General features: G+C 45.0%; 1 pseudogene; it reads left to right on the forward strand.

The window, feature by feature from the left end:
- Window positions 1-50,649: 50,649 nt before the first annotated feature.
- On the forward strand, window positions 50,650-54,279 carry LOC136525858 (uncharacterized; annotated as a pseudogene).
- The last annotated feature ends 8,906 nt before the right edge of the window (window positions 54,280-63,185 follow it).

Raw genomic sequence — 63,185 nt, forward strand, 5'->3', positions numbered from 1 at the left:
TCAGCTCTAGCATCCACATGTCACCTGCAACAGGGTAAAACAAACCCTCAGTACTCAATTTTACTCCACAAGACTTACCGTTAGAAGGAAATAAAAGACTCCAAGGATATGCAAGGCTATCTGACTTGTGGATTTATTGCATCTGCAGGAGCATTACTAAATGTGCATCCTTATATTCAATTTTATTAGCAGTCATCATTAGTTCATTAATTAACCATTCTATGTAAGCACCTATGCTACTTTCAAGCAAGTGGTAAGCAATCAGAACCATTTTACCATCTTTTATATTCTAGTTCTTACTACGGTGCTAGATCATAGACAAGTCATACCGTATTACACGGTGATTCATGAACTAATGTATCCCAGCTGGGTACCCCGAAACACACGCCCCACTTGTACCCCAGGCACAAGCAGGACCAACCCACCACTCTCCTATCAATGGGTCCAGGTCCCTATCCAAACTTGGACTCCAAGCCCCACACCTGAGTCCCTATAGAGCCTTTAAGTGCCGATATTTGATTGGCTTATCGAATATAGCCTGTTGTATCACTGTTAACTTGACAACTATTTCCTCATACTCCAATTCATCAAAATCCAAATAGACTTTTTGGTCTGCTGGAGCTCTAAATTCCGATGGCAATAGAAAAGCCATTTGAATATTAGTCGATGGTTGACCCCTATCGGCTGTTTGTTTAGCACGCCACACTTAAGGTCTACCAGACGCCTGAACATGTTCTAACTCTCTATTCCATAGGCGTTGCACCCTCCTTTTCTGGCTTCTTGTCAAACCTCCTGGACACCATTGCCCTTCCTGCCAAACGTATTCTTCTTCATTATCTTCTTCTTCATAATCAGCCCAGTTTTGATCAACAACTCGCTTCCCAAGCTGATCATGAACACTTCTATTTTTAAGCGCCGATCCATATTATTATGATGATACTCATCTCGAGCATGGATAGACCGGTGATTGGCTTAGGATTGCCTAAACTCCCAATATTGCTCACTGCACTCTAGGCAATTATTTCTAGTAGGCAACTTCAAACCTTTATTCCAACAATGTCTGAAGAAAGGACAACTCCAATATGATTCAGCTTGCTTTCTTTCATACCTCTCCTCTTCTTGTTGACGCTGGTATTCTTCCTCCTCTAACCAACCATGATAATCCTTTTCCTTTTGCCACTGCCATTTATTCAACAAAATTTGAGATATGACATACGGCCTTATCGCCCCATCCCTTGACGTCTTTCCCTACTCATATCGGCTCTTCTGTTGGTCATGATGCCTTTTAATCTCTCTATATTCATCAGCCGATATTTGCATCTTCGGGTCGATGGTTCCAGCTTCTTTGGCCCTAGTTGATGCTAGGACTTTAGTCTTGCCTTTGAGCAACCTAGCATCAACCATGTTCTAATCTCTTGGGAAAGGATTATCATCAACTTTCATTTTTCGAGGTGTATCAAATTTGAGCCTTCCTTGCTAAATAGCCCTCTATATATGTTGCTGAAAAACTCTGCACTCATTAGTAGAATGAGAAGTGGCATTGTGAAATTTGCAGAACTTCTTATTCTTTAGCTAATTGGGAGGCAACATAATATGATTATTGGGTAACTTGATCTGTCCCTTCTCAAGCAAGAAATCGAAGAGCTTGTCCGATTTTGTGACGTCGAAATCATATCTTTCTTTGACTCCTCTTCCCCTAGGGTTTGGCACCATTACTGTCTTCTTACCCTGATTCCATTCAGCCATAGCAACCTCTTCTTCTTCATCGTCTTCATAGCCGTCATCAACTAAATATGGATTATAGGTTTTGGCAATTGCGGCATTCTTCTAGAATTGGGTATCTCTGCGCATATTCTGGAATTGGCTATTGAGCGCTGCCACTCGTTGAGCCAACTGACCTAAATTGTCAAACTCTTGTCCCAGCAGCTTCTCTCTCCACATTGGCAACATTCCTTGAATGACCAATGTAGCTAGTTGATCATCGGTCAAGTTCAATGAGAAGCATAATTTTCTGGTTAGCATTTCTGTTGATCGTTTTGAGTTACAAAAATTGATCTACACACTTTATCACATGCATTGACACATAAACATGAGGCTCATGACATAGTTTAGCAAGTTGTTTAAGCGATAACACCGAGGGTGTTACAACGACGGTGTTGACGTTAAAGTCGTGGGCCCATGTGTCAGTGAAGGAGGGGGAGAGAAGCAGGGACTGATGGGGATGGAGGGGGATGGCAACACTATTTCCTCCTGGTCCCACCTAGCAGAGACAGAGAAGGGAGAGGACAGGGAATGACAGTGGATGGAGGTGGCCGCTCTAGTGACAGAATAGGGGAGGGGAGCTAGGCTCGTAGGAACAACTTTCACTGGTGGTATTAGCCCTTAGAGGTGGTGGATGAAAGGTGGACATGGTTCGTGGGGTCACGCCGCAGCCAGTGGTAGGGTCGTCGTCGGCAACGGGTGCCTGTGGCGGTGGTGGCAACTCACCAGAGTGGTCGTGGAGGTGCTGTGCACTAGACTCGGCCCTAGAGGCCCTATACTACTCAGCTAACTACATGTACATGTGTGTGGGTGAACAAGAAGTGCAGTGGGGGTGGTGATGTGCCCTAGGTTGGCCTCGCCGATGATGGCCGATGGCCATGGTGGCTCGGTGGAGCGGGGCTCACGCAGGTAGCGCACTACAAAGACCTAGGCTACCAACTATCTATAGAAAAAGGAAAAGGAGAAGCTTGGGGACTCACTGATCACTCTAATCAGCCAGAGACATAGCGGAGAAGGAGAAAGAGGGGGCGGCACAAATGGCGCTGGCAGACTCCTGAATTGGGGAAAGTGGAAGAAAAGGGGAAAGAGGAGGGGAAAGGGGAAGAGGAGGAGGAGATGAGGTGTTCCCACCCTTGGCGAAGCTGGTGGTGGAGAGGGCGAGGCGAGAGCATCACCGGCCGGGCCTATTTATAGGCCGGCTAGCTGGTGTCCCGGTGGCAAGATATTTTGTGGCCGTCCTCGTCTAGTCACATCGCCATGGCTAGCGCTCACCCATGTGTATGCCAAAGTGCCTTGGTGGCTACTCTAGCGGCTTGGCACATCAGCGACCATGGTGCCGACCGTTGACGCATTCACAGTGAGGGGGAAGAGGGAGAAGAGGAGAAAAGAGGGGCATCGTGAGGTCTCGCTGTCATCGTGCCACCGTTGACACTCCACTAGCACTAGGGTGGCGCTGGTGGGGCGTTGACACAGGTGCTATGTCGCGTATGGCTGCCTACAGTGAGGTAGGTGGCGGAGCTAACGGGTGGGGCCCGGGCATCAGTGGGAAAGAGGGAGGAGAAGGGGGAGTGGGCAAGGCCGGGCTGAGCTAGGCCGGCTCACGCAAGAGGAAGGGAAGGAGGGGATGGGCTAGGCTGCTATGGTGGGCTGAGAGGAGGGGGAGAATGAGCTCGTGAGGCTTTTTCCAATTTCCAATTCCCTTTTATATTTCCTAACTCAATTATGTATATGCTTAAATGATTTCAAATTTAAATTTGAATGCATGAGTGTGTAAAAAGGTGCCACCATAAGTTCAACAAGTCAAGCAATCATTCACACACAAAGTTTTACACATATATTTTTATGTTCCTATGTTATTTTATTTGTAAAAATTATCTAGGTTAGCTGTATATATTATCTCCTATGCATTTTTTTAAAAAGTTCAAATTTTTAGTGATTTCTAAATCTAGGTTAAATTTTAGGGTGTTACTATAAGATTGCAATATCCAAAGATATAAGCATTTCTAATGTGTTGCTAGTTGAGAGCTTGAACTTCAATTTACTATCCGTGGCTCAATTGTGTGATCTTGGATTTAAATGCATATTTGGGGTAGATGATGTAGAGATCATAAGTGTAGATGTCTCTAAGTTGATCTTCAAATGCTTTAACTATGAGCATCTATACTTGGTTGACTTCAATGTTTGTGAAACTAAATTGTCAACATGCTTGTTTACTAAGTCTAGTATGGACTGGTTATGGCATAGAAGGCTTGGTCATCTTGGAATGAAACAATTGAATAGATTGGTTAAGCATGATTTGGTTAGAGGCTTGAAAGATGTGTTTGAGAAGGATAAGCTTTGTAGCTCTTGTCAAGCCAGTAAACAAGTTGGAAACACCCATCCTAAGAAAAGCATAATGAGCAGTAGCAAGACATTTGAGTTGTTGCACATTGATTTGTTTGGGCCAACACAATACACTAGCATCGGTAGAAATAAATATGGCTTTGTGATAGTGGATGACTACACTAGATACACTTGGACATTCTTTCTAGTGGACAAGAGTGATGTGTTTGCAACATTCAAATCATTTGTCAAGGGCATTCATAATGAGTTTGAAACAACCATCAAGAGAGTTAGAAGTGACAATGGTAGTGAATTCAAGAACACTAGAATTGATGAGTTGTGTGATGATTTTGGAATTAGACTTTAATTCTCGGTCATGTACACTCCACAATCAAATGGCCTTGTTGAGAGAAAGAATAGAACCTTGATTGACATGGCAAGATCAATGTTGAGTGAGTACAATATGAGTCAATCCTTTTGGGCAGAAGCTATCAACACGGCTTGCTATTGTAGCAACCGCTTGTATTGTCACCCATTGAAGGAGAAGACACCGTATAAGCTCTTGAATGGTAGAAAGCCCAACATTGCATATTTTTGGGTCTTTGGTTGCAAATGCTATATCTTGAAGAAAGGCACTAGATTGGGCAAGTTTGAGAAGAAATGTGATGAAGGATTCTTGCTTGGATACTCAACCATTAGCAAAGCATATAGAGTTTGGAATTTGGAAAGTGGTACTCTTGAGGAAGTTCATGATGTTGAATTTGATGAAACCAAGGGTTTCCAAGATAAGAATGAGAATTTGGAAGATGTTAGAGGCATTCAACTTTCAAATGTTGTGGGGGTATGGCCCCCGGTATTTACAAGAAAGACATGGGCCACACCATCAGAGGTGGCCCGACCCACAAGATCGAGGCATGCACGGCGCTGCTCGGCGTGCACCGCAGGACATTGTATAGTACCAAATAGGATACTTTACTTGTAACCCTACCTCCTCCAGAGTATATAAGGAGAGGTAGAGGTCCCCTAGTGGGGAGGATCCATCACGATCCATCAGATCTCATTTACATACAGCAATACAATTAGACGCAGGGCATAGGTATTCCGCCTTCACGGCGGCCGAACCTAGATAAAACCTCGTGTCTATCTTGCGTCACCATCTCGTTCGTAGCTTGCGCACCTATCTGCCGATAATCTACTACCTTGGGTATACACCTAGGTAGACTACTGACCATATTTCATCGACAGTGGCGCGCCAGGTAGGGGGTGTGCGTACTGCTCCCTAGACGAACAAGATGGTCATCATCCCCGGCTCCATGGCTACGTTGAACGGCCTCACGTTCACCATCGGCCAGATCACCTGGACCACTGGCTTCGACAACTTCATCGCCATGACCATAGAGGAGGCATAGATCCAATCTACGTTGACCACTGCTTCACCAGCATCAGCTACGGCTCTGACCATGTTGGATTTGGCTCCGGCCACACCAGCATCATCTTCAGCCATGCCGACAACCTGTCATTCGCTTCCTCGCTACAAAGGGAGGCAGATTGACAACACCAACCTGCTCGACTCCATCGATCAGGACGACGTTGACCCGAACTACTTACTCTGACCACCTATCACATCACAATGATGATCGCCGCGAAGAACGACGCCATGACAACTGCGACTGCCGCCATGATGATAGTTCAGAAAGCTCAAGCGCCGGGCAACTTCGTCAATGCCGACCAGATAATCCCATACGCCGCCGACTAGACGTTCTATCTAAAGCTAAGTGATGCTTTAATATTTTTCTAATATTCTCCAATCTTCGTATATCACCATAATGTTTCTCCGAGCTGTTTTCTCTATGTTTGCTCTCCAAACGTTTTTCTTTCATGTATACCATCTTAAAGATGACATACAGCTAAGTCTAAGGCGAACCCTCGATCAGTCACATTGATGCTCGGACGCCTCTAGAGACAGCCCTATCTCTGACTCCTCCCTACACATGCACGAGCGTCTGCCCTCTGCGTTATGGGTGGTCAGCACTGGCTCCTTAGTGACGTCTGGGCTCCACGCTCGACGTTATGGACTATGGGCTAGCTAGGGCTAGAGACTTAGCTACACACTAACTATTTGGGTGGTTTATATTAAACATAAATATATTTTCACGCCAACTGATCACGCCAAACTGCATATGCCGTTTCATCACCATTGCTAATTTTTTCTCCAGAGCTCATTTATTTGTGCATCATGTACTACCCGTTCTACATATTTGTATTGTAGGATCGTCATCCAGGTGATCGGATCACCTAGTGCTTGGGCTTCTCCACCGATCAACTGGTCGGACTACTTGGTTCATGGACCCCATCGCTGACCAGTTGATCGAACTGTTCGCCGGTTGCTTCTACTCAATGCTCACTTCGCCACCGACCAGTTGACCAGACTGTTCGCCGCTCGTGCTTCATCACCAGCTACGCTAGTTACTCCTCAGCGCTTGGATTCTTCGTGCTCGAGGACTAAGTGGGCATACTTCACCGCACGAACGTCGCCAGCTACGCCGAGGACTCCTCGGTGCTCAAACATTGCCGCCTACGCCGAGGACTCTTCGGTGCTCGAACATTGCTGCCTACGCCGAGGACTCTTTGGTGCTCGAACATCACAGCATGTGCCGAGGACTCCTCACTCCTTGGTGCTCGGACATCGCTAGTGACGCCAGGGACTCCTCGCTCCTCGGTGCTCGAACAATGCCAACGACGCTGAGGACTCCTCGGTGCTCAGACATCGCAACCTGTGCCGGGGACTCCTCGCTCCTCGGTGCTCGGACATCGCCAGCGACGCCGGGGACTCCTTGCTCCTCGGTGCTCGGTCATCGCCAGCGACGCTAGGGACTCCTCGCTCCTCGGTGCTCAGACATCGCCAGCGACGCCGGGGACTCCTCGCTCCTCGGTGCTCGGACAACACCAGCGACGCCGAGGACTCCTCGGTGCTCGAACATCGCAGCCTATGACAGGGACTCCTCAGTGCTCAAACATTGCCACCTACACTGAGGAATCTTCGGTGCTCGAACATTGCCACCTACGCCAAGGACTCTTTGGTGCTCGGACATCATAGCCTGTGCCGGGGACTCCTCGCTCCTCGATGCTCGGACATCGCCAGCAATGCCGGGGACTCCTCGCTCCTCGGTGCTCGGTCATCGCCAACGATGCTAGGGACTCCTCGCTCCTCGGTGCTCGGACATCGCTAGTGATGCTAGGGACTCCTCGCTCCTCGGTGCTCGGACAACGCTAGCGACACCGAGGACTCCTCGGTGCTTGGACATCGTAGCCTGTGCCGGGGACTCCTTGCTCCTCGGTGCTCGAACATCACCAGCGACGCCGGGGACTCCACGCTCCTCAGTGCTCGGTCATCGCCAGTGACGCCAGGGACTCCTCGCTCCTCGGTGCTCGGACAACGCTAGCGATGCCGGGGACTCCTCGCTCCTCAGTGCTCGTACATTGCCAGCGACGCCGAGAACTCCTTACTCCTCGGTGCTCAGTCATCGCCGGCGATGCCGGGGACTTCTCGCTCCTCGGTGCTCGGTCATCGCCAGCGATGTCGGGGACTCCCTTGTTGCTCGAATCTTGCTACATCTCATCGGTGTGCTATCAAGCTGCTCCATGCTATTCGTATCAGGGTGCTAATCTTGGGCAGCATGTCTAGGGTCTTGATACGCGCATGTCAGATGACGTTGGCAAAGCTTTCAAACTTCTTTTTCTTTGACCCTGCTACAAGATTCATTCTTTATCTTCTAGCAGGCTTGGGGACTAAGTGGGCATACTTCACCTTGCGGTGAATGTGCTTGTTCTCATCTCGAGGCTACGCCCGGGGACTGGCTGCCTGCTCGGCTGGTTTTCTACTTTCTGACCCTAGCACCACGCGACTACATCACCTACTGTCAGGCTCGGGGACTAGCTGTGGGGGTATGGCCCCCGGTATCTACAAGACAAGACATGGGCCGCACCATCAGAGGTGGCCCGGCCCATAAGATCGAGGCATGCACGGCACTACTCGGCGTGCACCGCAAGACATTGTATAGTACCAAATAGGCTACTTTACTTGTAACCCTACCTCCTCCAGAGTATATAAGGAGAGGTAGGGGTCCCCTAGCGGGGAGGATCCATCACGATCCATCAGATCTCATTTACATATAGTAATACAATCAGACGTAGGACGTAGGTATTACGCCTTCACGGCGGCCGAACCTAGATAAAACCTCATGTCTGTCTTGCGTCACCATCTCGTTCGTAGCTTGCGCACCTGTCTGCCGATAATCTACTACCTTGGACATACCCCTAGGTAGACTGCCGACCATATTTCATTGACAAATGCCATGAAGAACATGGATGTTGGTGAATTTAGGACTAGGCAAGTGATTGATGAAGAAGATGATCAAGTGCAAGTGCTCTCTAACTTAAATGTGCAAGTTGACACTAATCAAGCAAGTTCAAGTGGCTCTCATGACAATGTACAAGATCAAGTGGCTAGTTCATCATCTCAACCTAATGATCAAGCAAGTGCAAGCAATCAAGTTCCAATACTCCAACCAACCCATATTGCAAGAGATTGTCCATTGGACATTATAATTGGAGATATTTCAAGAGGTGTACAAATAAGATCAAGATTAGCTTCATTTTGTGAGCATTTCTCATTTGTGTCATCCATTGAACCAAAGAAGATAGATGAAGCTTTGTTAGATGTTGATTGGGTGAGTGCTATGCATGAAGAATTGAACAACTTCACTAGAAATCAAGTATGGGAATTAGTGGAGAGACCAAAGGGACATATTGTGATTGGAACCAAATGGGTTTTTAGAAAGAGTAAATTTCACTAGCGGTCCTTAAACTTATCCTGAGTTCTCATTCAGGTCCTGGTACTTTTAAATTGCATATTTAGCTCCCTAAACTTGTCCTAAGTTCCAGGTCCCAGTACTTTTAAATTGTGCATTTAGTTCCCCAAACTTGTCCCAAGTTCTCATACAGGTCCCGATACTTTTAAATTGCACACTCAGGGCCCTAAAGGTGTATTGTTGTACCATTATGGGAGTGTGGGGAACTAAATGTGAATAGATGGTGAGAATGAGCATGAGCTCCTACTCGATGAGGGAGCGAAAGGACTATGGTGGCGGTGGTAGTGCTGTTGAAGGCGATTGCCACGAGGCAAGGGCTGATGCCATGGTGAGGTGGAGTAGGAGCAAGTCAAGCGCAATTGAGGAGGGCCATAGAAGCAAAGGCTTGACTGGGATGTGTGGTAGGGAAAGCATGACAAGGACGGTCAAGCAGCAAAGCAGGTCCTAGGAAGCTAGTTCTACACATGCAATGCATTGTGTGCGAAGGAGATGGACCGAAATGGTACAATAATACAATTTTAGAAAATTGGGCATGTATTTTTTAATTCCTAGGACTGAGATGAAAACTTGGGACAAGTTTAGGGAGCTAAATGCATGATTTAGGACCTGAATGAGAACTTGAGACAAGCTTAGGGAGCTAAACACACAATTTAGAAGTACCAGGACCTGGATGAGAACTCATAACAAGTTTAGGGAGCTAAATGTGTAATTTAAAAGTACTAGGACCTAGATGAGAACTCGAGACAAGTTCGAGGACCGCCAGTGAAATTTACTCTTTTAGAAACAAGCAAGATCAAGATGGGATAGTAGTAAGGAACAAAGCAAGATTGGTAGCACAAAGATACACTCAAGTGGAAGGTCTTGACTTTGGAGAAACATATGCCCCAATTGCTAGATTTGAAGCAATTAGAATCTTGCTAGCATATGCTTGTGCCCACAACATCAAGCTCTATCAAATGGATATCAAGAGTGCATTTCTCAATGGCTACGTCATTGAAGAAGTTTATGTTGAGCAACCTCCCGGTTTTAAAGATGACAAGAAGCCCAACCATGTGTACAAGTTGAAGAAGGCATTATATGGCTTGAAGCAAGCACCTAGAGCATGTATGAGAGATTGAGGGACTTCCTACTCTCTAAAGGGTTCATGATGGGTAAGGTTGGCACCACTCTTTTCACCAAGGAGATTGGCAAAGACTTGTTTGTGTTGCAAATCTATGTTGATGACATCATATTTGGATCAACCAATCAAGAGTTTTGTGAAGAGTTTGGGAAGATGATGACTAATGAGTTTGAGATGTCCATGATTGGAGAGTTGAGTTACTTCCTTGGTCTTCAAATTAGGCAATTGAAGAATGATACATTTGTGAGTCAATCCAAGTACATCAAAGACATTCTCAAGAAGTTTGACATGAATGAAGCAAAGCCAATTAGTACACCAATGGGAACAAATGACAATTTGGATAGTGATGCAAGTGGCAACATGGTGGATCAAAATTGTATCGGTCTATGATTGGAAGCCTACTCTATGTGACCGCATCAAGGCCGGATGTTATGTTTAGTGTGTGCTTGTATGCAAGATTTCAAGCCTCACCAAGAGAAAGTCATTTGAAGGCTACAAAGAGAATATTGAGGTATTTAAAGCATACAAAAAATATTGGTTTGTGGTATCCCAAAGTAGCAAAGTTTGAACTTGTTGGATATTCGGACTCTGACTATGCGGGATGCAAGGTTCAAAGGAAGAGCACATCGGGCACTTGTCAATTGTTGGGAAGATCACTTGTTTCATAGTCATCAAAGAAGCAAAATGGTGTTGCATTATCAACTGCCGAAGCCGAATACTATCCACCGGTAGTTGTTGTACACAAATTCTTTGGATGAAGGCCACCTTGAATGACTTTGGAATCAAGTTCAAGAAGGTGCCATTGCTATGTGACAATAATAGTGCTATCAAGCTCACCAACAATCTGGTTCAACATGCAAGAACAAAGCACATTGATGTCCGCCACCATTTCATAAGAGATCATCAATAAAAAGGGGATATTTGCATTGAGAGTGTTGGCACCGAAGATCAACTTGCCAACATATTCACCAAGCCATTTGATGAGAAGAGGTTTTGCAAGCTAAGGAATGAGTTGAACATATTGGATTTCTCAAATATGTGTTGATGCACCCCCCGCTTATATGACATGCTTTTCCTTCGAGCAACCAAGGTAAAAGTTGATTGGCATGCATACATACTTTGCTAAGGACTTGTTTAGTGCATCTAGTTATTCATCATGTTTTATAGGCTCATTCATGAAAATTAAAAGAATTTGATGCTTGTATGGTACCACTATTGCCTCTCTGCTTGATTGATCTAGTGGTAGCATATGACATGTTTGTGGGCTTGTGAACCTAGTGTTTAATCTAGAAAATGAGCTATAAGTGTTTAACTCAACATGATACAAGATAACCCTTATTTGGAGGTGTGAAGAAGCTTGTTCTTGGATCAAATCAAGTTAAATATCTTTGTCAAGTGCTCTAGATTGGACCAAATTTGGGAAAATGATCCTCACCCCATGTATTGACATTGATAATCTTATCTATCTAAAATTGAACCTTTGTGGTCATTGATGACAAAGGGGGAGAAGTAATTCACAAAGATTGGGGGGAGAGAAACAAAGATAGAGTGAAAAGATGACAAAGGGGAAAATATGAAAGTAAAAGTAAGGGGATAAATTAAAATTTGAGCACACAAGTAGGGGGAGCAAGCTCATAAACTTGTATGTTGCATTTGAATGGCACAAGTTTTAAATTAAAATTCCATGCTTATGTGGTATATGCTAGTTGTAGGCTTGAATAATGAAATGAAGAAGTAGCATGCATAGGATGATAGTTAGATATACCTTGCTTACTTTCAAAGTTTTACAAGTGGTACTAGAACCTTGCATATAATGTTGATCTCATGAGGTATCTAGTGTTTGTGTTTTGCAAGTAATTTCAAGTGGAATCTATCTAGCAATGGTGCTAAGGATGGTATATTTGGTGCACTCCGATTGGTATCATGCTTCAAAGGTCTATCTCTTATATCTTAGCATCATTTGGTAGATATTGCCCTCCCACATTTCCTATCCATGCATATGTGCAAGCTTCATTTCAAACTCTTAGCACATATGTAGGGGGAGCTAATGCTACCAATTGGGGTTAATGAAACTTGTCCATATCATTTGCACATGGTAAAATACTTGGACAAGCAACATGGATTGAAAATGTTTTCAATTCATATCTTTATGAAAGGGTTGTCATCAATTATCAAAAAGGGGAGATTGAAAGCTCTAGTTTGGTTTTGGTGAATTGATGAAACCCTAAGTTCTAACCTATTTGCTCTAGTAATCATGAGATATGGAAGCTAAAAGTTCATCAAGCCCTTTAGTGGGTTTTGGATGATTGAATGTCAATGTGATTAAAGGTCTAACTCATTTACTAAGTGTGGATAGGAAATAGGTTATCTCACAGGTATATAATGAAAGCCAAAATGATGTGTTGTTGTAAATAATCTAGTTCAAACACAAGACAACATTGCAAATGTAATTCATGCAAGGCTTACTCATTGTGGGATTTCTATGGCTTATATGAAAGCAAGCACGTTGAAGAACTTATTAATGAGACATAAGAGATTACATATGGAATGGTCTCACATACTAAATCTTGCTACACTGAAAGACATTTGTACAAATGATCTAAATGGATGATTCAACACCAAGTGTGACTTGATGGCTTGAGATGGTGAAGATAGCAAGGAAAGGCTTTGAGGTACTAAGCAAGGGTGAAGGGCAAGCGACGATGAAAGGTCATAATGGCTAGAGGGGCGGGTGAATAGCCTATTAAAAAATTCTACAACAACACTTAACAAAACGGTTAGACAATTATGAGGCGAACCAAGTGTTGAGCTAGCCAACTCAAAAAGACAAGCCACCTATCACAATTCTAGTTTAGATAGTGTCTATTCACACAATAGCTATGACACTACTCTATGTTAGTGTGCTCTCAAAGGCAAACTAAAGAGCCACACCAACCAAGTTATGCAAGCTCTCACAACTAGCTACACTAGAGCTTGACAACTAGTTTGCGGTAATGTAAAGAGAGTGATCAAGAAGATTATACCACCGCGTAGATGAATGAACCAATCAATCACAAGGATGAATAACAATGAAGACCAATCACCTCGAAATCAATGATCAACACAATGATTTTTTACCGAGGTTCACTTGCTTGCCGGCAAGCTAGTCCTCATTGTGGCGATTCACTCACTTGGAGGTTCACGTGCTAATTGGCTTCACACGCCAAACCATCAATAGGGTGCCACACAACCAACACAAGATGAGGATCACACAAGCCATGAGCAATCCACTAGAGTACCTTTTGGCTCTCCGCCAGGGAAAGGTCAAGAACCCCTCACAATCACCATGATCGGAGCCGGAGACAATCACCACCCTCCGCTCAATGATCCTCGCTGCTCCAAGCCGTCTAGGTGGCGGCAACCACCAAGAGTAACAAGCAAAACCCACAGTGAAACACAAACAACAAGTGCCTCTAGATGCAAACACTCAAGCAATGCACTTGGATTCTCTCCCAATCTCACAAAGATGATGAATCAATGATGGAGATGAGTGGGAGGGCTTTGGCCAAGCTCACAAGGTTGCTATGTCAATGCAAATAGCCAAGAGAGTGAGCTTGAGCCGGCCATGGGGCTTAAATAGAAGCCCCCACAAAATAGAGCTATTGTACCCTTTCACTAGGCACAACGCGGGGTGACCGGACGCTCCGGTCCAATTGACTGGACGCTGACCTTCAGCGTCCGGTCACGTGATTCATGCCACATGTCCCCTGCATCAAATATTATTCGTCAAATTTCAACGGTCATCAGTTGACCAGATGCGTCAGTTAGAAAGCGACCGGACGCTGGACCTCAGTGTCCGGTCATTTCTAGTAAGGTTCCAAATATGAATTTTCACGACCGGACGCGTCCGGTCATGCCCGATCGGACTCACCCAGCGTCTGGTCATTCAACGTCTCCTCTGTGTGCCTCACATCAGCATACGTCAGCACTGACCAGACGCACCCTGCCAGTGTCCGGTCGTTTGACCAATGCTAGCGTCTTCGCTGATACATCTGACCGGACATGCAGGTCCAACCGTGGCCAGCGTCCGGTCACTCCCAGTGACCTCCGTCTTTTCTTTCTCGGGCGCCGGTGGAGTTACCTACCCTTACACCTAAACTTCACCACCCTTGATCAAATGTGCCAACCACCAAGTGTATCACCTTGTGCACATGTGTTAGCGTATTTTCACAAACATTTTCAAGGGTGTTAGCACACCACTAGATCTTAAATGGATATGCAATGAGTTAGAGCATCTAGTGGCACTTTGATAACCGCATTCCGATACGAGTTTCACCCCTCTTAATAGTACGGCTATCGATCCTAAATGTGATCACACTCACTAAGTGTCTTGATCACCAAATCAAAATGGCTCCTACAATTTATACCTTTGCCTTGAGCCTTTTGTTTTTCTCTTTCTTCTTTCCAAGTCCGAGCACTTGATCATCACCATGGCATCACCATCATCATGTTATGATCTTCATTTGCTTGACCACTTGGAGTGTGCTACCTATATCATGATCACTTGATAAACTAGGTTAGCACTTAGGGTTTCATCAATTCACCAAAACCAAACTAGAGCTTTCAATCTCCCCCTTTTTGGTAATTGATGACAACCCTTTCACAAAGATATGAATTAAAATTCAATTGAATCCATGTTGCTTGCCCAAGCATATTTACCATGTGTAAAAGGAAATGGACAAGTTTCATGAACCCCAAATGGTAGCAATTGCTCCCCCTACATATGTGCTAAGAGTTTGGATTGTAGCTTTCACATATGCTTGGATAGGAAATATAGGAGTCAATGTCTACGAAATGATGCTAAGGTATAAAAGATGGACCTTTGAAGCGTGATACCAATTGGAGTGCACCATTATACCATCCTTAGCATCATGGTTAGCTTGATACCACTTGGAAACAACACTTTGAAAATGAAATCACTATATAACCTATGCATGCTAGTTTTTCATTTCATCATTCAAACCTACAACTAGCATACACCACACAAGCATGGATATCGAAATTTAAAACTTGTGCCATGCAAGCAAACATATGAAATGCACATTCAAATACACCATACAAGTTCATGAGCTTGCTCCCCCTACTTGTGTGCTCAAAATTTTAATTGATTGCTTTCCTTTGTCATATCTCTCCCCCTATGTTAAATTCTCCCCTTTGGTATCTATTTACTATCTTTGTGCACTATTTCTCCCCCTTTGTCATCAATGACCACAAAGGTTTAAAAAGTAGATAGGTTAGGATTATCAATGTCAATCAATGGGGTGAGGATCATATTCCCACAATTTTGGTCCAATCTAGATCATTTGCCAAAGATATTTAACTCGTTTTGATCCAAGGACAAGCTTCTTCACACCTCCTAATAAGGGTTATCTTGTACCATGTTGAGTTAAACACTTAGAGCTCATTTTCTAGATTAAACACTAGGTTTACAAGCCCACAAACATGTCATATGCTACCACTAGATTAAGTCAAGAATAGAAGCTATAGTGGTACCATACAATCATCAAATTCATTTGATTTTCATGAATGAGCCTATTAAACATGAAAGATGTCTAGATGCACTAAACAAGTCCTTAGCAAGGATGCATGCCATGCCAATCAACTTTTACCTTGGATTGCTCGAAGGAGAGGCATGTCATATAAGTGGGGAGGTGCATCAACACATATTTGAGAAATCCAATATGTTCAACTCATTCCTTAGCTTGCAAAACCTTTTCTCATCCAATAGCTTGGTGAATATGTCGGCAAGTTGATCTTCAGTGCCTACACTCTCAATGCAAATGTCCCCTTTTTGTTGGTGATCTCTTATGAAATGGTGGCGGACATCAATGTGCTTTGTTCTTGCATGTTGAACCGGATTGTTGGTCAACTTGATTGCACTCTCATTATCACATAGCAATGGCACTTTCTTGAACTTGATTCCAAAGTCACTCAAAGTGGCCTTCATCCAAAGTACTTGTGCACAACAACTACCAACGGATATGTATTCGGCTTCGGTGGTTGATAATGCAACACTATTTTGCTTCTTTGATGACCATGAAACAAGTGATCTTCCCAACAATTGACATGTGCCCGAGGTGCTCTTCCTTTCAACCTTACATCCCGCATAATCCGAGTTGGAGTAACCAATTAGCTCAAACTTTGCTCCTTTGGGATACCACAAACCAACATTTGGTGTATGCTTCAAGTACCTCAATATTCTCTTTGTTGCCTTCAAATGACTTTCTCTTGGTGAGGCTTGAAATCTTGCACACATGCATACACTAAACATGACATCCAGCCTTGATTCAGTCACATAGAGTAGGCTTCCAATCATAGACCGATACAATTTTTGATCCATCATATTTCCACTTGCATCACTATCCAAGTTGCCATTTGTTCCCATTGGTGTGCTAATGACTTTGCTATCACTCATGCCAAACTTCTTGATCATGTCCTTGATATACTTGCCTTGACTCACAAATGTACGATTCTTCAATTGCTTGATTGGAAGACCAAGGAAGTAACTCAACTCTCCAATCATGGACATCTCAAACTCATTAGCCATCATCTTTCCAAACTCATCACAAAAGTCTTGATTGGTTGATCCAAATATAATATCATCAATATAGATTTGCAACACAAACAAGTCTTTTCCAATTTTCTTGATGAAAAGAGTGGTGTCAACCTTGCCCATTGTGAACCCTTTAGAGAGTAGGAAATCCCTCAATCTCTCATACCATGCTCTAGGTGCTTGCTTCAAGCCATACAATGCTTTCTTCAACTTGTATACATGGTTGGGTTTCTTATCATCTTCAATACCAGGAGGTTGCTCAACATATACTTCTTCATTGATGTAGCCATTGAAAAATGCACTCTTAACATCCATTTGATAGAGCTTGATGTTGTGGGCACAAGCATAGGCTAGCAAGATTCTAATTGCTTCCAATCTAGCAACTGGGGCATATATTTCTCGAAAGTCAAGACCTTCAACTTGTGTATAGCCTTGTGCTACCAATCTTGCTTTGTTCCTTACTACTATCCCATCTTGATCTTGCTTGTTTCTAAAGACCCATTTAGTTCCAATCACATTGTGTCCCTTTGGTCTTTCTACTAACTCCCATACTTGATTTCTTATGAAATTATTCAACTCTTCATGCATAGCATTTACCCAATCAACATCCTTCAATGCTTCATCTATCTTCTTTGGTTCAATGGATGACACAAATGAGAAGTGTTCACAAAATGATGCTAATCTTGATCTTGTTTGTACACCTCTTGAAATATCACCAATGATAGTGTCCAAAGGATGATCTCTTGCAATATTAGTTGGTTGGAGCATTGGGACTTGATTGCTTGCACTTGCTTGATCATTTGGTTGAGATGATGTACTAGCCACTTGATCTTGTTCATTACCATGAGAGCCACTTGCACTAACTTGATTTGTATCATCTTGCACATTTGAGTTAGAGAGCACTTGCACTTGATCATCTTCATCATCATTCACTTGCCTAGGCCTCAATTCACCAATATCCATGTTCTTCATGGCATTTGAAAGTTGAATACCTCTAACATCTTCCAAGTTCTCATTCTCTACTTGTGAACCCTTGGTCTCATCAAATTCAACATCATGAACTTCCTCAAGAGTACCACTATCCAAATTCCAAACTCTATATGCTTTGCTTGTAGTGGAATAACCAAATAGGAATCCTTCATCACATTTTTTTGTCAAACTTGCCCAATCTAGTGCCTTTCTTCAAGATATAACATTTGCAACCAAAAACCTAAAAATATGCAATGTTTGGCTTTCTACCATTCAAGAGCTCATATGGTGTCTTCTCTTTCAATCGGTGACAATAGAGGCGGTTGCTACAATAGCAAGCCATGTTGATAGCTTCGGCCCAAAAAGATTGACTCACATTGTACTCACTAAGCATAGATCTTGCCATATCAACGAGTGTTCTATTTTTTCTCTCAACAAGGCCATTTGATTGAGGTGTGTACTTGGCCAAGAATTGATGTCTAATTCCAAATTCATCACACAACTCATCAATTCTAGTGTTCTTGAACTCACTACCATTGTCACTTCTAACTCTCTTGATGGTTGTTTGAAACTCATTGTGAATGCCTTTGACAAATTATTTGAATGTTGCAAATACATCACTTTTATCCACTAGAAAGAATACCCATATGTATCTTGTGTAGTCATCCACTATTACAAAGCCATATTTATTTCCACCGATACTAGTGTATTGTGTTGGCCCAAACAAGTCAATGTGCAATAACTCAAATGCTTTACTAGTGCTCATCATGCTTTTCTTAGGATGGGTGTTTCCAACTTGTTTGATGGCTTGACAAGAGCTACAAAGCTTATCCTTTTCAAACACAACATCTTTCAAGCCTTTAACTAAGTCATGCTTAACCAACCTATTCAATTGTTTCATTCCAACATGACCAAGCCTTCTATGCCATAACCAACCCATGCTAGACTTAGTGAACAAGCATGTAGATAATCTAGCTTCACTAGCATTGAAATCAACCAAGTATAAATTCTCATATCTAAAACCTTTGAAGATTAAATTAGAGCCATCTACACTTATGATCTCTACATCATCTACTCCAAATATGCATTTGAATCCAAGTTCACACAATTGAGCCATGGATAGCAAATTGAAATTCAAGCTCTCAACTAGCAACACATTGTATATGCTCATGTCATTGAATATTGCAATCTTACCAAGCCCTTTGACCTTGCCTTTGCCATTGTCACCAAATGTGATACTATCATAACCATCATTGCCATTGGTGTTGATTAAGTTGAACATTCTTTCATCACCGGTCATGTGTTGAGTGCACCCACTATCAAGAACCCAATGCCTTCCTTCGGCTTTGTAATTGACCTACAAGAGAAGATCAATTCTTTTTAGGTACCTAAACTTGCTTGGGTCCTTGAAGGTTAGTCACTAAGCTCTTTGGTACCCAAATGGCTTTCTTCTTTGAGCCCATCCATGGTTTACCAATGAACTTAGCCTTCACACCATTTGTACCCTTAGTAAGCATATAGCATGAATCAAGCCTTATGAAGGATACATTAGCATTTTTGCTCTTGTTTTTGTACTCTTGCTCTTTATGACCAACTTGCTTGCAACTAGTGTAAAACCGACCATTGTTCTTCACAAAACTAGTCTTGTGAGGAGCAAAGGCCACCTTGCCTTTCTTGGGGGTATAGCCCAATCCCTCTTTGTAGAGAGAAGCTATTTGGCTACCCAAGCACATAAGCAAGCGATCCTCACCACCATAGGCCTTAGCCAAAGTGTAAGTGAGCTTGTTGACCTCCTTCTTGAGATTCTCATTCTCAACCATTAGTGAGGCATCACAAGTGAAACCATCACTACTAGATGAGGTAGAAGTAGAAGTACTACAAGAAGGGTTAGTAGGAGCAACAATGATAGTCATAGATAGCGATTCATCAATTATATCACAAGTTAAACCTACATTGCAAGTTTCAACATGCTTCTTTTTATTTTGCTCATCAAGCAAAGAGGAATGAGCCTTTTCAAGCTTTTGTGAGTTTTGCCAAGCTTCTCATTGGCTTCCTCTAGCCTCACATGAGATGCATTGAGCTCATCAAAGGCTTGCTTAAGGTCTTTTAGTTCCTTACGCAAGCTTTTGCATTCCCTTCTCTTGATATCAAAGTGTTCTCTAGCATGTCAATTAATTCATCCTTAGTAGGTTCATCATCATCACTATCACTATCATTTTCATTTTCATTTTCATTATCATATTCTTCATCACTTTCATCATCGCAAGTTTGTACCTTAGTGGCCTTAGCCATGAAGCATGATGAAGAGTCAAAGAGAGAAGGCTTCTCATTGATTGCAATGCTTGCAAATGCCTTCTTCTTGGTGGTCTTGTCATCATCACTATCATCATCATCACTTGAAGAAGCATCACTATCCCAAGTGACCACATATGAACCACCCTTCTTCTTCTTGAAGGTCATATTGTCCTTCTCTTTATTTTCCTTCTTGTCCTTCTTCTTGTTCTTCTTCTTGTCATCATCATTATCGCTATTGTATGGGCATTGAGCAACAAGATGATCTTTGCTTCCACACTTGAAGCACCTTCTTGACTCTTCTTTGTTCTTCGATGAAGACTTCTTTCTTCTAGCACGATAGCCCTTCTTCACCATGAAATTGCCAAATCTCTTGACAAATAGAGCCATTTTCTCATCATCATCATCATCCCAAGATTCATCTTCTTCACTTGATGTTTCTTGCTTAGCTTTGCCCTTGGATGATGTGGCCTTGAATGCCACACTCTTCTTCTTCTCATCCTTCCTCTCATCTTTCTTCTCCTTCTTTTCTTCCTTCTCATCTTCATCTCTATATGTATCATCGATCATGATGTCTCCTAACACTTAGTTTGGTGTCATGGTGTCCAAACCACTCCTTACTAGAATAGTGACCAATGTGCCAAATCTTGAAGGTAAGCATCTCAAGAACTTGTGGGAGAAGTCCTTGTCCTTCACCTCTTCTCCAAGTGCTTTGAGATCATTGATAAGCACTTGAAGCCTATGAAACATCTCCGGCACACTCTCATCCTCCTTCATCTTGAAGCTTGCAAACTTCTCCTTGAGAATGTAAGCCTTTGCACCTTTCACGGCTTGAGTGCCCTCAAATGATTCTTTCAACTTCTTTCAAGCCTCATGAGCCATCTCAATATTCTTGATTTGCTCAAATGTTCTCTCGTCAATTGCATCATGAATAGCACTTAGAGCAATGTCATTGTTTTGGAGAAGCACTTCTTCAGCCACAGTGGGATTCTTCGGATCACCAATTTCAATTTTGGTTTCTACCACCTTCCACACCTTTCTATTAATTGACTTGATGTGTGTGGTCATCTTTGACTTCCAATAAGGATAATTTGTGCCATCAAATTGGGGTGGCTTCTTGGTGTTGTTGATTTGAGCAATTTTTACACCAAAGGTTGTTAAGCCTCAAATCACGGTGATCATGGCTCCGATACCACTTAAAAGGTTCTAATGGCTAGAGGGGGGTAAATAGCCTATTAAAAAATTCTACAACAACACTTAACAAAATGGTTAGACAATTATGAGACGAAGCAAGTGTTGAGCTAGCCTACTCAAAAAGGCAAGCCACCTATCACAATTCTAGTTTAGATAGTATCTATTCACACAATAGCTATGACACTACTCTATGTTAGTGTGCTCTCAAAGGCAAACTAAAGAGCCACACCAACCAAGTTATGCAAGCTCTCACAACTAGCTATACTAAAGAGCTTGACAACTAGTTTGCGGTAATGTAAAGAGAGTGATCAAGAAGATTATACCACCACGTAGATGAAGGAACCAATCAATCACAAGGATGAATAACAATGAAGACCAATCACCTCGGAATCAATGATGAACCCAATGATTTTTTACCGAGGTTCACTTGCTTGCCAGCAAGCTAGTCCTCATTGTGGCGATTCACTCACTTGGAGGTTCACGCGCTAATTGGCTTCACACGCCAAACCCTCAATAGGGTGCCGCACAACCAACACAAGATAAGGATCACACAAGCCACGAGCAATCCACTAGAGTACCTTTTGGCTCTCCACTGGGGAAAGGTCAAGAACACCTCACAATCACCACGATCGGAGCCAGAGACAATCACCACCCTCCACATAATGATCCTTGCTGCTCCAAGCCGTCTAGGTGGCGGCAACCACCAAGAGTAACAAGCAAAACCCACAGTGAAACACGAACAACAAGTGCCTCTAGATGCAAACACTCAAGCAATGCACTTGGATTCTTTCCCAATCTCACAAAGATGATGAATCAATGATGGAGATGAGTGGGAGGGCTTTGGCCAAGCTCACAAGGTTGCTATGTCAATGCAAATAGCCAAGAGAGTGAGCTTGAGCCGGCCATGGGGCTTAAATATAAGCCCCCATGAAATAGAGCCGTTGTACCCTTTCACTAGGCACAACGCGGGGTGACCAGACGCTCCGGTCCAATCGACCGGACGCTGACCTTCAGCGTCTGGTCACGTGATTCACGCCACGGGTCCCCTGCTTCAAATACTATTCATCAAATTTCAACGGTCATTAGTTGACCAGATGCATCAGTTAGAAAGTGATCGGGCGCTGGACCTCAGCGTCCGGTCGTTTCCAGTAAGGTTCCAAACACGATTTTTCACGACCGGACACGTCCGGTCATGCCCGATCGGACTCACCCAGTGTCTGGTCATTCAACGTCACCTCTGTGTGCCTCACGTCAGCGTACGTCAGCACTGACCGGACACACCCTGCCAGCGTCCGGTCGTAGAGCAACCCAGCGTCCGGTCGTTTGACCAACACCAGCGTCTTCGCTGATACATCTGACCGAACGTGCAGGTCCAACCGTGGCCAGCGTCCGGTCACTCCCAGTGACCTCCGTCTTTTCTGTCTAGGGCGCCAGTGGAGTTACCAAACCTTGCACCTAAACTTCACCACCCTTGATCAAATGTGCCAACCACCAAGTGTATCACCTTGTGCACATGTGTTAGCGTATTTTCACAAACATTTTCAAGGGTGTTAGCACTCCACTAGATCTTAAATGGATATGCAATGAGTTAGAGCATCTAGTGGCACTTTGATAACTGCATTCCGATACGAGTTTCACCCCTCTTAATAGTACGGCTATCGATCCTAAATGTGATCACACTCACTAAGTGTCTTGATCACCAAATCAAAATGGCTCCTACAATTTATACCTTTGCCTTGAGCCTTTTGTTTTTCTCTTTCTTCTTTCCAAGTCCGAGCACTTGATCATCACCATGGTATCACCATCATCATGTTATGATCTTCATTTGCTTGACCACTTGGCGTGTGCTACCTATATCATGATCACTTGATAAACTAGGTTAGCACTTAGGGTTTCATCAATTCACCAAAACCAAACTAGAGCTTTCAGATGACTTGATGGCCGAGGAACCTAGATAAGGTAAAGAAGGAAGTACTTGCATTTAGTCTGGATACTAATCAAACCATGACGGTCACATTGAAGTGGAGGATCAAATTCTAGATGAAGTAATAAAGGAGTGACTTGATAAATTTGAAGACAACTCACATTTATTGAATGAAGTCAAGTCACATGCTCAAGGAGAAAATCATAGGTGACATGAGTGGCGTCCTGACTCGACGAAGTTTCAAAGTTATGTCATTCGGCTCAAAGGATTTCAACTCAAGTGCTTCAATTCTATTTTCATTCGGCTCATATAAGTATGTCGTACTATTAAGAGGGATGCATCATATTGATAGATGATTATCCATAAGTGCTCAAGCCAACCCATGTGAGGTTTGAGTGAAAGAAACACAAAAAAGCTAACTTGTGTTTGTTGTGCCTAGCAATACCAGACGTGTCCGGTATTTGCCTAGCTGCAGTGATCTTCTTGGTGTTCTTGGTTTGGCTCATTGGGAGTTCCGATAAGAGTCAGAAGTTTTGGGTGTCGGAAGTCCCGGCAATCATCGGGAGTTCTGATGCCCCACAACTTTACTGACATTGTGACCGTTGGGGTAGTATGGCCAATACTGGTATTAATACTGGACGTGTCCGGTATTCCCCAATGGCTATATAATGGCTAGTTTTTCAAAGGGGCTATAAATACCCCTTAGCCTCCACCTTTGGAGGCTATTGATTCTGCTGACACTCTCACACGTTTTTGAGCTTTGAGAACACTCTCCAACCCTCTCTTAGTGAGTGATTGATTCAAACTTACAAACTCCATCTTGTGGCTTGAGTGAGATTCAAAATTGAGAGCAAGCCACCGTTGAGCACTTGTGCATATTTATCGATCTCGAGATTTGTATTTGTTACTCTTGGATCCTTTGGTCCTAGACGGCTAGGCGTCACCGGAGAGCACCTAAGAGCTTGTGGTGTGCCTTAGAAAGTTTGTAACGGTTTGATTCCACTGCCATAAGGGAAGGGATCATCTAGTGGAAGGAGGAAAAGGAGTTGGAAAAGACTTCGGCTAGAGTGGCATTTGTGGTCCTCTAGAGCTGACCTTTATTGGGTCGCTCGTAGCCCCCTCGATGAAGAGTAGGTCTCGACGGAGGCCAAACTTTAGTAAAACAATTCTTGTGTCTCGGTCTCTCTTTTCACTTGGCTTTTGTGATCTATGTGTGTTGCTTGAGCTTGTTGATAGGTCACTAGTAGGTGCCATGTGGTTTGAAAAGAGAAGTCAATAGGAGCAATTCAGGAGCTGATCCAGCAAACCCATGAATACTGGACGTGTCTGGTATTTGGGGCTTGTACTGTTTCTGTTCATTCTCAGTTCTAATCCTTGTGTTGCAGGCTTGTGGCTCCTAGTTTTATTTAACACTTGTTATTTACTCAGTGTGTAACTCGTGAGGGATTTATTTCTCTGATTTGCAATTTTTGCGTCATAAAAAATTCCTATTCTAATTATTTCTGCATTTTGAAGGGTTGAATTTTTAGAAACGCCTATTAGTCCTCTTGTTGAGCATATTGTGGATGCAAGCATCCCTCTTCCTATAGTTGATTGGAGCAACTACAAAAATATTCCAAAAGAAGAAGAGAGATGTGTGCAACTCAATGCTCAAGCAATTAATATCATCTTGAGTACATTGAGTGCAGAGGTTCTAGAAGAGGCAATCTTCAATGCACAAACTCCTCTAGAGAGTGCTCATCTCATTTGGACTAGACTCGTTGATTTGCATGGAAAACCCAAATGTGATTATGCATATGAGCTCGAGTAAATGGAAGATATGTTCACTGTGTCTTCATGCAGTGAAGAGGCCCCACAAGACCTTAAGCACACCGAGCTGGAGCAAGAAGTGCAAGCCGCTAATGCTATGCTATCTGGCTGCACATACCGGACATGTTCGGTATCCATACCTGATGTGTCTGGTATTGCTGAGACAACAAGGCAGTCAGCTAACATCTGCAATGATGATCAAGCTCAGTGGCAGCCAAGTGATGAATCATGTTAAGTACATCAAGATACTCATCACTGTGTCTCATGGCCAAGAAAAGGAAGAAGAGAACCTCCAAGAAAGATCAAGTGAAGGAGAAAGCACAAGTAGATGATCAAGATAAAAGTGATGTTGAAGTTGAAGACAACTACAATCTTGACCATCTCACCCGCAAGGACAAGTTCATCATCATGAAGATAGTTGGAAAGAATGATGAGCTAGAAGAAGAGAATGAGAAGCAAGAGCAATCACTTCAAAAGCAAGAAATGTTTCTCATCTCCAAGATGGAAGAACTAAAGGCTTTAAATGAGAGGTATGAAAAATTGTCAATTGAGCATGCTTTGGTTACTAACTCCTCTTCTAGTGTGTCACAACTAGAAAAGGACAACATTGAGCTCAAGGCAAGATTAGATGAACTTTCAAGCAAATACAATGTTCTCCAAGCCAACCATGTTCATCTCAAGTGCTCACATGAAAAGTTAGTTGAATCACATTTCATGCTTGAGGTGGCTCATGAGGTTGTGATCACATTGGTAAAATCATCTCAACCTTCCACTCACACACTCACTTGTACACCATCTCAATTAAATATTCCGTGTACTAATGAGTGTGCTTCTCAAGCAAGCCAATCTTTGATTGAGCAAAATCTCCTAGAAAATAATGAGCTCAAAGAAGAAGTCGAAAGGCTAAGAAAGGATGTGATTCGGTTGAAGGGTAAGGAGGAAGCACAACCTTCTCAAGATAGCCGTGATGACATGGTGAAGAAGCTTAAGAAGGGTTCAAACCTTGCTCCCTCCAAAACCCAAAAAAAGAATCACAACTCAAGCAATGTCAAAGCAACCAAGAGCAAGAAGCATGGAAAAAAGATTATGCTATGGTTGTGGATTGTATGGACATGAATGGGCTATGTATCCACACAAGAGTTAGGCCGACATGGTTGAAGCAACCGAACAAAAAGATTCTACCAAGGTGGCCAAGCAAGTGAAGAGAGATGAGCCAAGTGCTTGTCTCATTTGCAAGAAGTTGGGCCATCCTACCAAGAATTACCCCTTGTACAAAAAGGTAAGAAGGAGAGCCCAAGTTACAACAAGAAGGTGCTATGGATGCAATGAGACAGGGCACATGATTGATAGGTGTCCCAACAAGCAAAACAAGCATAGAGCAAATCAAGGCCGCATTGCTATGCTTGTAGAAGAAAGGGGCATCTAAGCTATGATTGCCCAAATGGTAACATTCCTAAGCCGAACACATTTGGTTATGATAATATGCTTAGGAGAGCCACAAATAAAATTAGCACTAGCAAGGTGATGTATTCACCACAAACTAGTACTAAGCCATTTGGATGCCTAAGCACTTGTTGACTAACTCAAAAGGACACAACAAGAGTTGGGTATCCAAGTGTGCTTAGAATGTAGATGTAGGTACTTGGTGGTGAGATGAAGCCATTCGGGGTGATTGAGCAATCTAATTGGAAATATTCACTCAACCTATCACCCACTGCTTATCATAATCTCTTATATGGTTGACCCGAAGAATAATAATTGATCATATCCTCTATTTCATTCTCACCTTTGGTAACGAGTACCTAAACCCTATAGGATAGCCACTTTGCTTTCAACTTGCTCAATAGCTCACAAATAGGCATATTTGTGAAATATTGAAAGTGGCTAATTAGATTTATTTGAGAATATTAGTGCTTGCCATATGGTGCTTTTAATGGCTCTCTTGTAAAGCAATTTATTTGTTGAGATGTGGGTATACACAATAAGTACTAGAACCTAACGAAGAATCACAAACCAACAAGTTCACTGTTTATATCCTGAATATACCAGACCTACCGGACGTGTTTGGTATTTCAAGGGGTAGAACAACAAGTTTGATTGCTGCTGAGTTTTGATCATTGTGACTTCATATATCCCTAGATTACTTAGAAGCTAATGATTCATTATTTCTAAGTAGATAGTGAGCATCTTTTGAACTCAATCTAAATATGGCATCTTACCATGTGTTGGTCAAAATAGGAAATTAACTCTCTCATATTCATAATTGAGTAAAGTGCTTGTGGCAAGTTATTCAAGTTACTTGTGGCACTTATTGAGGGGGAGCTCATATTTCTATTTTGCACCTTTGTGGACTAACGATTTCATCTAGCACACTTTGTAGTCCTTTGGATGGAAATTAATTTAAAAATATAGCGTGATTGTTTGGCAAACAAAGGTCAACATAATGATCATCATGTTATAAACCCCTTCTTAGTGGAAATCTTAGTGGGCTAAAGGTGAAGGTGTGTATTTACATTTACACATTGTAAGTGTATCTAAGGCCCTTTGTGTGCTAGAATGTGCATTTCTGTGACATAGGATAGATATTTCTGAAAAAAAACCTAACTAGGATGTGTATGTGGTGTAGATTTGAAAAACTATTTGATTCTTGGTCTTTGTGACTTAGCTTTGTCATGTGGTGATTATAGCTCTCCTTGATTGATTGATTCGCTAATCACACATGACATGGTTCTCTTAAATCCTCAAACCCCTATGTCTCACTAAATCTATCTCAAGTAATCAAAATCATATATATGCTGATTATTTGGAAAAGAGAGGTTCAATTCATGGCTTTTGGATAAGAAAATAGTTACACTCAATTTGGATCAAGGACAGATATTGATATGGACTAAGCTATGTCAGAGAAGGGGTAAGGAATCAAGAAATCATATTTGGAACAAGTTGGGCTGCACCCACAAATATCGGATGTGTCTGGTATGTAACACCCTAGGTGTTAGCATTGCATAAATTGACTTGCATTGCATGAGCATGAGCCTCAAGCATTCATATTTAAGCTTTTACAAGTGAAACATTTGATTGAAACATATGCAACATTGCTTGTTATTTTATGTTTCTTTGTATATATGCATATGATGATGAGTGAATACATGTAAATGGTTTATGTGAGTCACTAAAACATATTAGCTACACTTAGGTTAACAAATGGAACATTGTTCATGAAGGTCACCTTTCATGATTAAGTACTTAAGTGATGTTATGTGTTGACCTGGGTAGCCCTATGTGTGACCAATGCATGAAATGAGTGTGTGACCTTACAAATAGCTTAAACATGTTTAGAAGATCATGATGAACAAATTTGGTATTCATGGTTAAGGGTAATTTGGTCACTAAGCCATAGTTTGAGTGTATACCATCATTTGAATGTAGCATGTTTGACCAAGTTTGAACTATGTGCTAGAGACCTTGCATGGAGGTGGTCACTAAAGCAAATTTGTAGTATTTTGCAAGAGGAACAACTTTTATTTTTAGGTCATAGACTGGTTTAGCTCCTAACATGCTCGAATTGGACTCACAAAAATCATCAATTCACTATTTTTAAGCACTTAGAAAAATTTTACATCTGTTTGCGCTGACAGTTCTGACACGCTCACCTTGGAGCTGATTTTTCTCTTCGACCTTTGAGAATTGGGTCTTGATCGTTTAAGAAGATTTGTAGGTGGTATGTAGGTCTACCACTTTGGTTTAGATCGTAGGCGCTAATTCTTCACGGTTTCGAAGATCAAGCTTCATGAATTATTGCTGCTGAGCTCTGTTTCGGGCGCTGATGGCCGAACTAAATCAACATTCAGTGGTCGACCAGCATCAGGCTTAGGCCACCGCGTGGAGCTGTTGGTGAAGCCGCGCGTCATCGGCGCCCTACACAGCGTGGCCACGTTGGGCCAGAGCACACCCTTATCAGCCCCATCGCCCGCCCGTTACGCCCGCGCTCACATTTCAACTTTCTGGCCTCCTCCTTCGTCAGCCGAAGCACCACAACAGCCGCCGCAACACTGAGCTTCCGCCATCGCCATTCCAGGCATCGGTTAGCTCCACCTCGCCCATTCGCCACCACAACCACTCCACCGTCATCCCTAAGACTTGCCGCGCCCACCCGTGCTCACTGACCGCGCCTGGTAAGCCACGATACCGTGCACCACCTCGTCGGTGCTCCACCGCCGAGCCCTGTCACCGTGGCTGGGACGCCTCCATCCACCATTCCTGGTGTTAGCTTGTGCACTAGGTTCGCCAGGGTTAGTAGATGCTCGTCCGAGCTTTATCTTGTGTCACCATGGTCGTCGCCGGCATAGCACCGTTGACCTGCACCGCCGAGCCGCCATGGCCGCCGCCGTCATCCTTTGCATCGCAGATCAGTCCACCTAGCTATCCTAGCGTGTGCGCTAGGTCGAGGGGTTCATAGTAGTCGAGGTTCCATCGCCGGAGAGGTCGCCATCGGCGAACATCGGCCGACCCGCGTTGAACAGCGCCGCCTCCCCTATTTTTGGTCGCTGACGCGTGGGTCTGTCTGACCGGTGGACCCCGTCTGTCAGTGACTCAGTTCAGAAAGCTAGTCCATTTATTCCTGTTTTTGTGTGTAATTTTGGAAATTGATAGGTTGAGCTATAGAGATCCAAAATTTGTGAACCAAATTTTGTAGTGTTCCTTAGGAAGTGTAGTATTTATGAAAAATATGATATTAGCATTTGTAGTAGAATTTCTGGAAGATTTAAAATGAAACTTGAAATGTGTTTTTAAATGTATGTAAACTTGTTTATTTTATATCTAGAGTTCCTGTGCTCCAAAAATTATGAAATTTATGTGGTGAGCTATTCTTGACAAGTATAAGCTCTGGTAAAAAATTTAGGGTCAATGCATGTATGGATTTGTAGTTATAGATTTTCCTTTTATAATTAGGTGATCCTTGTATGAATTTTTATAAATTATTTATGAATCTAATATTCATGAAATTTGTTGGAGGTGTCCTAGTACCATATGGATGCTAAGAAAAATATAAAATCAGTTGCTTGACACTTTTCACTAGGGTTTTCTATTTATGCTATTTTAAGCCTTTATGCCTTGTCATTTTTGTTTAGGGTGTTTTACTTGCTAAAATGGAATGAAACTTTTACAGTAGTCTATTGGTAGCACTAGTAAGCCACTGTAAATTTCTGAGAATTTATGATGTACATTTAGTATATGTTTTTTATTTAACCTAAGTATTTAATAAAATAATAAAGGCATTTAAATAAATAGTTTGGGCTTTACCATTATGTTTTCTTGAGTATATTTGGTATTCTTGAACTGTTGGTAAACTTGGTGTTGTCAAAATTTGAATGCTTACATGTGGTAGAAATATTGTTGCTTTATAATTCAGGTGAAAAGGGTTTTTGGACAGATTCTGTGAATTGGTATGTTGCAAAAAAAAATTAATGTTTACTGTAAAAATGGCTAATAACAAAGTTGTAGATAACTTCTTCATTTATCTTATGCTAAAATTTCAGAGCAATAGGCCAAAGGGTTTAAGAGTTATAGCTGTTTAAAGTTAGTATCACGAAATGCTTGCTCTCTGGAATTTCTGGACAGCACTGGATTGATTGTCTGTTATGGTTAAGATAAAATGTGAATTAGCTTTTGGTGATTAAATAAGAGATTGAGACAATTTTGTAAGCTTTCTAGAAAGTCCAAGATCACAACATTTGGATAAGTATAACTTCAGTTATGAGTAAAACAAGTAGCTGTTGTGTTGTGATATAGTAAATGCATTGTTGAAGTAGTTGGTTAAATAAGCAAGAAGAGATATGCACATACTTAGTAAATGTGATGCACTTGTTATTTCTTTAACACCATGTTGTTAAGAATGCTTGCAAGAATCCATTCATCATGTATCATCGTACTATACTTGCCAACATGAATGTATTCGCATTATCTCATGTCACACTCATGCATCCAGGATCAACGGAAGAGATAACATTGCTGGAGTTCGACGAAGGAGCGGGAGGGGACTAGCAGGAGATTCCTCAAGCTGCAGCTCCCGAAGGCGAGGAGCAGAACCTAGAGGAGCTTTCGGAGTGCCCTGATCATCGCCCCACTTCCTTTCTAAAAGGCAAGCCCCAGAGCATTCTAAGTCTCCCAGTATTTTACAAATTATTACTCACATCCTTATGATTAATGCATTAGGTTATAAGAGTTGATTGGAATCACTTGATGCATATAAATTCCTTGTCCAAATATATATACCTTTAACCCTGTGTAGGTCCAGGATCGAATATATGCTTAGCCATGCTTAGACCGGTAGAAGTCGGGTGATTTCCTGTCACCTGTGAGATATAGGTGGATACCGCAGCACGGTGGGCTATATTTGCTATCGTGGAAAAGAACCATGGGGTAAAAGAAAATCAAGGCCAGGTGGAGTCTATGGTGGGTTGATTCATGTGATTCTGTCTGTGCCAATTAAGGACCGTACCATTGTTGGCACTTCTGACAAGATTGAACGCATGCCTATCACTTAGCTGGCCGGATAACTAGTTCTAACCGTGAAGCCGAGTAGCTCAACTCAGGCTGGGCCCCGCTCTGTAAAAGTGCGCACTCTGGATGGTAGTAAGGATGTGCGGGGAGCCAGACTGAGCCCAAGGGCAGGCTGGTCTTGAACATCCTGGCATTTGGTTGTCCCTGATTGTGCGGCGCTGGGCGAACCCGCGAAATGTGTACTTGAGTTGTAACAAAGGTGACCTAAGGTGACCGTTGATCTAGTCTGCCTGGGTTTGTGTTAGGAATAAATTCCTAGCTGGTTGAAATCGATTCAAATCGCCGTCTCTCCCAGATAGTGAGAAACTTGGCTAGCCCCAACATCGTTCGTAGTAATTGTACTGTGGAATATGATGGTTCGAATGAACATGGAATTACAATACCTGCTATGGTTACTATTGTATGCTCTTAAAATGATATACCACATGTTTGGCATAGGATAGTTGCTAATTTAGAGATGGATAGTCATAACTAGCTTGATAACAGAATTATAATTGTATAACCGAGTTAATCACCTTTTATGCAAAATGTTGTCAAACTACATCCACTTATACGGCCTTGCATGATCCTTGGAGTCATTTTATTTCTGGTTTATGATGGGTAAGTCTAACTGAGTACCTTCTTGTACTCAGGGTTTATTTTCCCATTGTTGCAGATGGCACTGTGTATCATGGTTATTGCAAGAGTTGCTTCTATCCCGCTGTGGATGAGTAAGCCTTGGGCAGGCTTCTTTATTAATCCCTCTACATGCTTTTGTGGATTGTGATCGTATGTTGGCACTGTATCAAACTATGTTGGCAAATGCTACTTTCAAACTTAATTTGCTTCCGCTTTTATCTATTAAACTTGGTTTGTAATAACTTTGTTTCATACTCTGATGATGGAAATATATCTGTGAACTTTATGTAATATGCGACATGTATGTTGAATCATGTACGATCTTGGTTGTTGTAAATTGTTTATCAAGACCCGTCGTGGTACTCGATGGACTACCGGGTTTATATAGGTTCAAGTATGATAGTGCGATCGCTTGCGAGCTGCCATTGTACTTGTACTCTTATAAATTGGTCGGTTCTACGACACGGTATCCGCAGGGTAATTAGGTTAAGTCCCCCCTTCGGCCCAGGTCCAAGGCCCATTCACTCAGTCACAACCACCAGCGCCACTGTCGCTCTCTCTTGCCCTGCTCTCACCTCCACACCTTGCTCGCCATGGCTCGGTGCCTCTGCACTACTAGTCAGCCTCCCCTCACTGCCTCTGCTCTATCACGCCTACGCACGCACTTCCTTGATGCCTTCCTTCACAGCAGCAGCCCGCTAGCCCACTGCAGCAACCACAGCAGCCTGCATTGCCATCCTCGGACTATGGCCAAGCAAGGAGAGGGAAGAAGAGGAGAAGGGAGAAGGATTGGAGGGTTCCCATAGCAAGAATCAAGGATCTACATCGTGGATTTGGAATTGATTTCACGTCTCCCATCCTAGGTATTTCAAATCCCAAAATATATCCGATCTGTTGGATATGGCTTCAATTTCAAATTCTTTTTGTCAAGATGCTGCATTGGTGGTCTAGAAGCCATGGTTAAAGTTTAGAATAGATTGGTGAGGATTGGATCAAATGCCCTCGGTGGGGGTGCTGCACGCCCATACCAGACGTGCATACCGGACGCATCCGGTATCTGACAACAGAGCAGGCTTTTTGCTCCATTTATTTCAATCCTCTCAGTAGTTGATTCTAGGGCTAAGATCAGTTGTTGGCAATGCTTTGTAGACCTTGTGACCTAGGTTTGGTCGAGGTGATTGCAAAGCACTAGATGATTGGTCTTATTCCTACATTTCAACTAAAAAGAGAGATCTTTTGGATATGCTTCTAAGACAACTCTCTGTGTGCCATTCCTTTGGATATAGGGCAGCAAGGTATGGGGAGACACAAGGGTGGCAGGCTTGAGCCACGGTCCAAGGCCCAAAATGATCACCATGCTTTTGAGAAGCACAAGAAAGCAAAGCAGGATCTTTATCCCACTTTTGGTGATCAAGGTGGTAGTAGGAGGCCAACTAGAGCAGCTAGGGGTGCTCCACAGTACAGAGAGAGTGGTGATGGCAGCAGCCCCTCTTCTGATGATGATGAGACCGAGGATTATAGAGTTGAGCATAGGAAGAGAAAGAGCACTGATAGAGGCTCATATATTGACAGCCCAGATGATGAGCAGGAGATTGAGGAGGATGAAGAGGCACCTCTAGTTCAGCACCCACCTCTAGGAGGACTGCCAGCTCACAACATCTACTTTGGTATGCTTAAGGTACATCGCACTGTAGTACTTGACTATGTTGCTGAAAGCCCTAGTTTGGTTTTGGCTAATTGATGAAACCTAAGTACTAACCTTTGTCACGAGTGTCATGTGAGCAAGGTTGGTACATACCAAGTGATGGAGCATGATGATGAAGTCTATGGAGATGGAGATGGACATGTGTTGATGATGATCAAGCTCAACTTGGTAAAGAAGAAAGAGAAAAACAAAAATCGAGATGATCAAGGCAAAGGTATAAGATAGGTTTTTGTTTTGCACTCAAGACACCATAGAGGGTGTGAGTGACTTAGGATCGATAGCCGTACTATAAAGAGGGGAAATCTTTGGCTAAACGGTTTATTGAGTGCCACTAGGTGACATGACTTTTGCATATGCATTTACGAACCTAGTGTGCTAACTTTAACCCTTGTAAAATGCTTTGAAAATGCTAGCACACGTGCACACAAGTTCTACACTTTATGGTTAGCAATATAGAAGCAAGGGTGGAGTGGTTGTGGACTTAGAAAAAGAAAAAGAAGGAGACAACATTGATCGGACGCTGGCCACATCCTGATCGGATGCTGGTTGCTAGGTCTAGTCAATTATAGCGAGGTAGCTTGGCTGACCGAGAGCGAGGAGGATCGATTGGACGCTGGCATTGGCTCAATCGGCGCGTCCGGTTACATGTTGATAGGCGGCGTGTTGGCACGAATGGACGCGTAGGGCTCACGTTAGGTGCGTGCTAACGTACACTAACGTTTGCCTCGGGTGAGCATGCATAGGAGTGGTGCACTGACCGAACACTGTAGCGTGTCAGGTCGACTTCGAGCGGACGCGTTCGGTCACTGTTTTTGCGCTCTGGAACGTCTCTAGAACCGACCGAACTCGGCTTCGCATGGCGTCAGGTTGGTGGAGGTGCACGTCCAGTCAATCTTTAACTACACAAGCGATCAGGAGATGACTATTGAGATCGAGCGGCTCTAGTTCAAATGGGGACACATGGACAGCCGAGGGCAATTGGACGCTAGCCGACCAGATGCTAGGGTGCGTCCGGTTAGCCCAAGAGTGCCCAATGGCTCTTTGAGTTTTGGGGTTCTATAAATAGGAAGGTACCAGCTTGGGGCTCACCGTCTTGGCACTTTGACATACTTGACATCCTTGTGAGTCTAAGCAAACACCTCCCACTCATTTCCATCATTGATTCATCATCATAGTGAGATTGAGAGTGATTCCAAGTGCATTTTCTTGAGTGACTACATCTAGTGGCACTTGGGGATCGTTGTGGCTGTGGATTTCTTGTTTCTCTTGGTGGTTGCCGTCACCTAGATGGCTTGGATCAGCAAAGGAGCTTCGGCATGAGTTGGTGATTGTTCATGGCCAGCTCGAATGATTGTGAGGGGTCTTGCACCTTCTCCGACGAAGAGCCGCAAGGTAGCTCTAATAAATTGCTCGTGTCATTGAGTTACCTCACTTGTGGGTAGGTTCTTGCGGTGTCCAATTGTGTGGACGAGGTTTGTGCAACACCTCTTTGCTGCTGAACCACCAAGTGTTGGTTGACACAACAGGGACTAGCGTGTCGGTAAGCACGTGAACCTCGAGAGAAAATTGATTGTCTCTTGCCCTTTGGTATTTTCCTGGTGATTGAATTGGTATTCATCTTGTGATTGGTTCACTCCTCGACGTGGCGGTATAATCACCTTGCTCATTCCTTTATATTCTCGCAAACTAGTTGTAGCAAGCTCTTTAGTGTAGCAAGAATTGAGAGCTTGCTTTGTAGCTTAAGTTCACCTAGTGGAGCTCTTTAGTGTAGCAAGTTTGAGAGCTCTTAGTGAGTAGCAACATAGCCTCTTGTGTGCCTAGTGATCATAGCAACTAGAATTGTCGGATAGGTGGCTTGCAACCTTCGTAGAGCCAGAGCAAGTTTGCATTTCACCTTTTGTTATACTAATCAAATTGCTCTAGTTGGTTTGTAGATTTTTAGATAGGCTATTTACCCCCTTTCTAGCCATATTAGGACCTTTCAAGTGGTATCAGAGCCATGGTCATTATCTAATTAAAGGCTTAACAACCTCGGCGTCAAATTATGGCTCAAGTTGTGTTCAACCATGTGGGGGGCAAACCACCATTCTTTGATGGCACATGCTATGATTATTGGAAGAGAAAGATGAAGATGTATCTTGGTTCAATCAATGATCAAGTGTGAGATGTAACCGAGAGTGACTATACTATCATTGATCTTGACAATCTCACCAACCAAGATAAGACCAACAAGCAATGCAATATAATGGCTCTCAACACCATATACAATGTCATTGATTCCAAGGTGTTTGAGCAAATCAAGGATTGTGATAGAGCTAATAAGGTGTGAAAGAGATTGGAGGAAACATATGAGGGCACACCGGCGGTGAAGAGTGCCAAGTTGTACATTCTCAAGGACAAGTTCATAAGCTTCAAGATGAAAGATGTTGAGAGCATTCCGGAGATGTTCCATCGATTGCAAGTGATTGTTAATGATTTAAAGGCATTAGGAGAGAAGATCAATGATGCTGATGTCTCTCATCGGTTCTTGATATGTCTACCTCCAAGATTTGAGATGTTGAGATTTCTCATCATAAGAGGAAGATTGAAGGAAATTACCCCTAACCAAGTACTAGGAGAGACATACCATGTAGAAAGGGAGAGGGTTGACAAGGATGACAAGAAGGAAGATGAAGACAAGAAGAAGAAGAGTGTAGCATTCAAGGCTAGCTCATCATCCAAGAACAAGGGTAAGTCCAAGAAAGAATCAAGTGATGATGAAGATCTTAGTGACATTGATGATGAAGCTATGGCTCTCTTTGTGCGCAAGATCAGAAAATTTATAAAGAAGAAGGGCTATCGTGCAAGAAAGAAAAGAGATCACACCAAGAGCAAAGAATATGTGAGAAGATGCTACAATTGCAAGAGCCCTGATCACACTATAGCAGATTGTCCCTACAATAGTGACAATGATGAGAATAAGAAGAAGAAGCACAAAAAGGACAAGGAAAAGAAGGAGAAGAAGATGACCTTCCAAAAGAAGAAGGGTGGAGGCTATGTGGTCACTTGGGATAGTGATGGCTCTTCGGATAGTGATGGCTCTAGTAATGATGACAAGAAGTCCATCAAGAAAGCACTAGCAAGCATCGCTATCAACAACAAGCCTTCCATCTTTGACACTCTATCGACATGCCTCATGGCAAAGCCTACCAAGATAAAATATGATATGAGTGATGATGATAAATGTGAAAGTCATGCTTGTAGGGGCGATGATGATGATGAGGAGTACACCAAGGAGGAGCTCATGGACATGTGTGAGCATGTACACACTTGCTTTGAGATGAAGAGAAAGGAGTGCAAAGAATTGCGCAAGAAAGTCAAATTTTTTGAGCAATCCTTTGATGAGCTCAATGCCACTCATGAGAGGCTAGTGGAAGCCCATGAGAAGCTTGGCAAAGCTCACTCTAATCTTGAAAAGGCTCACTCCTCTCTCATCGAGCAAGTCAAGAAGGAGGAAGACAAGAATGAGCAAGTGATTGTGTCTTGTGATGTGGGATTAACATGTGATATTATTGATATATCCTTTTATAAGTCCATTGGTGTTGCTCCCATTAACCCTTCTTGTAGTGCTACTACTTCCACTTCACCTTTGAGTGATGGTTTCACATGTGATGCCTCACCAATAGTGGAAAATGAGACCCTCAAGAAGAAGGTGAATGAGCTCACTCGTACTTTAGGCAATGCCTATGGTGGAGATGCCCGCTTGCTAAAGTGCTTGGGTAGCCAAAGGTTTTCTCTCAATAAAGAGGGATTAGACTATACTCCTAAGAAAGGCAAGGCATCCTTTGTCACTTCCAAAGCTAGCTTTATGAAGGGCAATGGTTGGTTTTGCAATAGATGCAAGCAAGTTAGGCATATAGAGCAATATTGTAAGCTATGTAGTGCATGTCAAGCTAGAAAGCAAGTTAGCAACACACATCCTAAGAAGAGCATGATGAGCACATCTAAGGCATTTGAGTTGTTGCACATGGACTTGTTTGGACCACCCACATACACTAGCATTGGTAGGAACAAATATGGATTTGTGATTATGGATGATTTCATTAGATACACGTGGGTGTTCTTTCTTGTTAACAAGAGTGATGTGTTTGCAACCTTCAAGACATTCATCGAGAGAATTCACAATGAGTTTGAAACAACCATTAAGAAAGTGAGAAGTGACAATGAAAGTGAGTTCAAGAATACAAGAATTAATGAGCTTTGTGATGAGTTTGGAATTAGGCATCAATTCTTGGCCAAGTACACTCAATCAAATGGCCTAGTTGAGAGGAAAAATAGAACCTTGATTGACATGGCAAGATCAATGTTGAGTGAGTACAATGTGAGTCATTCATTTTGGGCTGAAGCAATCAACATGGCTTGCTACTATAGCAACTGACTCTATTGTCATCCATTGAAGGAGAAGACAACATATGAGCTCTAGAATGATAGAAAGCCCTCATGGACTGGCAAGGTTTCTTGCTTGGTTACTCCACTACTAGCAAGGCATATTGTTGGGTTCATAAACTTGGGGTCCCTCATGGACTGGCTTCCCAGCAAAGGCTCTGCCCAGCAGATGACGTTGCAAACGACACGCAACTCATGAACGACAGGCCAGAAGGGTGATTCAATCTCCAATCGGAAGGCCTAGCCAAGGAGGAACAGCGCTCGCTTCTGACTTCAGCCCACCTCTCTGACCGAAAGGCCTGGCCAAACACCACCTCCGACTCTGACCCATGTCTCTAACCAGGGATGCACAGAACTCCTGCTTATAGCTCTTCTCTAACTAGCGCAGTCAAAGCTGACTAGAACCAACCGACCGGGGACGCCCACTCGGTGAGGACCAGGAAATAGACATAGCAAGTAAGGCAGGGCACTCAAGTCAACCGCGATACCGAGAACCATACCCTACACACCTGCAGGATAGTAACCGACAGGACATGTCAGAAGGGTGCCCTACAACCTTCCAGGCATGGCCGAACCCAAGCAGTGTTATGGGCGGCGACATTTGCCCTACAGTGTTGTGGGCGCCATCAACTCCCATACCAGACAAACATGGTAAGGCTCCCCCACATGCCTCTAACATCAACAGTGTTGTGGGCGCCATCATTTACCATACATGGTGAATACAGTAAAACCTCCCACATGCGTCTAACAACAACAGTGTTATGGGCGCCTACCATCATCTTGTACTCGATGGCGTGGGCAACAAGACTTAGTAGCATACGTACTCTCTCTCTCTCTCTCGCTTGTAAGGCCGTCCCCTTCATCTATAAAAGGGATGCGCTCTCTCCCAACAGATTGATCAATCAACTCCGACAGAATCAGTCCACAACAACTCGAACAACACACATGATCCGAACGACCAAGGATCCCAACGAACAACAAACGTTCGAACACTTAGCACATAGCAGAGCTCCAGTCACTCTTAGTCCTTCAGACTAGAGTCTGACCAGACCTCTTGTACCCCCAATCTTTCTCCCTTCCGTTTGTAACCCCACAGCAAACTTTGAGCACCTAGGCTTAGGAATAAAGTCATCGACCGACTCAAATTGGACGTAGGGCATGTTGCCAGAACCAATATAAAACCCTATGTCATTGAGTGCTAGGCCACATCTGATCACAATGTACAGCAAAACTACAAGTATTTACATGTTGGTCATTTTCTGCACCAACAGTTGGCGCCGTCCGTGGGGAAGATGTTGTATGTTCACACTTTTGGTTATCGGATGGCCCACTTTTCCGCCATCTCTGCCATGGCGGGCTCGAGTGATATGACTTGCTTTGGCTCGATGGAATTTCTTGCACTCCCACCTATTGGGATGTGGGTTCCACCCATCTTTGAGCCATCTCAGGCCTTCCTCTTCAGAAGCCTGGACTTCGTCGCCGACCAGCTTGACGTGGTGCACCTCCACGAGGAGGCGACCATCCCAGCGCCCGTCGGAGGGGCACCCTCCATCGGCTCTAGGACTCCCGATGACTTTGACAACGAGGCGCCTGCACTTCATTCCAAGCAAATTCTCTGCTCAAACCCCACTGTGAGTAATGTACATGTTTGATATTTACTCGCTATTTACTATCTTTCGTCAATTATCCGGAGGGACCGTGTTGTCCGTACCGCAACAGCCATTCAATCGGTCCCCCTATGGCCTCGCATCCCCTACAAACATGTACGCCTAGGGGCTCTAAAAAATGCTGACACTGCCTCCTCTCACATCTGAATTCATGGGAATAGCGAGCTATCCTCCCACCACTTTCCACGAACTCCTGGATAACGAGGTTGAGAGCGACGGCTCCAACATTGGCGACGTGGCACCTAGCCACCGTCCATCCTGGGAGTGCGCTATGGTGGACGCTCTGGGACAGCCACCGGTGGTAGCGGAGTCCTTGCAGACTCACACCCCTCTAGACCCTCGTGTGGGGGCCCTCGTGCTCGCACAAGAGCATGTTGCGCCGATGCACTCGGTGCGGCACGTTGCGCCCCATGCGCGTAACCCGGCGAGCGGCGTCCAGGGTCGTGCCCACCAGGTCCAGCATGACATCATGGACAAGGGGAACAACCCCCCACTATTCACTTGGGCTAGCCAGAACATTGCCGCTATGGCAATGCTTCTGCGCGACGTTCCCAAGCCCGTCGACCCCCAGGAGCGGGCAGCCCACTAGAACCTTCGGGCGCTGGTGGAAGCCACCACCATTCAACAGGCGGAAAGCTTCGCATTATGACTCTAACTTGTGGCCTCTCTCCCCACTAGGGGAGTGGGGACGCACTAGATGAATCGCTCCATCTGCTCACCGCTACAGCCACCAAGCGCGGCACAAGAGGCCACAGCTACTCCACGGTCTGACCTGGCACCTACTCCACACCAACCGCCGGTACACAAATGGCTCAGTCCAAACCAAGACACTCGCAGTGTCATTACCAACCATCATCAGGCCTGGCATGATGATGACGTCCATCGGGTGGTGGTGAGGGCAGGCGACATTGACCCTAGCCGAACCATCGAGAGGAGCTATAAAATGCGCCCTAGGCATGGTCACCGGCCAAACAACCGGAGTCCTAGCTCAGATGGCCCGAGACCATGGGCCTTTGGCCGACGCATCCGAAGAGCGCTGTTCCCACAATGCTTCTGACCGACCACCAACATCACCAAGTACACTGGGGAGACGAACCATGGTATATGGCTCAAAGATTTCCGGCTCGCCTGCTGAACCGGAGGGGTGGATGATGGCCATTTCATCATTCAATATCTCCCTATCTGCATCGAGGAACCTGTATGGGCATTGCTTGAATTCCTCCCGCACAACAGCATCTGCAACTGGGCGGACCTCAAGGGGGTCTTCGTTGTGAACTTCTCGAGGACGAATGTCCACCCTGGGAACTCCTGGGACCTCAAGAGCTACCAGTAGGAGCCCAGCGAGTCTTTGTGGGATTACATCCGTATGTTCTCCCAATGATGCAAATCTCCCTAATGTCGTCGACGCAGACGTCATCAGTGCATTCCTCTCCGAAATGACCTACGAGTCCCTAATCCACAAGCTTGACTGTTTGAAGCCCCGTACCACCCATGACCTGCTCAATGTCGCCACAAACCACGCCTCCGGTGAGGAGGCGGTTAGAGCGGTATTCAACGGAGACCGAGACAAAGGCAAGGCCAAGTGCGAGGACCAAGATGAGGGCCCGTCCATATAGAGGGGCACGAAGAACAAAAAGGATCATCACCGATCGGCCAACACCGCGTTGGTTGCCGCAGCCAATCATGCGGGCAAGCAACCCAAGCAGTGCCTGCCCAACCACTTCAACAAGCTCATGAATAGCCCATGCACCAACCATGCCTACCCTACCAAACACCTCTATAGGGACTATGAGCTCCTCAAACGTTTCCTGTGGTAGGCCAGCGGGGCGATAGAAGGAGACGACAAAGAGGTGGTAGCCAAGAAAGGAGGCGCGGCGGGCAAGGATGGGGACAACTTCCCTAACCCCGAGGAATGCATCATGATATTTAGGGGATCCGATGCCATCTGCTCCAAGCGCCAACACAAGATATGCTACAGAGAGGCATGTGCTACCGAGACGGCCGTCCCCTCCTTCCTTAGCTGGTCGGAATCTCCGATCACCTTCGATCAGAGGGACCATCCCTCCCACATCGCTAGACCAGGAGGCAGCGGCCTCAACATACTCTATGTTGACACCCTCGATGCCATGCACATCCCCTGATCAGAACTCCGCCCTATGGGCTCTGCCTTCCACAGTGTGATCCTAGGAGCGTAGGCGTACCCACTCGGGCAGATCGACCTGCCCATCACATTTGGCAACCAAGCCAACTTCTGCTCTGAGGTCCTCACCTTCAAAGTGGTGGACTTCCTAGGGTCCTAACACGCCATCTTGGGGTGGCCATGCTACGTAAAATTCATGGCGATCTCCAACTACACCTACCTCAAGCTAAAGATGCCAAGACCGAACGGCATCATCACCGTGGGCAGTGCCTTCTCGCACACCTTCACATGCGACCGCGAGCATTTTGATCTCGCCACTGCCATCATCAACTCGTCCAAGCTCCCATGGCTTAGGGAGTCATCGACCCTAGTACTCCTGGACTACAACAAACCAACCTCCTCGATGCCCTTCCGCCCACTCGAGGAAACAAAAGCGGTGGGGATCGACCCCACTGACCCAACCAAGATGGTGCAGTTTAGGACCCAGCTCTCAGCCAAATAGGAATGCGAGCTCATCGACTTCCTGCGCGCCAATCGCAATGTCTTCACATGGAAGCCATCTGACATGCCAGGCATACCGTGGGATGTCACCGAGCATGCACTACACCTCATCCTGGGCTCAAAGCACACCAAGCAATGCCTGGATTGCTTCGACAACGAGAGACATAGGGCCATAGGCGAAGAGATCGCCAAGCTCCTGGCAGCCGGATTCATCAGAGAGGTATTTCACTTCGACTGGCTAGCCAATCCTATTCTTGTTAAAAAGAAGACCAGAAAATGGAGAATGTGCGTTGATTATACTGGCCTCAACAAAGCTTGTCCGAAGGATCACTTTCCTTTGCTGCGCATAGACCAGATAGTCAACTCCACCTCAGGATATGAGATCCTCTCCTTTCTAGATGCCTACTCAGGCTATCACCAGATCATGATGAAAGAGTCCAATCAGCCTACAACCTCGTTCATCACCCCATATGGTTTGTACTGCTATGTAACCATGCCTTTTGGCCTAAAGAACGCTGGCGCCAAATATCAGCTGTGCATGCAGCAGTGCTTCACCGATCAGATCGACCTGCTCGACCAACTTGATCAAGTCGACCGGCCAAAACCAACCATCGCCGTCTATATTGATGATATAGTGGTCAAAATGGCTCAAGCTTGTGACCTGATCATAAACTTGGCCACGACATTCGTGAACCTCCGAAGGTTCAACATCAAGTTGAATCCCAAAAAATGTGTTTTTGGGGTTCTGAAGGGGAAGCTGCTTGGATACATTGTGTCTAAGCATGGCATCGAGGACAACCCTAAAGATGCCAAGCCCATCACCAACATCCACTCAGAAGAGGTGATCAAATTCTTCCTCAACATCATATACTGGTTCGGCGTTCCTAACTGTATCATCACTGACCATGGGACTAACCTGACTGGGAAGAAGTTCCTAGACTTCAGTGATGGATATGGCATCAGGATCGACTGGGCCTCGGTCAGACATCCACGTACTAACGGTTAGGTCGAGCGTGCCAATGGCATGGTCCTCCAAGGACTTAAGCCATGCATCTTTGACCGACTCAATAAGTACGTCGAACGATAGGTTGCAGAGGTCCCCGCGATCCTATAGAGCCTGAGAATGACCCCGAACCAATCCACAGGGTTCACACCCTTCTTCCTAGCCTATGGAGCTGAAGCAGTACTGCCCTCTGACCTCGACCACAGTGCCCTAAGAGTGAAGGCTTTTGACCGTGACCGAGCCACGGAGGCTCAGCAAGACACAATCGACTTGCTCGAGGAGTCCCGTGAGACAACTGTCATCTACTCACGCTCGCTACCAGCAAACTCTCTGTAGGTACCACCAAAGGAAGATCAGGGGGGATCCTCGAAGTCGGTGATCTCGTACTCTAGAGGACCCAATCAATGAAGGAGAAACATAAACTCTCTCCACCATGGGAAGGTCCCTATACGGTGACTGAGGTGATCCGACCGGGCACCTACCAACTGAAGGACGACAACGGCAATGTTCTCACCAACACTTGGAACATTGAACATCTATATCGTTTTCCCCCTAAATTCGGTCTTACCATTTTTATTCAACACTTGCTCCTATAAAGCACCCCAGCCTAAACACTTTTAGCCCAGGTCGCTCGGGGGCTCTATGAGGGTACAATACTAAATACTACCTCTCTTTTTTACTATCACATGGTAAAAACTTTTTGCCCAAATGAAATGGCATTGCCCAAACAAAAGGGCATTTCATTCCTTTGATTACCCTACATAACTTTGTTTTTACTCCTGACCAAGCGCACCCCACCATGAAATACGGTTACGAGCAGTTGAGCCTCGTAGGCCGTGCCTGGGTTCTTAAAGTTGTAGCCTACAGAACAAACGGGCAGGTGCAAAAAAGAAAGGATAAAAACAAAGCTATGCTAGGATAAAAAACAAGGAACGGATAGTGATTCTATCACAAAGCAAAACTGATGTATTCACTGATATAAAAACTATTCACATGGGGGCTCCCCTACGAACTTAATGGTTACATTTGCTGACTACTTCTACTCCAAATGCTACTATGGCCACTCAGTGGCATCGTCTAATGCCAAAGGTGAGGCCACGGCACATGCCACCGGACATAACCGCCACCGCAAGGGCCTCGCCCGGTTCCACTCCCTCGACTTCGGCGAGCGTAATGGGTACCTCAAGGGCGTCACACCACTACAAAAATTTGGGCTTTGTATGACAAAGGCAAATTGTCACGGTAAGTACATAATTTGTCATAAAACGCATCTTATGACGAAAAGGCAGCGTCACGCCGATCGTCATATAACTACCGTCACATAATGTACCTCATGATGATACCATGGAGAACCGTCACAAAATGTGGTTACCTTTTATGATGGTGTGTTTCCAGCGTCACATATTAGTTATCTTTTATGATGGCTGTGCTCATCACATATTGGATAGTCAACGCGTCACTTTATGTACGTGCCATCACAAATGATTCGGTGGAAGACATGTTTGGATGGGTTTTGGCGATGCCACAATAGCGTCATATATACAATTTTATATTTTGTGACAACTATATTTCGTCTTGTTTTGGATGGTAGTTTGATGCATTTTGAGACGACTGTATGGTGTCACAAGTTGTCTTCATTCATGACGAGCGTGGCATGCATATTCAGTGACGACACAGATCTTTCATCACATCTCACAAAAGCATAATACACATATATCATCCAATCCATCATCCACAGAATGCACTGAAGCCATCATCCACATGATTGACATCACAGGTCATAAATCATACACACTTGTTCCAGCCACACATTGTTATCATCCACAAACATGCATACATATAAGTTTCTGGTTGCAGGTTACCACACATTGTTCCAGCACACTTGTTCCACCACATAGTTCCAGGTCACCAACATAACAGATAAATAGATAGCACATTGGACTGACAAAGTTCCAACCACACAGAGTAAGTTCTAGCTAGGTAGCAATAACATAGGCAAAAGCCTCATCCTGCGAAACTGCATTCATACCTACCTCAATCTTTCTGAAGTTTGAGGACAGCTCGCAGCAGTGCATTAGTCTCTTCAAACTTGGTATTCATCCCCTTCACTTCCTCTTGAGTCTGGCGCAGCAAACTTTGGTTTTCTTGGAGTGCGGCCTGCTGAGCTTGAAGCTGTGCTTGCAATTCTTCCTGCTTCCTAGCAGCTTCATCTCTTTCAGCTTGAAGCCTTGCCTCAAACTCAGCTTGAAGGCGTGCTTGTGCTACTGTCGATGAGGCTTGGCCAGTCTTCGACAGTCTAGGGACACCAATGTTCGGAAGAAAGGTGGATGAATGGCTGATGTGGCTGAGACTTTCAGCAACAATAGTGGAGGGAGACTTTTGTGCTTCTCCTTCTTTTGGCTCTCTTTCCTTCTCTACCACCATTTGTTCCTACATAAAATGAATGCAGTTAATAACAAGGCCATAGAACAGTACAGAAGCAGGCATTTACTTGAGTACAGTAGATGTATCCAATCATTTAGGAACTTACATATATTTCATCTGCAAGAGGAGTACGGCCACTTTGGCGACTAGTCATGCACTCCCCAAAGAAATCAACAGCATCTGGTTCCATGTTGTTGTACTTAGGCCTCTGCAGCATGTTAAAAGCAGAAGATATAAGAGTAGCCATGAATTATATGTACATGCCAAACACCAAGATGCCAAAATATGTATGCACTAGACATCATACTAGTTTTTGCCTAAGTATTTGCCTCTAGATTTTTTATGCCAACAACAAATACAATCACTAACAGTCAACTAATTTCTGACAGTTGGAGAAAAACAACTCAGGATTATGCATCAATCCAACCTGGACAGATCAAGAAGAATAACTTGGCCTAATCAACACCTACTACTACTGTTGATGAGCATCTCTGATGACATAACAATTTGTATTGCAGATTTCAGTTTGAAATGGTCAACTTAAGAGATTAGGAGCATAAACACCTACTGATTATAGCTCACTCAGCACAGCGCAAATATTATGAACATGGGAGCTCATCTCAGAAATCATAGGGCCAAAGCCACAATCAACTACAAAATCAAAGCTCATCTCAGAAATCAAAGGGCCAAAGCCACAATCAAATACAAAATTAGAGCTCATCTCATAAATAAGTGGAGCAAGTGCTAACTTGATAGTCCACAAGCACATGGTAATTACTAAGCTACAAATGTCCCATCTTTCAAGCTAATTATACAAAAGACATAGTATCTGTACCAGGCTGTATCGATGGGCAATATATGACCTAGCTCCAGTCTTTTGGTGCAGCTGCACTTGGCCTCGGTTAACTTTATTCTTAGCAGATTTTTCCTGCACCACAAATGCAATAAAGAGTTGTCATTCACATGCATAGGTTGCATTGCATAATAACAAAAGGAGATAATTCAGGCATGGACCTTATTCTTTGGGTCACACCAGTACTCTACCAGCTTTACCCACTCCTCTTTCTTCATCTTTGGTGGAGGCTGTTTGGCCAAGAGCTGTTCCATTGTGAGTGTAGGGTCGAAGTACTTCGTTTTCAGGTGATACCTCTGCTGCCTTACTCCCTTCTTGATGATATCAGTGCATGCAGCTTTGCTTGGTCCCTCATTCTTAATATCCACATCCAACCTTGACTGCAGTCACACATACGAGATATTAGACACAATTTTTGACATGGTAGTGGAGTAATGAAAGGAAGTATTTGGAGTGAAATAGCTATCTTACCGCCACTTTCTCAAGCACTTTTGTTATTTGTGCCGGTCCCGCATCTTTTTGATATAGCTTCCAAGATGTTAAGATAGGCAGGTTGTCTCTCAGGGCAACACCAGTTTCTGAAGCCAGCTTCGCTGCCTGAAGTGGTACATTAGGTCTTTTCTTCCCTTCAGCCACCTGGATAGCCAACTTATTTCCTCTATTTATCATCTTCTCTAAGCCATGACCCATGGTTTTCTTGCGGACATTCTTTTGGCGCGCTGCATTAGCAAATATTGATCAAAATGTGTTATTAAAGCAGTAACAATTGTAGATAATGATTGGAGAAACAAATGCTTGGCAGTATGTATTGTTTACCTAGAACTAAGTCATCACTTGGTTCTCCTTCACATGTATTACCCTCTGAATTAGCAGCATCAAATTGCTCAGCTGACTCATTGATGTCATTGCTTTGCCTAGAGCTCTGGCCACCTGGCGAGGTGTCTGTAGGGATTGGCTGGTTAATACTAGTTGCGGGAGTCATTTGCCTCGACTGAGACATGGTAATAGTGGGTCTAGGAGTATGCTTAGGGTTAGCACCAGGCGAAGACATGGCTGCACTTTGCCTGGTGAATCTAGGAGGACTAGGCATTGGCTTTGCAGCAGGCATAGACATGGCTAGACTGGTCCTAGTATGCTTAGGGTTAGCACCAGGCGAAGACATGGCTAGACTGGTGAATCTAAGAGGACTAGGCACTATTTTTTGAAGTGGCACAGACATGCCTGGACTGTTTGTGGTCTTAGTTGGATTACTAGGCACTGTGCTAGTAGTCTCTGTGTTGCTGGTGTTTGGTGTGAGGTGGCCTTGCAGTTGGCTGGCACTAGAGATGGCAATAGGTTTAGGGTTGGCTTTGGAAGTGTTCTTAGGAGGCAAGGGATTTCTTATCCTAGGTGGTGGACGGCCTCCAGGCGAAGGCATGGCTGCACTTTGCCTAGTGAGTTTTATTGGCGTCCGCAGTTCTTGCTGGTTGGCAGCCGCCATTGTTGCTGCCTTTTGCTTCTTCTGAGGGTGAGTTCTTGGAACCATCGCTCCTACCTGCCAAGAGAAACATGCATCTTAGTAATGAACAAAGAAGTGTCAAGTAGCATAATTAAGTACAATGAACTATATGTTTGAAATAGATATACCATAAACTTGTTAGTTGGCCTAGTAATGCATCTCACCTCGGTATTGACCTCATTATTGAGGTCATCGCCATAGTCATCATCAGTGTCAGATTGTTTATCAACATCAGAGGAGGGGTCATATTCAATGTCAGATTCTGGATTGTCAGATTCTGAATTCCCCCTGCCCTTTTCCTTTTTTGATATAACTTCTCTAATAGACTGAGCTAAGATTGGAATACCGAAAGACTTAAAAACTTCCTGAACATGCTTTACATTCTCATCCCTCTTCTGCTCATAACTGGTTTTTGTCATTTCCTCTATTACTTAGTACGATGAAACGTAGAAAGAGCAGAAACTAGATTTAGTTTCTGTAAAAGGAGTTGAAGAAATAACTAACACATCAGTACTCTGTTAAATAGTAAAAAGAAGGCAAAGTATCAAGGATGCTACAAGCGGGCTCACCAAGTGTCAGCGGGTAGCCGACGAGGCAGACGACGTGGTGCGGAGCCGCAGCGGTAAGCACACGCCCTGTGGTGGACGGACGCCCTATGAGCCGTGGATGCCGTCAGGGTAGCGTGAGCTACGGATCTGGCCTCCGGCATCGGGGTGGTTCCGGCCTCCGGCGTCGGCGCTGACGGAGTCCGGGAATGGGTCCAGCGTCGGTGCTGACGGCGTCGGGGTGGCGGCGGGGTGCCGTTAGGTTTCGGGGAGGGAGGAGGAGGCCATGGTATGCGCGAGGAGGAGTAGATCCTGGCCGGGGATGGAGGGGATGGGCGGCGGTGCGGTGGCTTGGTAGGCGGCGGTGCGGCGGTGTGGCGGTGCGGGGATGGAGGGGAGTGGACTATGGTGCCCAAGAGGATAAGGCAGGAGGGGAAATTTTGGTCTGACGTGGGAGTGGACTGTGGTCACAGCCAACGCGCAGGAGAGCGGGCGGTGGAGGTAGCCAATTTTGGTCTAACGCGGTGGGTCCGCTGTGTCGGTGGCAGAATGCAGCACTTGCATTGTTCTGTCCTGGCGCGGTGGGGGCCCTATGTCAGTCATAGAAACAGTATTATTATGAAATCAAATACATTTTTGGGGTACTAAATGATTCGAACTGGAAAAATGGTAAGAAACAAAGTTGTTCAGCGCATCGAGATCTACCATTTGTATTTCTGACATTTTTTCAGTTGACTTTGTTTAGAGAGTTCAAACTTTGAATTTGGAAAATTTTAAACTTGAAACTCAAATTTGAGGTACTAAGTAATTCCAAATGACAAAGTCATGAATACAAAAGTTGAACAACTCATCAACATCTAAAAATTTTGTATAGACCATTTTTTCATATGACAAAGTGATTAAAACTTTGTTCTAAAATTCTGCTTATCTCTCTTATAGTTCATGACTTTTTCTAAAAAATGGTCTATACAAAATTTTTAGATGTTGATGAGTTGTTCAATTTTTGTATTCATGACTTTTTCATTTGAAATATTTTTTAGTGTCTAAATGTGGTTTGTTTTTGTCACTTTTTGGAAATTCAAAGTTGTTAGTGTTCAATTTTTGTTACATTCAAATATGACCAAACTCAATGCAACTAATGGATACATCATGATTTTAGAAAATTTTAGAAAAAAAAACATCAAATTTGGAGCATGTATGTGGGAGTAATACTAGTTACAATTTTTTGCCAAAGATCAAAAAAAGAAATGAGCTTTGCACAATGAAGGCCTAAATACCATGAAGGCCCCACCTATCATAGAAAGTTTTCTCCACTAAGACACAAATGTGTTGAGGCCGGCCACATCTGGCCACCTGCTCCTCGCTGACCACCCCCACCTGCTCCATAGCCGGCGACCCCTATCCCACCTGCTCCTCGCCGGCGACACCGTACCCCATGTGCTCCTCGCTGGGGCTCGATGAGCGCGCGCTAGGGGGCGACCGCATGAAGCTACTCCTCCTCTCAGGTCCCAGCGTGCTGACCTCGACTGCTCCCTCGCCTAGATGCCTGCTCCTCCTCTTAGGTCCCAGCGTGTCGCCGGTCGGCTGCTCCTCGACCGTGTGCTTGCTGCAGCCAAGCCGACCAGAGCAGCTGATGTAGCCTCGCCGGCCAGAGGAGCTGCTGAAGCCTCGCCGGCCACCACAGCTGGTGCATCTCCGGCCGGCCAGAGGAGCTGCTGAAGCCTCGTAGCCCAGCCCATCTGCTTGCCACTGGCTCGGCAGCCATTGTTCAAGGTTGATTTTTCAACATATATGAAGCATAAACATAATTTGTCCACATCATGATTTTTAAATTCTTGGCACTTACATTGTCCAGATGGATAGGAGCTGGGTTTATAACAGTGCGCCATTTACTCCCGCCTATATGGATGGTGTTGAACAGTTCATGGCACATGTCAGAGCTAGATATAGGCCTCATGAGGAAATCAAGTGCCCATGCCGCAAATGCCTGAACCAAAGAGATAAAAGTCAAGCTGAGGTACAAGAGCATATAGAAATCAATGGTATTTCTAAAATGTACACAAGTTGGATTCACCATGGAGAGGGAGATAATGATGTTGTACAAGATGGAGAACTCCCTGTTGTACCTGAAGATATGTCATGGGATGGAAATGACCAAGCTCCACTTGATGATGAAGGACAAGCTGAAGATGTCATATTAGATGATAGTGAACGGGGAGTTCAGGGTTTGATTCAAGATCTGTACACCGCAGCAAGCCATGGCGTCAGTGCCAACTTATATAAGCAAATCATGGAAGAGGCAAAGTGTGAACTTTATCCAGGTTGCACCGAGGAGTCTAGGCTAAGTTTCATTATTAAAATGCTGCATATAAAAGTGTACAATTCGATAACAAATTCTGGGTTTGATGCAATGCTTGAGTTGCTTTCAACATCATTCAAAAATGTGACCGGCCTCCCTAAGTCCTATAATGAAATGAAAGCTCTACTTCGGAAGCTTGGTTTTGGTTATGTTTCTATTCATGTGTGCAAGTATGACTATGCCTTATTTTGGAAAGACCATGAAGAGGATGATCATTGCCTAGTTTGTGGCTTCACAAGATGGAAAGTGAACAAGGAGGGCAAAAAGAAAGTTCCTCACAAGGTCCTCTGTTACTTTCCAATAATTCCACGCCTCCAAAGGCTTTTTATCTCAAAGCAGCGGGCACAATATGCAAGATGGCACAAGGAAAAGAGGGTAGCAGTTGAGAATGAAATGAGACATCCTGCTGATGGAGAAGCTTGGAAAGAATTTGATGATACTTTCAAGTCTTTTGCAGATGATCCTCGCAGTTTGAGGCTTGCCATTGCTACTGATGGATTTAACCCATTTGGTCAGATGACCAATTCATATAGCATCTGGCCAGTGATAGTGGTTCCATACAATTTTCCACCATGGATGTGTATGGACCAATCCAATTACATGCTTGCTTTACTAATTCCTGGCAAAAAATCACCGGGCAAAGATTTCCATGTGTTCATGCAGCCTTTGATAGCAGACATGCTAACTCTTTGGAATGGTGTCCCTACTTATGATGCATATGAAGGCAAAGACTTCAGTCTGCGTGCAGCAATTCTGTGGGGAATCCATGACTACCCTGCATTAGGTACCATGTCAGGTAGAAGCACTAAGGGTTACTTCGCATGTGTGCACTGTGATGAGAATCCATGCTCCGAATGTCTAACCAACAAAATTGGATTCATAGGCCATAGACGTTTCCTCCCAAACAACCATCTGTGGAGGAAAAATAGATCTTTCAATGGCCGCCATGAAAATAGGGAGCAGCCAAGGAAATTTAGTGCAGATGAGGTTATGGCAAGGTTGGATGAAGTTTGCTATGTTCCTGGCAAGAATCCAGATAAGCCGAAATCAAGAAAACGACGCCGTGGTGGAGAACCAGTATGGCATCTGAAGGTTAGCTTGCATGATTTGCCATACTGGTCAAAATTGAAGCTACAGTACAACCTTGATGTTATGCACATAGAGAAAAACATATGTGAAAACATTTTGTCAACTCTACTTAATATTCCGAACAAGACAAAGGACACAATTGCTGCTAGAGTAGATTTGGAAGAAAGAGGTATAAGAAAAGAGCTTCATTTGTTAGATGACACTAGTGCTGCATCCTCAAAGCCAAGAGCTTGTTACGTTCTAACACCAGAAGCAAAGAAGAAGTTCTTGCAATTTGTGAGCAATGTTAAGTTTCCAGATGGCTATGCCTCCAATATATCAAGATGTGTCAATATGGAGGGAGGAGGATCAATGCATGGGCTGAAAACACATGACTGTCATATACTACTGCAGCGTATTTTACCAGCTGGCCTTCGTGGTTTGGTGCGAAAAGACGTATATGAAGTAATTGCTGAGTTGGGTAGGTTTTTTAGACAACTTTGCTCAAAAACTCTAAAGGTTGATGCACTAAAACAAATGAAGGAAGATATTGTGCTTATCCTTTGCAAGCTAGAGAAAATTTATCCTCCTGCATTCTTCGATGTTATGGTTCACCTAGCAGTTCACTTACCTGATGAGGCACTCCTTAGGGGACCGGTGCAGTATGGATGGATGTACCCCATTGAGAGAAGATTGGGCACCTTTAAGCGTTTCATCCGCAATAAAGCAAGACCTAAAGGTTCTATTGTAGAGGCATACACTGCCTATGAGTGTATGACCCAGTGCTCAACATATTTCGGTGACATTATTAATAGGTTCACTAGGCCTGAAAGATACTTGGATGGAGAAAAGAACATCTCACCCAATGGTTACTCTATTTTTGGTCATGGTGTTAACCTGTTGGGTGCTTCAAAACTTCATTATGAAGACAAAGACTATGACTCCATGGTTTGGTTTGTTCTAAATAACTGCGAAGAGGTTGATGAATACAAAGAGTGAGTAATTGCTGTAATTTCATTTGAGCCATCTTTATTCAAAACAAGTGTCACAAAAAGACTAACTATCTTCTTCCTTTGCAGCATGTATAGGGCAGAATTAGAACAACAAGAGGTCAACGATGTTGAAAAAATGATGTCAACACAATTCGCTGCATGGTTTGAGAATCATGTGTGTGCAGCTTCTACAACATGACTTAATAATTTATGATACAATACACTCTGAAACTCAATAATTTTGTATGTTTACAACCTGCAGATTACGAAATTGAAATATGAAGGCACAACACATGTTGATGAAGACCTGTACTCACTAGCATGTCGGTCGGATCCGCGAGTGCGTTCATACATAGCCTGCATAATCAATGGGGTACGGTACCACACTATGGCTCGTGACGAACACAAGAAAACACAGAACTCCACCATCAAAACTGCAGGTACTCACGGTGGTGACACAATTGACTTCTATGGGACAATCACAGACATTATTGAGTTGAGTTACAGTAAGAACAGCAAAGGGCATAGAACTGTTATCTTATTACGGTGTGAATGGTACAATCTAGAGGGAAAGACATACCAGCTGAAAGATGATGGTTACTTCAAGAGCATAAATAGCCAAGGCCGATGGTATAAGAATGATCCTTTCATTATAGCCACTGATGCTTCATAAGTATTTTTCTTGGAAGATACAAAGTTAGGTCCATGTTGGCGAGTGGTACAAGAATTTGGCCACTGACATATATTTGATGTTGAAGAGACCGACACAAACCAACCAATCCATGAACAAGTACAGATGAGATGTCAGGAGGCATACCAAGAGGAGCATACTTCATCAAGAGATGGTGCAGTGGGAGACATTCATCCTGATATGGATTTGTTGCGCATGGATAATGAACCAGGCAGCCCTGTTAGTAGAGACCTCGTCGAGAGCATCCGTCGACAAAAACATACAACTCAAGGTGATGAAACATACGGCGATGATGAAGATGAAGATGAAACCTACCTTGAGTACCATAGTCCTGAAGAAGGCAATACTTCAGGAGAAGACAGTGATGATGACTGACCTTTGCATTTCTGGAGATTTGTGAACCATGAACTTTTCTATTATTGATATTGTTGTATTTGAATTATGCTACTACATTTATATCTGAATTATGAAATTGTAAGACCTTATATGCAATGACTCTGTTTTCAGTGGATGGAAGTTATAGTGCCCAGATTTCATTCACATGATGCAAGTTATATATAGTGCCCAGACTTCATTCACATGATGCAAGTTATATATAGTGCCCAGATTATTGTGTTTTCATGACACATGATAATGTCATGTAATGCCTAGAATCTATCATGGAATGTACAGAATCTGTCACAAAATGTATAGCCTAGAAGTTACAGACATGCTGCCAAAAAATCATTCCACACAAGTAAATCATCATAAGCAAAAGGGATCTTTATTTCCAACATACATCAGAAATGTACAGGTTACACAAGAGAAGTCCAAGAGCACGAAGGCCCATATTTTCATACCAACTACAAATACATCCTGGACAGCAGGTTCACTACATGTCCTAGCTAGCCTACTTCATCATCATAGCCAAAAGCATATCAAATGTGGCAAACATATCCAACCCACTTCACAGCATGTCTTGCTACATCATCATTGCCTACTTCAACATTACAATTACAACCAAAAGAATGGCCAGCACTAGGAATGTTACATTCAGACAACCACAGACAAGACAAATGCAGCTTCCCATGCCTTCCCTGTTCTTGCCAACCATTTCCTTCACCTTGTTCAGACTCTGCTCTAAGCTATCAATTTTTCCAACAAGCTCAGGAACTTCAGTTGTCGAAGCTGGTGCAATGGTAGAAGCAGCTGATGGTAGATAACCATTATCAAGAAGGAACACCACATATTCTTCCTCAAACCAATACCTAGCACATGTCCCCTGCATCCAAATTTAAACAACAGGGAAATTAAAATCAATACACTACATCAACTGAATGCTAAAAACACTACCATTCTCAAGCATGCTCATTCAAACAAGATTGAAATGATTATAACACTGACATTTTGATAGTTCTTCCTAGGGCACTTGAAATATCTCTTTCCAAAGTTCAACCCAGACTACGTGGTATTGGCAGCAAAGACCCTGACATCCTTGCAATCTAGGCACATAATCAACGGCAACCCGCTCACATCATTAACCAGCGTCTCTAGATCGACGGCCGTGGGCAGAGGAGCTGCAGCAACAACAACAAGGGGTGTGGGTTGTAGGGCAACCCTAGCTGCGCTAGACCGCCTAGTGCAAGTGGTAGATGACGACGCCTGAGACATGAGCCCTGATTGATACACAAGAAATTGATTAGGAATTGCACATTGGATTAACAGTAGAGCAATGAGCAGAAGAAAGAGGAACGGGGAGGGGGATGAGGGTGCCATAGCCGAGCAAATGGAGGCGAACGGGGAGGGGATTGATGGCGACACTGCCCACCATGCACCACCACCTACCAACCTAAGGCAGTGGCGACGTTCACTGGTGATCTGTGCTCGCCGGCTGTCCTGGCGGCAGATCTCGTGCTGCCTCAGCCCACTGCCTCGCCGTTACCTAGGGAGAGGGCAAGCCGGCTTCGCCCAGAGCCTGCTCAACCACGGCCGTGCTCCGCACAGACGCCAACCACCGCTCGCCGCCCTCCGCTCGCCGCCTGCCGCACCGCTAGAGGCTCACCGCCCTCCGCTTGCCTCCTTCTTCAGTTCGGTCAGGGGAGATGGAAAAAATGAAATTGGTCAACAGCAAGGAGGTAGGGTCCACCTTCAGGGGGTATATTGATGTTGGGGCCAGTCATTTTTTGAAAGATGATAAAGTGACATCGACAAACTGTCACATAAAACTAGCATATGGCGTCACAAAAAACAAGTCATCAACCGGCTCCTTGCGCCTAACATTTAGTGACGAAATTTGTTACTTTTTTGTGACACTATATACGATGTCATCACAAATGCTACTGGGGCTCATAAAATTATGACGACCAATATTTTTCCGTCACATTATATTACATTACATGACAAAAATAGGACCCATCATAAGGGAATTTGTCATAAAAAGAAGGATTTTTTGTAGTGCACCCATAGATGCTCAGCAGAAGAACATGGAGCTCTAGACCTTCTCATGTAGTCAAGGCAGCTCCTAGACAGGGATGCTACCCGCTGAAGTATGGCCACCGTGGCTGGAGGATGTCTCATAAACTTTATGAACTGGCCAACCTAAGCAGCTACAAGGGCAGAACCTCCCACCAGCGTAGTCCTAAGCGTCTTCCCCTCTGACAAGACTTGCCTAGAGAAGATTTGCCAGAAGGAGTCAATGTGCGACTCCATCTTGATGAAAGCCTCGTAGACAGTGATGAAGCCAGCAACGTGTAGTACCCTCCAGCGGAAGTAGTGCCTTCTCGGCGAAGGCGGCCAACACCACCTCATCTACGCTGGATGACCTCTAGCTAGACATTCCGCTCCAAAATCATGAATGGGTCTGTGAGTTTTCCTTTCCCTCTCCCTTCCCCTATTTAAGGAGGAGATGCAATAGTTGAAAAAGGGCAAGGGATTGGGGCAAAAAACCCTGTCCCTTCCCCCATTCAATGTGGATGGGAAACGATGGGATGTGCCCTGACCAATGGGACGCACCCTGCCCGATGGAATGGCGCCTAGTTAGACAGGACATGGCCTAGGTATGGTACACCATTGCCACATGTCAAGTGCGAGAAACAAAGAGCCACCACACGTAGGCAGCCCTCCACCTTCCCAGGCAGGACTTGGAAAGGCCCAACTACGGGATCTCCGCCCAGGAGAGACCATCGGGCTTCCTAAGTCAATCGGACGGCTTAGGCAAACACCGAAAAATAGGTAAGGAGCAGAGGGATGCCCATGTGGGCCATGTCGACTCTGTCATGAACGATGAGCGTGGATCCCGGTCGGACATTTCTGATTGGAGCTCCTCAAACCCCGTCACTCGAGTCATCAAGGTAACATTACCAACCCCCACTATTTCTTTATATAATCATTCATTCATCTATACACGCATTCATTCATTCCATATATCTGAGGCATCGCATATGCAGTTAAATGCACCACAATGCTCTGTGTTGCGTCATGAAGCGGTAGTTGCCTTATTCAACATGAGCAATGACCGACCAGGGTTCGAAGGCCGGCCCAAGAAGGGCTCGAGGCTTCCTCGCGTCAAACAGAGCCAGGGAAGAAAACGCAGATGAGCCCCAAGCGGCCCTCGCCCAGTCTGCCCTGAAGTAGATAGGCTCATCTCAACCTTCTCATTTGATCCTAACCTCAAGCCAAACCCACAAAATCTCCATCGAGGGGAAACCAGCGGGCCACCCGGGTCGGTCTCTAGAACGACCCAGGCATCTGCCGGGTTGTAGGTTAAGGAGCAGTGAAATGTCACATGAGGGCTATGCTGACCCTGTCATGAATGATAGACCCGGATTTCACTCGAACATGCTCGTTAGCGAGCTCACTGAGTGCGTCACTTGAGCCATTGAGGCAAGCGACGTTAGCTCAGCCCCTCCGATTGCTAAAATCGCGAATGGGGTAACGCACGAAACTCAATCAACCCCTTTTGAGCCCAACGGGGCTCGGGGGCTCAGGACGCCCAAACACCCCGACGTCAGGATCCATGAGTCCGTCTCGCCCAATCCCTAAAAACAGCCTCGGCTGCACCCGACGCCAGGATCCATGAGTCCATCTCGCCCGATCCCTAAAAATTGCCTCGGCTGCGCCTGATGCTAGAATCCACAAGTCAGTCTGTCTCGCCCGATTCCTAAGCTGCCTCAGCTATGCCCAATGCTAGGATCCGTGAGTTCGTCCATCTCGCCCGATCCCTAACCTACCTCGGCTGCACCCGACGCCAGGATCCGCGACTTCATCTTGCCCAATCCCTAAAACTGCCTCGGCTACGCCTGATGCCAGGATCCGTGAGTCCGTCTCACCCGATCCCTAAAAATGGCCTTGGTTGCGCCCGACGCTAGGATCCACGAGTCTATCTTGCCCAATCCCTAAAAAACCACCTCGACTGCGCCTGACGCTAGGATCCGCATGTCTATCCATGTCGCCTGATCCCTAAGCTACCTCAACTATGCCCGACGCTAGGATCTGTGAGTCCATCCGTCTCGCCCGATCCCTAAATTGCCTTGGCTGCGCTCGATGCTAGGATCCCTAAGTCCGTCTTGCCCAATCCCTAAACTGCATCAGCTATGCCCGACGCCAGGATCTATGAGTCTGTCCATCTCACCCGATCCCTAAGCTGCCCCGACCACACCTAGCACCAGGATCCACGAGTCCATCCATCTCATATGATCCCTAAACTACCTCGGCTATGCCCGACGCCAGGATCCATGAGTCTACCTCTCCCAATCCCTAAACTGCCTCAGCTGCGTGGCCCGATGCCAGGATTCACGAGTCTGTCTATCTCGTCCGATCCCTAAACTGCCTCGGCTGCGCCTGACACCAGGATCCACTAGTCCATCCATCTTGTTCGATCCCTAAACTGCCTTGGCTATGCCCAACGCCAGGATCCACGAGTCCATCTCCTATTTGTCTCACCCGATCCCTAAGCTACCTTAGTTGCGCTCGACGCTAGGATCCACAACCCCATCTTGCCCGATCCCTAAAACTGCCTTGGCTATGTGGCCCAATGCTAGGATCCGCGAGTCCATCCATCTCGTCCGACCCCTAAACTGCCTCGGCTGCGCCCGACGCCAGGATCCATGAGTCCATCCGTCTCATTCGATCCCTAAACTGCCTTGGTAGCACCCAATGCCAGGATCCATGAGTCCGTCTCCCGTCCATCTCACCCGATCCCTAAACTACCTCGGCTGCGCCCGATGCTAGGATCCATGACCCCGTCTCGCCTGATCCCTAACCTACCTCGGCTGTGCCCGATGCTAGGATCCATGAGTCCGTCCATCTCATCTGATCCCTAAACTGCCTCGGCTACGCCCGACGCTAGGATCCACGAGTCTATCTCGCTCGATCCCTAAACTGCCTCGGCTGCGTGGCCCGACGCTAGGATTCGCAAGTCTGTTCATCTTGTCCGATCCCTAAACTGCCTCGGCTATGCCTGACACTAGGATCTGTGAGTCTGTCCGTCTTGTCTGATCCCTAAACTGCCTCGGCTGCGCCCAACGCCAGGATCCACAAGTCTGTCTCTTATCCATCTCGCCTGATCCTTAAGCTACCTCAGCTGCGCTCGACGCTAGGATCCATGACCCCATCTCGCTTGATCCCTAAAACTACCTTAGCTACGTGGCCCGGTGCTAGGATCCATGAGTCCATCCATCTTGTCCGGCCCCTAAACTGCCTCGGCTGCGCCCAATGCTAGGATCCACGAGTCCATCTATCTCGTCCGATCTCTAAACTGCCTCGGTTGTGCCCAACGCCAGGATCCATGAGTCCATCTCCCATCCATCTCGCCTAATCCCTAAACTACCTCGGCTATGCCCGACGCTAGGATCCATGACCCTATCTCGCCTGGTCCCTAAACTACATTAGCTACGCCTGATGCCAGGATCTATGAGTCCGTCCGTCTCGCTCGAACCCTAAGCTACCTCGACTGCGCCCGACACCAGGATCCACGAGCCCATCCATCTCATCTGATCCTTAAACTACCTCAGCTGCGCCCGACGCTAGGATCCATGAGTCTGTCTCGCCCAATCCCTAAACTTCCTTGGTTGCATGGCCCGACACTAGGATTTGTGAGTCCGTCCGTCTTGTTCGAACCCTAAACTGCCTCGGCTGCACCTGACACCAGGATCCGTGAGTACATCCATCTCGTCCAATCCCTAAACTACCTCGGCTGCGCCTAACACCAGGATCCACGAGTCCATCTCCTGTCCATCTCGCATGATCCCGAAGCTACCTCAGCTGCGCTCGATGCCAGGATCCATGACCCCATCTCACCTGATCCCTAAAACTGCCTTGGCTGCGTGGCCTGACACCATGATCTGTGAGTCCGTCCATCTCGTTCGACCCCTAAACTACCTCGGCTACGCCCGACGCTAGGATCCGCGAGTCTGTACGTCTCGTCCGATCCCTAAACTGCCTTAGTTGTGCCCAACGCCAAGATCCATGAGTCCGTCTCCTGTCCATCTCGCCTGATCCCTAAACTACCTTGGCTGCACCCGACGCTAGGATCTGTGGCCCCGTCTCGCCCGATCCCTAACCTACCTCAGCTGCACCCAACGTCAGGATCCATGACCCTGTCTCGCCCGATCCCTAACCTACCTTGGCTACGCCCGACGCTAGGATCCGTGACATCATCTCACCCGATCCCTAAACTGCCTCGGCTACGCCCAATGCCAGGATCCACGATGCCGTCTCGCCTGATCCCTAAACTACCTCGGCTGCGCCCGACGCCAAGATCTGCAACCCCGTCTTGTTCGATCCCTAAATTGCCTCAGCTGCGTCCAATGCCATGATCCGCGACCCCATCTTGCCTGATCCCTAAACTACCCGCTGATAAAACCACCAGGCGATTCTACCCAAATCACCTGGGGCTCAGGGGCTACACCCATGGGTGCGCTCGCGTGCACCCGCTGATGAAATAAAACTTCCCCCACTAGCAACACAAAGAACCCCCCAGACAATTCTACCTGAATCGCCTGGGGGCTCAGGGGCTACACCCGCTGTCCAGATAAAAATCCCCCAGACGATTCTACTTGCATCACCGGGGGGCTCGGGGGCTCCTGTCGGGTTCATAAACCCAGGGTCCCTCATGGACTAGCTTCTTAGCAAAGGCTTAGCCTAGCAGACGATGGTACAAATGACGTGCAACTCCTAGGTCGGCCCAAATACCTGAACAACAGGCCAGAAGGGCGATCCAATCTTCGACCGAAAGGCCTGGCCAAGGAGGAAGAGTGCTCACTTCCGACTCTAGCCCGCCTCTCCGACCAGAAGGCCTGGCCAAACACTGCCTTCAACTCTGACCTACGTCTCCGACCGAGGATGCACCGAACCCCTACTTATAGCTCTTCTCTGACTAGCGCTGTCAGAGCCAACTGGAACCAACCGATCTGGGATGCCTGCTCGGTGAGGACCAGGAAATAGACGTAGCAAGTAAGGTAGGGCACTCAAGTTGACCGCGATACCAAGGACCGTACCCTACACACCTGCAGGACAATAACCGACAGGACATGTTAGAAGGGTGCCCTACAACCTTCCAGGCATGGCCGAACCCAAGCAGTGCTGTGGGCACCGACATTTGCCCTACAGCGTTGTGGGCGCCATCAACTCCCATACTAGACAAATGCAGTAAGGCTCCCCCACATGCCTCTAACATAAATAGTGTTGTGGGCGCCATCAGTTACCATACATGGTGAATACGGTAAAACCTCCCACATGCGTCTGACAACAAACAGTGTTATGGGCGCCAACCATCATCTTGTATCCAACGATGTGGACAACAAGACTTAGTAGCATGTGTACTCTCTCTCTCACTTGCTTGTAAGGCCATCCCCTTCATCTATAAAAGGGGATGCGCTCTCTCCCAACAGATCAATCGATTAACTCCGGCAGAATCAGTTCACAACAACTTGAACAACACACACGATCTGAACGACCAAGGATCCCAACGAACAACAAACGTTTGAACACTTAGCACATAGCAGAGCTCCTGTCACTCTTGGCCCTTTAGACCAGAGTTTGACCAGACCTCTTGTACCCCCCATCTTTCTCCCTTCCGTTTGTAACCCCACAGCAAACTTCGAGCACCTAGGCTTAGAAATAAAGTCACCGACCGACTCAAACTAGACATAGGGCATGTTGCCTGAACCAGTTTAAACCCTGTGTCATTGAGTGCTAAACCACATCCGATCACAACGTACGACAAAACTACAAGTATTTACGTGTTGGTCATTTTCTGCACCGACACATATAAAGTTTGAAATTTGGCTAGTGGTACTCTTGAGGAGGTTCATGATGTGGAATTTGATGAAACAAATGGTTCCCAAGCAGAAGATGAGAATCTAGATGATGTGAGAGGCACTCAATTGGTCAATGCAATGAAGAATATGGACATTAGGGATATAAGGCCTAGAGAAGTGATTGATGTTAAAGATGACAAGAATCAAGCGCTCTCTAACTCAAATGTGCAAGCTAATGGTTCTCATGATCAAGTTCAAGCAAGTACTAATGATGACAAAGTGCAAGATCAACAACAAGTGGCTAGTTCATCATCTCAACCAAGTGATCAATCAAATGCAAGTAATCAAGTGCAAGTGCTCCAACCAATCAATGTTGCAAGAGATCATCCTTTGGATTTTATCATTGGTGATATCTCAAAAAGGTGTGCAAACAAGATCAAGATTGGCATTATTTTGTGAACATTTCTCATTTGTGTCATTCATTGAACCTAAGAAGATAGATGAAGCTTTGAAGGATGTTATTGGGTAAATGCTATGCATGAAGAGCTAAACAACTTCACAAAAAATCAAGTATGAGAGTTAGTTGAGAGGCCTAAGGATCATAATGTAATTGGAACCAAATGGGTCTTTCGAAACAAGCAAGATCAAGATGGGATAGTTGTAAGAAATAAAGCAAGATTAGTGGCTCAAGGTCACACTCAAGTTGAAGGTATTGACTTTGGAGAAACATATGCCCCGATTGCAAGATTGGAAGCAATTAGGATCTTGTTAGCCTATGCTTATGCCCACAACATCAAGTTGTACCAAATGGATGTGAAGAGTGCATTTCTCAATGGGTACATCAATGAGCTTGTGTATGTTGAGCAACCTCCCGGCTTTGAAGATGAGAAGAAGCCCAACCATATCTACAAGTTGAGAAAGGCTTTGTATGGATTGAAACAAGTACCAAGAGCATGGTATGAGAGATTAGGGATTTCCTACTCTCTAAGGGATTCAAGATGGGCAAGGTTGACACCACTCTCTTCACTAAGAAGCTAGGCAATG

This window comes from Miscanthus floridulus, chromosome 19, assembly GCF_019320115.1.
Source record: "Miscanthus floridulus cultivar M001 chromosome 19, ASM1932011v1, whole genome shotgun sequence".
Classification (NCBI taxonomy): Eukaryota; Viridiplantae; Streptophyta; class Magnoliopsida; order Poales; family Poaceae; genus Miscanthus; species Miscanthus floridulus.